Source organism: Hylobates moloch, unplaced genomic scaffold, assembly GCF_009828535.3.
Source record: "Hylobates moloch isolate HMO894 unplaced genomic scaffold, HMol_V3 SCAFFOLD_4, whole genome shotgun sequence".
Classification (NCBI taxonomy): domain Eukaryota; kingdom Metazoa; phylum Chordata; class Mammalia; order Primates; family Hylobatidae; genus Hylobates; species Hylobates moloch.
Genome location: NW_026652279.1, coordinates 138065022 through 138137110, shown reverse-complemented (window position 1 = coordinate 138137110; position 72089 = coordinate 138065022). Strand labels below are relative to the sequence as shown.

Here is a 72089-nt window from a genome sequence, read left to right as displayed (position 1 = left end):
TGCATGACTCACCTGGAGATCTTGTTACAATGCAGATTCTGATTCGGCTTCTAGGCAACAGGTGGGGTGTTGCAAACAGACCACCCTTTGAGGCCTTCAGACTTTGAAAATTACAGTAGAGGTTTTGCCTGTTTCTGGACCTTTTCAGGGCAGAAATCAGTTTTAGATTGGTAACGCTCCCTTTTCAAATAAAAGATTTAAAATTAGACTTTTATTTGATTTGTGATCAATAAAACTATAAATCAATCTTTTATGGAAATAAATAAATTGAAATAAAAGATTGATTTACTAGGCTGGGCATGGTGGCTCACACCTGTAACCCAGCAATTTGGGAGGCCGAGGTGGGCAGATCACTTGAGGTCAGGAGTTTGAGATCAGCCTGGCCAACATGGCGTAACCCCATCTCTACTAAAAATACAAACAATTACCTGGGTGTGGTGGCATGTGCCTGTAATCCCAGCTACTCAGGAGGCTGAGGCAGGAGAATTGCTTGAACCCGGGAGGCAGAGGTTGCAATGAGACAAGATTGCACAACTGCACTCCAGCCTGGGCGACAGATTGAGACTGCCTCAAAAAAAAAAAAAAAAAAAAAAAAAAAAAAAAAGATTTATTTACTTAAATAAAAGATTCATTTATGAGTACAATTTTCTCAGATATTTTTCTCTGACTTCTTTTTAATTCCCTTCATAAGGAATAGTATGTCCTATGTTTATATTTTTCAAACTAAACGAAGTTAGTTTTATTGTCAGATTACATCAGTTCATTCACAATGTTTCTAAAGCTTTTGGAGACACTTTGGAGATGTCCCACAGTGAGAATTGGGAATCATTGTGTTGGATCAGGAGTGTGTGTTTCTTGTTGCTATCTATACATCTACCAAATAGGTTGCTTACTGCTATTTTACATATATAGTGTTCCGGACATTTATTGCTTACATTTCATGGCTTAATCAATAATTTATTATCTTTCTTGGTTCTGTGGGTTGAGTAACATAGAGGTCAAAGGAGAGCTTCCTCTTTGCCCTCTGAAGATTCTCAGAAAAATCAGCCCACATAAGGCAGATTAATTGGAGAAAAGGCATACAAATTTAATTAAGGTGTACACCAGGCGAATCACAGAGTGATTACCCATCCCCTAAGGGGGTTCAAAAGCTTATACATCATCCTGGCAAAACAGGTTATAGGAAGGGGTGGAAGAATTCCACTGAGGGGATTTCTAGGGACAATGAATGAATGGATCAGGGAACAGAGATTAACTTGCACGTTATCTTGTGAAAGAGTCTGATCAGGTATGGTGACATTCTTGGACTTAGAGAGAGGGGGAGGAAACCTTTTGGTGGGTCTGGATCTTAGGCAGAAAAAAGAGCCCCAGTACTAGCTGGGGTAGCTGGGCTTTGCTTGGGATGTCTAATAATGTTGCATTGAGGTAGAGGCTGGGGCTGCAGCTATCTAAAGGCTTGGCTTGGCTGGATGTCCACGACGGTGTCTTCACTCTCATGTCTGGTGCCTGGGCTAGGATGGCTGAAGAGCTGAAGGCTGGCCATGCAGCCACGTGACCATTCCCTGTGGCAATCCTGGGCTTCTGCATAACTTGTAGGCCTCAGGGTGGTTAGGCTTTTTCCATGCAAATTTGGCATTCCCCAGAACAAGGATTCTAAGTGTGAAAAGATGAACTTAGACACTTTCAAATTTTAACCAGTTTATTTGAATAGACAGCTCATGAATTGGGCAGCTCTAGATGTTCTTGGAAGCAAGGCAAAGAAAAGAAAAACCCCACAAAAAACCATTTGAGTGGTTAAAGTGAAAAGTCACTAGTTCGAGGTTCATTGGCAATTTCTGATGGGTAAAGTCTCTAGTTAGAGGTTGGTTGGTGGTTTCTGATTGGTTAAGCTTAAGTGTTGTTTTCCTGGGATGACCGTGACCGTTCACTCTGAGTTGGGTTTCAGGTTGCTTTTGTAGGAACCCAAAGTGCTGAGCCCTCTCAACCTAATGTCCTCCCAATTAAGAATTTTAAGCACAAGAGACTTGGGCTTTCCTCTTACAATCTAGCCAAGAAGTCTCTCTGCATCACTTCTGCAGCTTTCAATGAATCAAAAGTGAGATTCGATTCAAGGAGAGGGGACCCCAAAAGGGCATCAATACCAGGAGGCATGGATATTGGATAACTGTCTTTGGAGACATGCTACACATTATGAATAAAATGTAAGTTTAAATCTATCTACAAATCCCCAAAGAGAGAAAGGGCGAGGGAGATTCATTTTATTTGAGTTGTGGGTGTTTTGAGAATTCACTCGTTTCTTCCACTGCTAATACGGTTATCCCGAGAGACGTTTGTAAAGGTTATTGCTCCTGAAGTCTGGTGCTAATATTAGTGTTTTCACATCTAAGGCAGTATTACTAGCAAATTAATGTCAAAATTACTGCTACTTAAAAAATCTTTTATTTTAGCACATAAGGATAGGTTTTTGTTTTTAAAATGTATGGAGTTATCTCAAAAGCTTTTTGAAAGATATAGTTCTACTTTGTACCAAACTTGAAATATTTAGCAAAAATTAGCATCATGATAGGTGTCCCAGCTTGCATCTTCAGAATTTCATACTGTTGATGCAAAATGGTTATTTACTATTATTAGGTTAATATAAGCCCTTTGTGTCTATTGAGTCCACTTGCTATAAGGCTACATTGAAGCTATGTAATGTCTTTAATGATTTGAGTGTGTTTCGGAATTTGTCATCAATTTTTTACAAAAAGATCTCCGAGGTATCTTGACGATTATAGGTTGTGATACTGAGACAGAGTCTTTTTTTTTTTTTTTTTTTTGAGACAGACTCTTGCTGTGTCACCCAGGCTGGAGTGCAGTGGTGCAATCTCGGCTCACTGCAACCTCTGCCTCCTGGTTTCAAGCAATTCTCCTGCCTCAGCCTCCCGAGTAGGGCGCACGCCACCACACCCAGCTAATTTTTGTATTTTTAGTAGAGACAGGGTTTCACCGTATTGGCCAGGCTGGTCTCGAACTTCTGTCCTGGTGATCTGCCCACCTCGGCCTCCCAAAGTGCTGGGATTACAGGCATGAGCTACCACGCCCAGCCGCGGTACTGAGTTTTTAAAAAAAGTTAATGCAAAAGAAAAAAACAAAGTTAATGAATTAATTCAAAGTCACTATCAACTCTAGAAGACATTAAAGAAATACTGTTTTTATATCCTAACCATGTGTGTTATGTGTTGCTCGTCTATACCCTCATTCTTTGCCCAAGATTTGTTCATCCATTCTTCTTGTCAGCTGCCTTAAATAATCCTGGGTCGTCGTCTTTGCTGGTGGCTTTGGAGTAGCTCAGAGCTGCCCTGGATGGGAAAGACTGCTATGTCGGCAGTTCTGTGAAGGACACTTCAAGCCTTCCCCTGTGGGAGGAAGCCCATCACTACTGCCGCTGCATTTCCCCTGGGTTGGCAGCCGAAACCTTCCTGCTGGTGAAGTCACAGCAGGTCAGGATAATAATGTGGACAGAGGGAAAGAAAAGGATAGAAAGCTGCCTGCTGACGAAGCAGGTCCTACAGCGCTTTCCTATTTTCCTTCCTGCAGATGAATATAGACATGACCACTTTTGTAATAGCTTGACAAATTATCTTTTTTTTTTGAAACAGAGTCTTGCTCTGTCACCTAGGCTGGCAGTGCAGTGCACTGCAGTGGCGTGATCGTGACTCACTGCAACCTCGACCTCCTGGGATCAAGCAACTCCCCCACCTTGGCCTCTCGAGTAGCTAGGACCACAGGTGTGCACCACCACACCTGGCTAATTTTGTATTTTTTGTAGAAATGGGGTTTTGCCATGTTGCCCAGGCTGGTCTTGAACTCCTGGGCTCAAGTGATCCCCCAGCCTCGGCCTCCCAGGGTGCTAGACAAATTATCATTCATTATGGGGCTGCGGCATTTGGTGATTGGCATTCGAGTGGAGGTGGAGGTGATAAGGGGTTGTGGTTTAAGGTGATAAGACTAGATGGCTTGAATCATATGGAAGATATATTCTTTCAAACTATTAATACATTGGCTTACTCTGAAAGAAAAAAAATTCAATGTAGCAATTCTGTTATCATATCATTCAGCTTAAGAATCAAGTGGCACTTGCTTTAATTATTTCCTATTGATCCTAGTACATTTGACCCTTCATTTATCTTACTAACTGGGTATTTAAGTGAAGCCTCATGTTGGGACAGATTTCTTATGTGCATAATATCTGTGAACTTTTTTTCTGAACTTTGCAGTGTTTGAGAGGCCAGTGTGAGCCAGTAATTTTAACCTTTTTCACAGTCATTCCGCCAGGTGCCTAAGGAACATTTTTTTCCCCACTCAGTTATAACTTCTCTTCACGATATGTTTTCTGGTGATGACAGAGCCACTGCTGTACAGGGCCCTAGCTGTAAACATGGATGTGAGTAAATCCTATGGGGATGTTACCGACAAAATGGCACTGACGTGTGCATTCATGGCATGGCCCTTCTGCATGGTTTTTTGTTAGGCATAGAGTTTCACTATGTTGCCCAGGCTGGAGTACAGTGGCTATTCACTCATGTGATCATTGTGCACTACAGTCTTGAACTTTTGGGCTTAAGCCAGCCTCCTGCCTCAGCCTCACGAATAGCTGGGACTATAGCCACACACCACTGCACCTGGCTCTTTGCATGATATTTCTGATGAAATAGTAAAAATGGTAGGACATGTTTTACAGCAGGCTTGAGATATAGTGCTTGACCTATAATCTTTAGAAGAAATTGTTCAGGAAAAAATAGTTTAGCTCCTACCAGATGAATTACATACTCTTTCACTTGATGGTAGGTACTTTAATTGTGATCTTGACTCACAGCTAAGTAACAATTATACCGACATACATGGTTTCTTAAAAAGTCCTTTTTTTATTTTTTAGAGTCAGAAGCAACACTATCATGCCATGCTTCTGAAAGATGGGCATTGGGCTGTTTGAAAGTTTTTATTGAACCTCCAGGTTGGCTCCTTCATAGGTGCTAGCTGTAACTGGGGTTGGTTGGCTTGTTTGTAATAACCACACAAAAAGGATAACTTTTTAAGTGAGATGGTAATATCTGAATGTTAAATTCTGCATTTACAACTGTGCTGGAAGACTAAACTAATTTTAGTTATTTCTTGGAAGGTGTTTATTTTGTTCTTTTTATTTTTTATTTTTTTGAGATGGAGTTTCACTCTTGTTGCCCAGGCTGGAGTGCAATGGTGTGATCTCAGCTCACCACAACCTCCACCTCCCGGTTTCAAGTGATTCTCCTGCCTCAGTCTCCCGAGTAGCTGGGATTATGGGCATGCACCACCAAGCCCAGCTAATTTTGTATTTTTAGTAGAGGCAGGGTTTCTCCATGTTGGTCAGGCTGGTCTCAAACTCCCGACCTCAGGTGAGCCACCCGCCTCTGCCTCCCAAAGTGCTGGGATTACAGGTGTGAGCCACCGTGCCTGGCCTATTCTGTTCTTTATGATTCCAATAAAACTATGACCCCCCCCCACCTCCTTTTTTTGAGACAGGGTCTTGCTGTGTTGCCCAGGCTGGAGTGCAGTGGTGAGATCTCAGCTCACTGCAACCTCTGCCTCCCAGTCTCTAATGATCCTCCCACCTCAGCCTCCCAAGTAAGCTGGGGTTACAGGTGCACACCACCATGCTTGGCTAATTTTTTACTTTCGTGTAGAAACAGCTTCTCCCTATATTGCCTAAGCTGTTTTTGAACACCTGGGCTCAAGCAGTCCTCCTGCCACGGCCTTCCAAAATGCTGGGATTACAGGCATGAGCCATCATTCCCAGCTGAGCCATGAAACTTTAAAAAAGCTACCATGTATCATAAATTCTTTTGATGTGCCATACAGCTGCAAACTACTGGGCACTCAGGGTTTAAGCAAGAGCCTGAGTAGTTGCCTATGACATACTCACCTGCTTTGAATGTCTTGAATTATTACTTTCTGTGAACTATTACGGTGCTATTTTTTTTTTATGGCCAGAGAACAGAGGATGAGTAATTTTACTAATGAATAATTTTTTTAAATAAGCGAAGTATTGCAGGTAGCTCTTGTGTTGGAAGAAGAGATTGCACACACATGTACATACTTGCACAACTCTGCTGGAATGAAAAGCAGCACATTTTGTCATGACTTTGCCCCTTTGCCCCCTACCTTGATTCCCTATAGCTTTGCTCTGTGCAGGGAAGTCTTGCTAGAATCAACAAGGAAGCTACCTTTGTACGGTACCACTGGTCTTTTGCAGTCATAGGTTATATCATGGCCCAGAAAGAACTGGAAGCTTTTAATTCCATTAAAGGAAGGCTCACATTCTTTGGACTCTTCTGGCCCCTGAACCTAATTCAGCATTAGAAGCTTACATTCCTACCAGGGGAGGAACAAAGCAAGCAGAGGCTGCCCAGAACAGGCACAGAGCACTTTCCTCATCTTATTTAATTATCTTGCTTATTGTCTCTCTACCCATAATAGATCGTAAGCTCATGAGAACAGGAGGTTTTGCCTATTTTCTTCATTGCTCTATTACCTGCACTAAGAATATCCCCTGGCAGATAGTAAGCCCTCAATACACATGCGTTAAATTGAATGAAAGCTCACTATTTACCCAGTATCCCCCAAAGAGTTTCCTTTACACAAGCTATCACAGTACTTACGGTGGTCCCTGGGGCCTGTCACACGGGAGTTATGTGACTGTGATGTTTTTTAGATAAAACCTTCCAAGTGAAGTTGTTATAAAATATAATTTATAAACATTCCTTTAAAACTCACATGTTCTCATTATAAGCAGCTGGCTTAAAATAATCACAGATCTTCATTAGAGAAATGCAAATCAAAACCACAATGAGATACCATCTCACACCAGTCAGAATGGCTGTTACTAAAAAGTCAATAAATAACAGATGCCAGCGAGGTTGTGGAGAAAAAGGAACGCTTATACACTGTTGCTGTGAATTAGTTCAAGCATTGTGGAAGACAGTGTGGCGATTCCTGAAAGACCTAAAGACAGAAATACCATTTGACTCAGCAATCTCATTACTGGGTATATACCCAAAGGAATATAAATCATTCTATTATAAAGACATATGCACATATATGTTCATTGCAATACTACTCACAGTGCAAAGACATGGAATCAACCTAAATACCCATCAATGATAGACTAGATAAAGAAAATGTGGTACATATACAGTATGGAATACTGTGCAGCCATAAAAAGAATGAGAGCTCTTTCGCCTGCTGCCATGTAAAACATCCCTTTGGTCTTCATCTTCTGCCATGATTGTGAGGCCTCCCCAGCCATGTGAAACCATGCAACAGAGATCGCAGGCTCCTAACGAAAACCATAACAGTGTGTGAATCCTGCGCCACCAGCTGAGGTGTCCAGGTTCTGTTATCAGAACTGACTAGGAGGCTGGCATGACCCATGGAGAGCAAGGAAGAGTAGTGTGGTGCGGTGGCCCACCTGAGAGCCACATGGGTCAGGGGAGCCCCTACACCCCAGCCAAGGGAGGTGATGAGTGAGCGTGCTACCTAGCCTGGGAAATCGTGCTTTTTCCATGGAACTGTGCAACCCACGGATCGGAAGATCCCACTCGTGAGCCCACTCCACTGGGACCTAGGGTCTCAGCCACGGAGCCATGGAGATTCTCAACAGCCACTCGGCTAGAATCTGCTTGAGCCTGCCAAGTTCCCAGCTGAGGAGTGGCAAGCACCACAGCTGTGGCTGCCTGCTGTCTAAGCCATTTGAGCTCCTTGGGAGAGGGGCAGCAGCCAACACTGGGACTGCTAGCTGCCTAACACACTAAGCTCCCAGGGTGGGGGAAGGGTGGCAGCCATCACTATAGCTCCAGGCCACGCTTTTCTCCTGGCTGAAGCCAGGGAGGCTGGACGGGTTGGTCCCAAGAGGTATTCCCCACAGCCCAATATACTGGCTGTGGCAGATTGCAGCCATAGTGCCTCTTCAGGCCTGACCCTGACCCATCCCTCCTCACTGGGTGGGGCCTCCCTGCAGGAACTCCAACAACTCCAGCCAGGGGCTCAGGGACTGAACCCTGATCTCCCTGGGTCTGAGCCCCTAGGGGAAGGGGTGGCCATAGTCTACACGGACTAGCTGACTTAGTCTTTCCTCCTGCTAGTTCTGAGGAATCCAGACAGCCCAGACGAGTGCATTTCCCCCCAGCGAAGCCCACCCCCTCCACCAAGGGACAGTCAAAGTGCTATATTAAACGGGTCCTGCTCTCTGTGCCACCCAACTGGGTGAGACCTGAGACCCTCCAACAGAGGTTGCCAGATACCCTATACAAGAGCATTCCTACTGGCATCAGGTCAGTGCTCTTTGAGGTTAGAGATCCCAGAGGAAGGAGCAGGCACCCATGTTTGCTGTTCTCCAGCCTCCTCGAGTGACATCTTCAGGAGTGGGAGTGAACTAGATGAATAGGGCCTGAAGTGAACCCCCAGCAAACTGCAGCAGCCCTACAGAAGAGGGACCTGACCATTGAAAGAAAAACAAACAGAAAGCAATAACAACAGCATGAACAAAAAAGTCTCCACAAGAACCTCATTCAAGGGTCAGCAGCCGCAAAGATTGAAACTCATGAAGATGAGAAAGAATCAACAAAAAAACACTGAAAACCTGAAAGGTCAGAATGCCTCTTCTCCTCCAAATGATCGCAACACCTCTCCAGCAGGGGCACAGAACTGAACAGAGGATGAGATGGATGAAGTGACAGAAGTAGGCTTCAGAAGATGGGTAATAAATTCTGCTGAGCTAAAGGGGCACGTTCTAACCCAACGCAAAGAAGCTGAGAACCTTGATAAAAGGTTACAGGAGCTGTTAACTAGAATAATCAGTTTAGAGAGGAACATAAATGACCTGATGGAGCTGAAAAACACAGCATGAGAACTTTGTAACACATACACAGGTATCAATAGCTGAATTGACCAAGCAGAAGAAAGGATATCAGAGTTGGAAGACCATCTTGCTGAAATAAGGCACACAGACAAGATTAGAGAAAAAAGAATGAAAAGGAACAAACAAAACCTCCGAGAACTATGGGACTATGTAAAAAGACTGAACCTATGATTGATTGGAGTACCCGAAGGAGATGGGGAGAATGGAACCAACTTGGAAAACACACTTCAGGATATTAACCAGCAGAACTTCCCCAACCTAGCAAGACAGGCCAACATGCAAATTCAGGAAATACAGAAAACACCACTAAGATACTCCACGAGTGGATCAACCCGAAGACGTATAATCATCAGATTCTCCAAGGTCAAAATGAAGGAAAAAATGTTAAGGGCAGCCAGAGAGAAAGGACAGGTCACCTACCAAGGGAAGCCCATCAGACCAACAGCGGATCTCTGTGCAGAAATCCCACAGTTTTAAGCCTACTGGGGATATCAGCTTTAGTTAATACTGTGATAAAACACACAGCTTACAGGGCTCAAGTGCAACAGAGCAGTGGCAATGCCTAATGTGGAGGTGAAGTCCAACTTTTATATAACATTTTCCTACCCTACAAAGCTGCACAAACAGGAAAGGAAGGGGTTTCAGGTTTAAAAGCCACGCAGAAAAGAAATAACATAGCAGACCTGAGGCTGCTGCTTTAGGAAACACTTGCTTACCAGGCTGGCCCTTGGCTGGTGTCTAGGAACATAGCACTTTAACCCACTCTCTAGATGATAAGAATGATTCATTGTATCTAGACTGTGCAAGCAACTTGGTTTATGCTGAATACCTGCTTTTCTTCTTTGGAATTCTGATTATTTCTAGGCAGAGGGTGCCTACATAACCAACCACATAAAATCTTTGAATGCTGAGTCTCTTTCTAGGGCAGAAACATTGCACACACATTACTGAATTTTTCACTGCTGACAAAAGGAGCCTGCTTCATGAGTCTCCTCAGGGGAGGGAGAGAGCATTAAAAGCCTGTGCTTGGATTTTTCCAGACTCTGCCTGTGTCTTTTTCTGTTGCTCATCTTGTCATGTATCCTTGCACTGTAGTAGACCGTAGCCATGGGGCTACTAAATGCTGGGTCCTTCCCATGAATCACCAAATGTGTGCATGGCCTCAGGCATCCCTGAAACATATGCAATAGCCAGCACTAGGGCTCTTTAAAGATGGCAAAAATGTTTCTGGTGACTGAGGCAGTTTGACTTGGGGCCATGGATGTGCGCTAAGGATGCAGAAGTGCAGGGAGGGAGCTGAAATGGAAACTTTCTCTGTGAGCCTGAAGCCTTTGTCCCAGGCTCAGGGTGGGTTTCTCCCTGGTGGTCTGGCCTGATCCATGTGGAGGGCTAATTTGCTCGTACCTAAGGCCTATAACGATAAAAATGGACTGAGCAGCATCTTTGGTTGTTCTCCCTAAGGGAATGAGAGGGAAAATGCAAGCATTTGCCACAATTCCTAGACTTCAGATCAATTCCTAGACTTTAAATCAAAATTCTAGCCCCATCTCAGGCTTTCTCAGGGCAGGGCAGCTCAGAAACAGTACTTGTTCTCCAGCCTCGTGGAAGGAAGAGACAAGAGGGCTCAGATCTAACTCCAGCATTCCAATGCAAGGTCTACACTCGCCCTTTGTAAGTTGAAGACCAGCCCGGGAAATACAGTGAGGCCCTGTTTCTGCAAAAAATAAATTTAAAAAATTGGCTGGGCATGATGGTGCATACCTGTAGTCCCAGTTACTCAGGAGGCTGAGGTGGGAGGATTGTTTGAGCCTAGGAAGCTGAGGCTGTAGTGAGCCATGATCGTGCCACTGCACTCTAGCCTGGGCAACAGGGCAAAACCCTGTCTGGAAAAAAAAAAAAAAAAAAAAAAGAAGCCGGGCACGGTGGCTCACGCTTGTAATCCCAGCACTTTGGGAGGCCAAGGTGGGTGGATTACCTGAGGTCAGGAGTTCGAGACCAGCCTGGCCAACATGGACATTTGGGTTGGTTCCAACTCCTTGCTATCGTCTCTACTAAAAAAATACAAAAAATTAGCCAGGCATGGTGGCGCATGCCTGTAATCACAGCTACTCGGGAGGCTGAGGCAGGAGAATCACTTGAACCCAGGAGGCGGACGTTGCAGTGAGATGAGATTGTGCCTTTGCACTCCAGCCTGGGTGACAGAGCGAGACTCCAGCTCAAAAAAAAGAAAAGAAAAGAAAAGAAAAAAAGAAAGAAATCATCACCCAGAAAGGAATGTGGAGAGTGGATCTCTCTCCCCTCTCTTCCTCGCTCTGTCTCTCCCATTCGTATGTGTGGCCTGCCAGTGAAGAGGAGCCTTCAGCTCTCTCTATACGCCAACATTTCCCCGATATATTCTCCTGCCTTCAGTTTACTCAGTGGGCATATGACCAACATCAAGGTCACCCTGAGTACTCTTGTCCCCCTCAGGAGAGAGTGGCTTCCCCAACCCCTGCTGGTGGTCTGAGGCATCTGTCAGGGCTTATCTGAGGATATTATTAATAGTCCTTAGATGTTGCCCCTAGAAACGTCTGCAATGCATCAAGAAAGTACAACAATTAAATTTACCTCCGGGCTACAATAAAAGACATCCCTTTTACCTTTTCTTTGATCAGCTGTGTTCAGACGAATTCATCAGGGATTTGTGACGTGTCCTGTGGAACAGCATAATCCAAGTAATAATAGAGAGCCAGCGATTCTACATGTACGTTCAAAGTACTGCTTCAGTTACATCTTACCAATTCTGATTTGTAGTATTTTTATCGTTGGTTAGTCCTAAATATTTTATAATTTTCATTATTTATTTTGTGATGCAAAATATAAAATAAAAAAAATTTGTGTGTCTTCATTTACAAATACTTCCAGCTTTTCTTTTTTATTTTTTAGATTACATTTTATTTTATTTTTTTAAAGACAGGGTCTTACTTTGTTGCCCAGGATGGAGTGCAATGGTGCCATCGTATCTCATTGTAGCTGCAGTCTCCTGGGCTCAAGTGTTCCTCCTGCCTCAGCCTCCTGAGTAGCCAGGACTGCACGAACATGCGTGCCACTGTGGCTGGCAGCTTTTCTAATTACCTTGTTTAAAATATTGATCTTCAACTTAATTGCATTGTGATTAGAGAAAATAACTGTATGATCTAGTACTTTGAAAAGTTGTTGAGACTTGCATTATGGCTCAGTATTAGTCCACTTTTGTAAATGTTCTATGAGATTTCTAAAAGATTGTGAAATCTCTAGTTATTGGGTACAGAATTCCTATTGTATAAATACGTTGATTTTATTTAAATATTATGTAGTCCATTTATTTTTGGTTTCCTTGAATATCAGTTAATAGAGAAATGTTAAAAATCTCTCAGTATGGTGGTAGATGGATTTATTTCTTCTTGCAGTTCAATATGATTTAGGTGCATGTAGGGTTAGGATTATTTCAGTTAGCTGGTGATTTGAATTTTTTATCGTTACATAATGACACTATTTATAGTAATGCTTGGTCCAATACTAACGTTTATTTGTCCAGTTGTCTTTTGTTAATATTCCATCCATATTTCCCCCATCTTTTTACCATCAACCTTTCTGTGTTTTTTATTTGTCTTGTATAAAGTATATAATTGCATTTTAGAAAGTCTTCTGATGACATCCAAAGCCAGAGTGATAAATTTTTTAAAAATAATGAAAAGACAAGCCAGAGTGGGAGAAAATTTTTACAAAACATGTATCTGATAAAGGATTTATACCCAGAATATATAAAGAGCTCTTATATATTCCAGGTATACGTCCATACCATAAGAAGACAACACAATAAAAAGAACTGAAAAAATGGAGGAGAATGAGTCATTAGGGAAATGCAAATTAAAACCACAATGAAATAACATTACACACTCACTAGAATGGCTGAAATAAAAATGACTGACAATTCTAAGGTTTGGTAAGTATGAGGAGAAACCGGAACCCTCATATATTGCTGGAGAAAATGTAACATGATAAAGCTACTTTGGAAAATCGTTTTTTGTAAAGTTAAAAATATATTTACCCAGTGACCCAGAATCACTCCTAGAAACATATGTTCACACAAAGACCTGTATGTAAATGCTCATAGAAACACTATTCGTAATAGCCCAAACTGGAGGCAACCCAACTGTCTATTAATTAGTGAATGGGTAAACAAACACTGGCATATCCCTACAATGGAATGCTGTCTAGCAATGAAAAGCAACAAAAGTGCTGACACATATGTGGAAGAATCTCAAAACCATTATGCCAGTGAAAGAAGGCAAACACATATGACTGCTTATTATATTATTTGATTTGTATGAAATGTCTAGAAACAACAGAATAATAGAGATACATCACTGGTTACTATGGGCTGGAGGTGGGAATGGGGATTGATCCCAGATAATATGAGAACATTTCTTGGAGTAATGGAAGTATTCCAAAACTGAATTGTGGTGATGCATGCACAACTCTATAAATTTACTAAAACTTACTGAACTGTACGCTTAAAATGGATGAATTAATATGTAAATTAAACATCAATAACGTTGTTAAACATTTAAAAAATATGTTCAGGAAATCTTGGTCTTTTTAAACTGGAACATTTAGTCCATTTACTCTTTTTGTAATTATAGATATATTTGAATTTTTCCTACCATTTTATATTGTGCTTTTTATATGTCCTTTTTTATATTTCTTTCCCCCTCATTTTTTGCCTTCCTTTGGATTTTTTTTTTGAGGGTCTTGCTCTGTTGCCCACGCTGGAGTACAGTAGCATGACCATGGCTCACTGTAGCCTATGCCTCTGGGGCTCAAGCAATCCTCCAACTTCAACCTCCTGAGTAGCAGAGACTACAAGTGTGTGTCACCATGTTCGGCTAATTTTTTGATTTTTTTGTAGAGATGAAGTATCACTATGTTGTCCAGGCTTTCTCATCAAACTCCTGGGCTCAAGCAGTACTCCTGCCTTGGCCTCCCAGAGTGTTGAGATTACAGGCATGAACCACCATGCCTGGCCAGATTATATTTTTCTAATTCAATGTTTCTCCTTCTATTAACCTGGAAGTGGTACATTCTACTGCTGTTCTCGAATGGTTATCCTAGAAATTTCAGTGGGCATATAATATGGTTTGGCTGTGTTCCCCACCCACATCTCATCTTGAACTGTAGTTCCCATAATCTCTATGTGTTGTGGGAGGGACCTTGTGGGAAATAATTGAATTATGATGCAATTTACTTTCATGCTGCTGTTCTTATGATAGTGAGTGTGTTCTCCTGAGATCTGCTGATTTTATAAGGGGCTTTTCTCCCTTCTGCTTGGTTTTTCTCCTTCCTGCTATCATGTGAAGAAGGACATGTTTGCTTCCCCTTCCGCCATGATTGTAAGTTTCTTGAGACCTCCCCAGTCAAGCAGAACTGTGAGTCAGTTAAACCCCTTTCCTTTATAAATTACCCAGTCTCGGGCAGTTCTTTATAGCAGTGTGAGAATGGACTAATACAGTAAATTGGTACTAGGAGTGGGGTACTGCTATAAAGATACCCCAACATGTGGAAGCGACTTTGGAACTGGGTAACAGGCAGAGGTTGGAAAAGTCTGAAGGGCTCAGAAGACAGAAAGATATGGGAAAGCTTGGAACTTCCCAGAGACATGTTGAATGGCTTTGACCAAAATGCTGATAGTGATATGGACAATGGAATCCAGGTCTCAGATGGAGATGAGGAACTTGTTGGGAACTAGAATAAAGGTGATAAAGGTGACTCTTGCTACGTTTTAGCAAAGGGACTGGTGGCATTTTGCCCCTGCCATAGAGATCTGTGGAACTTTGAACTTGAGATAAGATTTAGGGTATCTGGTGGAAGAAATTTCTAAGCAGCAAAGCTTCAAGTGGTGACTTAGGTGCTGTTAAAAGCATCCTATTTTGTATATTCACAAAGATATGGTTTGGAATTGAAACTTATGTTTAAAAGAGAAGCAGAGCATAAAAGTTCAGAAAATTTGCATCTTGATGATGTGATGGGAGAGGAAAAACCCATTTTCTGAGGAGAAATTCAAGCCAGCAGTAGAAATTCACATAAGTAACAAGGAGCCAAAGGTTGATCACCAAGACAATGGGGAAAATGTCTGCAGGACATGTGAGAACTCTTCACAGCAGCCCCTCCCAACACAGGCCCAGAGGCCTAGGAGAGAAAAATAGTTTCATGGGCTGGGCCCAGGGTCTTGCTGCTTTCTGCAGTGTCAGGACTTACTTGGTTCCCTGCATCCCAGATGAGGCTAAAATGGGCCAAGGTACAGCTCACGCCATGGCTTCAAGGGGTGTAAGCCCCAAGTCTTGGCAGCTTCCATGTGGTTTTGAGCCTGTGGGTGCACAGAAGTCAAGAATTGAGGTTTGAGAACCTCCTTCTAGATTTCAGAGGATGTATGGAAATGCCTGGATGTCCAGGCAGAAGTTTGCTGCAGGGGTGGAGCCCTCATGTAGAACCTCTGCTTGGGCAGTGCAGAAGGGAAATGTGGGATTGCAGCCCCCACAGAAAGTCCCCACTGGGGCACTGCCTAGTGGAGCTGTGAGAAGAGGGCCACCGTCCTCCAGACCCCAGAATGGTAGATCCACCGATGGCTTGCAATGTGTGCCTGGAAAAGCTGTGGACACTCAATGCCAGCCTGTGAAGGAAGCTGGGAGGAGGGGGCTGTACCCTGAAAAACCACAGGGACAGAGCTTCCCAAGGCTGTGGGAGTCCCACCTCTTGTATCAGAATGACCTGGATGTGAGACATGGAGTCAAAGGATATCATTTTGGAGCATTAAGATTTGACTGCCCCACTGGGTTTTGGATTTGCATGGGAGCTGTAGCCCCTTTGTTTTGGCCAATTTCTCCCATTTGGAATGGATGTATTTACCCAATGCTTTTACCCCCATTGTATCTAGGAAGTAACTAACTTGCTTTTGATTTTACAGGTCCATAGGCAGAAGGGACTTGCCTTGTCTCAGATGAGACTTTGGAGTTGGACTTTTGCCTTGATGCTGGAATGAGTTAAGACTTTCAGGGACTGTAGGGAAGGCATGATTGTGCTTTGAAATGTGAGGACATGATATTTTGGGGGCCAGAGGCAGAATGATATGGTTTGACTGTGTCCCCACCCAAATGTCATCTTGAATTATAGTTTTCATAATCCCCATGTGTTGTGGGAGGGACCTGGTGGGAGGTAATTGAACCATGGTGCCAGTTACATTCATGCTGCTATTCTTATGATAGTAAGTTCTCCTGAAATCTGATGGTTTCTAAGGAGCTTTCCCGCCTTCTGCTCAGCACTTCTCCTTCCTGCCATCATGTGAAGAAGGACGAGTTTGCTTCTCCTTCTGGCATGATTCTAAGTTTCTTGAGGCCTCCTCTGTCATGTGGAACTGTGAGTCAATTAAACCTCTTTCCTTTATAAATTACCCAGTCTTGGGCAGTTCATTATAGCAGCATGAGAATGGACTAATACAGCATACTTATTAATCAACATCTAGAGTTAATAGGTTGCCCTTTTATTGAACAATACCAGGGATTTGTAACACATTAACTATGATTGTTAGTGTTGCATTTTTAACCCCCCCATGACACTTCTATTATTTTAATACAGTTTAGTATTTATATAATTACTCAGGTATTTACTTCTCTTTTTTCCTTTTCATTCTTTATTGCAACTCTGATTCAAATATTTTTATACTGAAAGGTGATATATTGTAGTGCTTAAGACCATGGGTTCTAGAGCCAAAATGTGATTTTTCCAGACTGCTTTTTACTTCTGCTTGACAAATAGGGAAACTGAGGCAGAGGGCTAATGGTAACATGCTCAAGGGTACATCTAGTAAATGGCAGAGGCAGGATTTAAACCCACCCATTCGCCAGTAGCACCCCTTGCACTGTGGAGGGCTTGGTAATAAGCCATGGTCTAGGAGATCTGTTGGTGACATAACACACCAGAGCCCTCTCCACTGACAGAAAATATACATGCAGGTTCACATCCCTCTAAAACCTTGGGGCTCATGAAGTCCACACATAATTCCTATGAAGAGATTAATTTTATAAGTAAATCACAGGTGAGTTGAATTTCACCCTTGTGAATGCTTACAAACTCATTTTTGTGTGTGTGTTTCATCTTGATTTAGGTAATTGGAACTGTCCTGCAAAATTTACAGGAGAAGGCTCCTTCTAGATATAGGTAGTTCTGTTTCTGGACTCTCTCCATCTTGGTTCATCTTTCCTGGGAAAGCCAAGCAGCAGACCCTTGCTTTACAAACCAAATCATTGAATCTCCCCAAATGCAAAGTCATTTAGATGTTGGTAAGCCTCAGGAGAGATTTGTGATAGAATTATTACATGCTGGAGAGTTTGAAGCTACCTCTGGTGGACAGGGTCCTTTGAGAAGTGTAGTTAACACAGAACAGTCTTCTAGGTCTTCTAGATTTTCGACTATCTTTATAAGGCTTTCCACTGTGTCACAAGACAGCATCTTGGAGGCATTGGCTCTAAACTTTTCCTCTAGGTCCTCCTGGCTCAGTGGTTTTCTCCAGTGCCCATAGAAGGTATCAGAGCGATCTGTGAAGGTGGCTCCATCCTTGAGGGTGACACTTATTTCACAGTACAGTGTGTTGAAGCTTGGCAAGTTGTCCGGAGGGTACTCCAGCTCCACCTTACTGAGCAGCTCTCTCACCTGTGGCCTGTTGATCTGGCATTCATGGAATGAGGGGACAGTGATGCCACCATCAAGCAGCATTGCACAGGCCACGTACTGGAATGAATGACGGGCTTCATGCTCCGATTCTGGAAAGGGCCTGTTTACATACTGGACATTTGGTATCCTGAGCACAATTCTCTTAATGTAGTCAATTGAAAGCAGGGCTTTCTCTGCTACAAGGTGCTTTCTCACAGATGCAGCTGCGCCTGCCACCCAGTGGGTAGATAAATGTGCAGGAAAACACTTAAAGGCCACGTCCTGCTGGTCCAGCAGCCAACTGTAGGAATCTAGGTTTGGAAGGACTTTTGGGGAATAGTTGGCATAAAAGGCCCCAAATCCTGCCTCCAAGTCCAAGACCTGCTTGTTTCCTTGGAGACCCAGCATTGCCAGAAATGCAGCTTCTATCCCATGCTTGGCAGCATTGCCAATGTGGAGGGGCTTGGTCTGGGTGGCAGCATTGGCCATGGGTGCCCCAGCATGGGAAACAGCAATGGCCAGAGCTTCTTGGCACTTTGTTGAGCTAAGTCCTAAAAACTTGGATGCAGCAGCAGCACTACCCAACGTTCCTACCACGGAAGGGGGATGGAATCTGAAAAGCAAAGAACCAGAGTTGGAGATGTACAAACTGTAACCACCAGGAGGCAGGATAGCGTAGTCATCAAGAACATTGATAATGGAGTCACACTGTCTGGGTTCAGATCTCAGCTCCATTACTTTATTAGCTATGTGATCTGGGGAAAATTATTCAACTTCTCTGTAGATTTTTGCTTACACAAAATGGTGATAGGCCAGGTGTGATGGCTCATGCCTGTAATCCCAGGACTTTGGGAGGCCAAGGTGGGAGGCTCATCTGAGGTCAGGAGTTTGAGACTAGGTTGGCCAACATGGCAAAACACTGACTCTACTAAAAATACAAAAATTTGCCGGACGTGGTGGTGGGTGCCTGCAGTCCCAGCTACTTGGGAGACTGAGGCAGGAGAATCACTTGAACCTGGGAGGCAGAGGCTGCAGTGAGCTGAGATCATGCTGCTGCACTCCAGCCTGGGTGACAGACTGAGACTGTCTCAAAAAATAAAAAAATAAAAAAAAAAAAATAAGGCTGGGCACGATGGCTCACGCCTGTAATCCCAGCACTTTGGGAGGCCGAGGCAGGCAGATCACGAGGTCAAGAGCTCGAGACCATCCTGGCCAACATGATGAAACCCCATCTCTACTAAAAATACAAAAATTAGCTGGGGGTGGTGGTGCATGCCTGTCGTCCCAGATACTTGGGAGGCTGAGGCAGGAGAATCACTTGAACCTGGGAGGTGGAGGTTGCAGTAAGCCAAGATTGCACCGCTGCACTCCAGCCTGGCAACAGAGTGAGACTCCATCTCAAAAAATAAAATAAAATAAAATGGTGATAATAGTAACGTCTACCTCTTAGAGTTTTAGGAGCTTTGAATAAATTAACATGTTTACAATAGTGCGTAGCACATAGTGAGTTCTTTGTAAATGGTACCATTACAATTACTGCCAGAAAGGCAACAGCTATTGATTGCTGAAATCTCACCTAAGTCACTGTGAGAATTGTGGGCCTTGAAGAAACTGTGAAACTTCACTACCTAGTATTTCAATTTACTTCTCTCCTGGCAGGCTGGAGCAAGTGGCAACATAAATCTGAGACTGAGCCACATGATGTGGCTGACATTTGACCGTTTTTTATCTGCAGGATGAACAATCAGAGTAAGGATATTCTGAGTGTCCTCATTAGTCTGAGGGACACTAGCTAGTCTCAGAATAGATTCTGCTTTGAGGATGAAATAAGGAATACTCAGTACACCCATGAATGCCAGAATGACATGAATCACCTTGCGACGAGAGGCCCAATTTATCTCATGGTCCAGGTTGCGCTCTCGAAGTCACTTCTTTAAATGTGGATAGAGGGTTTCGTATGTGACTGCTGTATTGACTTATCTGCCTGCACTAATGTTAACATCTTCTGCTGAGCCGGCCTCTAAGTCAGAAAGCTCTACGGAGATAATGATTGATAGATGAAGGAGATGTGACTACCTTTTGATGGGGCAAATTCTCTCCATACCTCTTAGGTATGTCATTGGCCTCCTTGGCGAAATGTAGTAGTCGGCCTTGCACTTCAATACCAACATTGAAAGCCAGCAGCAGGTCAAGGCCAGAAAATTTTGGGCTCCTTGGCAGGGCTTCTGCTAAAGCTGTGAGGACAGGAAGGACAGCCCCAGAAGGGTGGGTGGCAGGGTGCCACGTGTCATCAAAATCCATGGAGTGAATCTATATAAGCAGACACAAGCAGCAACAAAGAGCCTTAAATTTTCCCTTAATGCAATGGCTTTTGGACCACTAAGGACTTAGTGTAGTAATAACCTTGTTTTATGTGAGATTCTTTTGATCTGATTCTCAGAAAATCTGAGAACTGTCTGTGATTTTTTTCTTTCTTTCTTTTTTTTTTTTTTTTTTTTTGAGACGGAGTCTTGCTCTGTCACCTAGGCTAGAGTGCAGTGGCATGATCTTGGCTCACTGCAACCTCCGCCTCCTGGGTTCAAGCAATTCTTCTGCCTCAGTCTCTGGAGCAGCTGGGATAACAGGTGCCCACCACCGCGCCTGGCTAATTTTTGTATTTTTAGTAGAGACGGAGTTTCACCATGTTGGCCAGGGTGGTCTGGAACTCCTGACCTCATTATCCACCCGCCTCAGCCTCCCAAAGTGCTAGGATTACAGGCGTGAGCCACCGCACCCGGCCTGGCTGTGATTATTAATCACATGGCCGGGCATTGGGAAATGCTGTTCCTCTGCCAGAGGAAGGGAGTACCTTGGAGAGCAGCTTGTGAGCCCCAAGGAGCTTGGGTCTTGCCCTGGTGGCCTGAGCTCCCTCTGCCATGGCCCCTGGAAAGATCTATATTCCCCTTTAAAAACAAAGCTGCAGAATCAGGTGGCTGGCAATTCCTTCCTCCTCCACCTTTTAAATAAGTTGTACTGCAAGTTTAATATTTATTCCATATGAGGCTGTATGTTTTTGTACCTTTTTATTATGAACTAATTTCAAACTTTTAAAGAAGTTGTAAGAATAGCACAAGAACTCTCAAATCCAGATTAACTTTTCAGCTATATATTTAAAAAATCATTATTTTCTGCTTTAAGATTTTATTCCTCTTTCTCCTAGCCATTTTCTTTTTCTTTATATTAAAACAGTAATAACCAGAAGTTCATTTAAAAATAGATTTTTATATCTATTTGCTGTCACTGGTGCATTTCCCACTGCTTTCAGGACATTACTTTGGAATGCACCATTGGCTTTAACTTTCAATCTCCTGAGCTATTGTCCCCATAAATCATAAAAATATCTCAAAAATCTCAACATGTCTGTTTCCAAGTTACATCTTGTAGAATACTTCCCCTGACACACAGAAAAAGCATAAAAATCATCTGTCAGATGAGAAGTACAGATTTTTGGTTCAGAAAATACAGACACTATATAGCCATTGTTCCTTTCTCAATAACTATCTGTTGAATGGATGAATGAGTGAATGAATAAAGAGCACGTTACTGGAGAGAAACTGGCCCTACAACAGGAAAAACAGAAGACATTGGGGCTGGATATGGGTTTTATATTTTTTTGCTGTTTATATTCAAGGTTTTGAATTGGGATACCTTAGGGTATTTTTATCTAAATCCTTCCATTTTCTTTCCTCTACTACACAATCTGTTTGAAAAGCATCAATTTACTGTAAAAACATAAAAACTGAATTACTACATAGGAGAGAGGGTAAGCCACTTTAGCTCTCTGAATTTCAGTTCTTTCATCTGTAAAATATACAATTTGGGCAATTTCTGAGATATTTCCTGACTCTAAAATTATTATGATTATCTAATAGTTGAAAAGATGTGAAAACCTCCTTACGGCCACACCGTTCACAAAAGCAGCATATGTTGGTGGGAGCCTGATGTCTGGCCGACCCCAAACAGTGCTGGATATGTTGGAACTGTAGATCTGGAACAAAAGCAAATCAACCAGTGATAGTGTGAATACAGTATACCAAGTCACTATTTCAAGAGTTATTCTTCACCTTTGGAGGCGTTATTGATAGTTCTTACTTGAACCTTTGCCACAGATAGAAGCCCTAGTCACTGAATTCCTCTCATCCTTGTAGAATACACAACTCTCCCCTATGAAAAGGGGAGGAGATGTCGTTGCTTGATCCCAGATCATGATCCGGAAATGCTCCAGGGAAGCACATCTGAAGTTACTCTTATTTACTCCTTGGGGTAAATACCAGGGAAGATGGACTAACCGTCTATCTCAAATACACCCTAGGGAGAGCAGGAGCTCTCACGTACATCCCCACTCTCTGCTCAGAGTACTTGACCAGGCTTTTCTCCAGAGAATAATAATAATAAACTGTGAGATATTATTAGTGTATGGTTTTTTTTTTCTGTTTGTTTGTTTGTTTTTAAGACAAGGTCTTGCTCTGTTGCCTCGGCTGGAGTGCAGTGGCATGATCTTGACTTACTACAACCCCAACCTCTCAGGCTCAAGTGATCCTCCCATCTCTCAGCCTCCCGAGTAGCTGGGACTATAGGCATATGCTATCACACTTGGCTAATTTTTATGTTTTATGTTTTTGTTTTTGTAGAAATGGGGCTTTGCCATGTTGCCAAGGCTGGTCTCAAATTCCTAGGCTCAAGCCGTCTGCCCGCCTTGGCCTCTGGTAGTGCTGGGATTACAGATGTGAGCCATTGTGCCTCACTGTGTATGGTTTTAAGACAGTGACTTAGTAAAGAATATGGATGACTATTAAAACTCAGATAATAGAACATAGAAAATTATAAAAATGATATAGAACAGTGCTATGTACATCAAGTGCTGTCTATAAAACAAAGTATAGAGTGAATGTAACACATATGTATGCGGGGTTTTATCTCTAATGTAGACCTTGAGCTTCTTACCTCGCTATATTGGCTGGCTTTGTGAAACACTTCAGTAGTGGTTCCCAGGAACCCAGCACCCAGAGTGTCTAGAATCATCCTCTTGCTCCTCTGAATAACACGATCTGTCAGGTGTCCCACTTTCAAGCCATGGATTGTTGTGGCAAAGCTTTCTGTGATAGACTTTAAAGGGAAGAGTGTTAGGACAGGGCTACACCCCACTTTACTTACACAGTTCTGTTCTATAAGACACCTTGAGGCACTTTTGTGTAAAGAGTTTTGCTCCACTACAAGAAACCCAGTTGCTCAGATTTAGTTTAATTTCTAAAAAAAAAAAAGATGTGTACTAAGCACCTACTATGTGTGAGGCAGAGTAATGTGGGAGCACACAGCGGCCAGTTTATCTCCTCAGTCGAGTTGAGGGGCAGCATAGCAAGCATAGGACACAGCATTGCGTGATGGGTGGTGGTGGAGGGAAGCACAGAGAGTTGTGGGAGGAGGACGCAAGGGACACCTCGTCTGTGTAATAGAGATTTCTGCGGGTGCAGTGCACAGCTGCTATTACGAGATACCTGCCAGGCCCTGTGCTGAATGTCTCAAATATATTACCCTTTTAATACCCACAAGTCTCTAGGTAGTTATTTTTGCAGGTGAGGAGACTGAGACCTAGAGAACTGAAGTTACTAATTTTCACAGCTTTTAAATGGTGGAGTCTGAACATAAACCCCTATAGGTGTAACTCCACGATCAGTGCATCTAGCTATCAAGTCCCAAATGGTTGGACGAACATGTACCTCAGAACCGCCTGGGGTTCTTGCTGAAAAGGAACATTTCTGGTCCCCACTCTAGACCACCAAAATTAGACTCTCCTCAGAAATGGAACCTCTGGAAGCAGAGCGCAGGATTCTGTTTTCATTAGGATCTCTAGGAGGCTCTCAAGTGCTCTGGTGCTCTTACGTCCAATATGGCAGCTACTCTCCAATGTGGCAGCTACTCTCCAATGTGGCTACTGTGCACTTGAAATGCAGCAAATTGAGATGTGTCATAAGAGTAAAATTAAGACTGAATTTTGAAGGCTTAGTAGGAAAAAAAGGATATAAAGCATCTCAATAATTTAAAAATATTGATTGCATGCTGAATCAATATTCAATTCATTGACCAGGCGCGGTGGCTCATGCCTGTAATCCCAGCACTTTGGGAGACCGAGGCGGATGGATCACTTGAGGTCAGCAGTTCAAGAACAGCCTGGCCAAGGTGGCAAAACCCCATCTCTACTAAAAATACAAAAATTAGCTGGGTGTGGTGGTGGGGACCTGTAATCCCAGCTACTCAGGAAGCTGAGGTGGGAGAATTGCTTGAACCCGGGAGGCGGAGGTTGCGGTGAGCTGAGATCATGCCACTGCACTCCGGCCTGGGCAACAGAGTGAGACTCCTCTCATCTTAATAAAAAAATATTCAATATATTGATATCAACATAATAATATATGGGATATGGTGTAAATGAAACACATTATTAATTGATCAATTTCTTCTAAACATTTTCTAAAATTTAAAATACTAGAAAATTTTAAATTACATATGTGACTTGAGAACCACTGCCTGCTCTTCCCTATTGGTGGAGACATTGATACTTGATCTGGTTATGAAAACTTAAGAGTAGTCATCAGATAATAGTGAAGGGTGATGAGAATGGAGAGTAAAGGTAGAAGTGGAAGCAAGGGCCAAGGCTGGGAGGTGTAAGAGAGTGGAGGGAGTTTGGCTCCCTTCAGCTGCAGAGTTGCATGCAGGAGACAGAGGTGAGAGGGAGAATGGATTTGCAGCTTATGACTGAATGATGAACATTATGTTACTCTAAAGACTGTGATGTCAATGGGGAGCCAAAGTGCTGTCTTAAGAAAAGTAGAGTTATGGTCAGAACTAATGTTTTGGAAAGATTCCTGTAGGCAATTGTGTAGAGAATGGATTGGAGAGGGGTAGACGGGGCAGTGAAAAGACTGCTGCAGTAGCCCTGGTTCTGGATGGGGAAGTGGCAGTGCCACTGGCCAAGAGAGAGAACACAGGAAGAGGAGCAGCCTTCCAAGCAATGATGATGGGCTCAGTGTGAACTTGTTGAATATGAAGTGTCTGTGTTCATCCCACTGGAGAAGCTCATTCTGCTTCTACCCATAAGCTAGATAAGAAAAACATGTAAGATTACTTGAATTTCATAAGCAGTGGAGTACTCTGCAATTCCTTTAAAATTCAAATTCTTCAATACATAGACAGTTATTTTGTTTTCTACACATTTTCACAAGAGAGCACCTATTATGTAGAGTTAAAAACATCTACTCTTAAGTCAGGTTTCGCTATCTGCTCACCACCTAGTGAATGTTGGATTGCTTCCCTTTCTTGCTCTGGTTGCTACATCATTGCGCAACTTAATTTGTCTCTCTCAACATCAGATACTTCATTTATAAATCTTAGCTGTAGGGTGAGGGGCTATTGGATTAGGGGATCTGGGGTATCTGGGGTTCTCTGATACTGAGCTCGGTGCCAGGACAGAGCTACAGAGATGGAACCCATGCCTAGCTGAACGTCCTTCAACGTGGCCACTGACTAGTCCCATTTACAGAGTCTCAAGTCAGATTTATCAAGTCAAGGAACACTTGCCATTATCAAAAGGATGGGCTACTTTTTATTTCTCTGAGAGCTTTGATAGAAAGGTGGAGGGGTGTATGGGGTGGGAAAAAGCAGGAGAGAAGATGGCTGGGAGAGAGAAATGATGCTGGCACAAAGGTTTCAGATTAGGGTGGAAGAATAATAATGTTGATTTTCATGCTGCTAGAAATTTGAGTTAAAATATTTTTAGGGGCAGAAGGAGAGAGGAAGAAAGAGTTTAAACAAGTCAATCCTAAGCCAAAAGAACAAAGCTGGAGGCATCACGCTACCTGACTTCAAACTATACTACAAGGCTACAGTAACCAAAACAGCATGGTATTGGTACCACAACAGAGACATAGATCAATGGAACAGAACAGAGCCCTCAGAAATAATGCTGCATATCTACAACTATCTGATCTTTGACAAACCTGACAAAAACAAGCAATGGGGAAAGGATTCCCTATTTAATAAATGGTGCTGGGAAAACTGGCTAGTCATATGTAGAAAGCTGAAACTGGATCCCTTCCTTACACCTTATACAAAAATTAATTCAAGATGGATTAAAGACTTACATGTTAGACCTAAAACCATAAAAACCCTAGAAGAAAGCCTAGGCAATACCATTCAGGACATAGGCGTGGGCAAGGACTTCATGTCTAAAACACCAAAAGCAATGGCAACAAAAGCCAAAATTGACAAATGGGATCTAATTAAACTAAAGAGCTTCTGCACAGCAAAAGAAACTACCATCAGAGTGAACAGGCAACCTACAGAATGGGAGAAAATTTTTGCAACCTACTCATCTGACAAAGGGCTAATATCCAGAATCTACAATGAACTTAAACAAATTTACAAGAAAAAAACAAACAACCCCATCAAAAAGTGGGCAAAGGACATGAACAGACACTTCTCAAAAGAAGACATTTATGCAGCCAAAAAACACATGAAAAAATGCTCATCACCACTGGCCATCAGAGAAATGCAAATCAAAACCACAGTGAGATATCATCTCACACCAGTTAGAATGGCCATCATTAAAAAGTCAGGAAACAACAGGTGCTGGAGAGGATGTGGAGAAATAGGAACACTTTTACACTGTTGGTGGGACTGTAAACTAGTTCAACCATTGTGGAAGTCAGTGTGGCGATTCCTCAGGGATCTAGAACTAGAAATACCATTTGACCCAGCCATCCCATTACTGGGTATATACCCAAAGGGTTATAAATCATGCTGCTATAAAGACACATGCACACGTATGTTTGTTGCGGCACTATTCACAATAGCAAAGACTTGGAACCAACCCAAATGCCCAACAACGATAGACTGGATTAAGAAAATGTGGCACATAGACACCATGGAATACTATGCAGCCATAAAATATGATGAGTTCATGTCCTTTGTAGGGACATGGATGAAACTTGGAAACATCATTCTCAGTAAACTATCGCAAGGACAAAAAACCAAACACTGCATGTTCTCACTCATAGGTGGGAATTGAACAATGAGAACTCATGGACACAGGAAGGGGAACATCACACTCCAGGGACTGTTGTGGGGTGGAGGGAGGGACAGCATTAGGAGATATACCTAATGCTAAATGACGAGTTAATGGGTGCAGCAAACCAACACGGCACATGGATACATATGTAACAAACCTGCACATTGTGCACATGTACCCTAAAACCTAAAGAAGAAGAATAATAATAAAGAGTTTCAAATATTGATTGGATCCCTGACTCAAAGCACAACTACCTCTTTTAAACCTCTCTTCTCACTCCCACGAATCCCACAGTTGGGGGCATGTAGTGATTGATCATTCATCTCTTCAGGGCTAGATCTGACCCAGCGGTGTCTTATGGAGGAATGTGAGACTGGGGAGCAGGTGGGGGAGGTGGGGTGGTGACATGGAGCCCTGGAGGTAATTGCACCATCCATCCATATGAGACTGTGCTGCTGGTGATACAGGAAGGTGGAGCCCCGGAATCCCCTGGAAGTCCTGAACAGCACCCTGTGTGCCAAAGAACACATGGCTGTCCCTGGCCCCTGAAGGAACGAAACGTGAGGGAAATAAACACACAGCTGCTCAGCTGTCTGTGGGCCTGGCATTCATCTATTTCTAAAATATCTTTCTGATCTGCTTGACCTTCTCATGGCATTTGCATCTTTTTAGTTAAATACAGTGATTATTAATATATAAGTTAAGGCATAACATAAAGCCATTGAACAAATCAATTTCACAAGTCCTTTTTTTTTTTTTTTTTAAGAGGGAGTCTCGCTCTGTCACCCAGGCTGGAGTACAGTGACACGATCTCGGCTCACTGCAAGCTCCACCTCCCGGGTTCACGCCATTCTCCTGCTTCAGCCTCCCGAGTAGCTGGGACTACAGGCACCTGCCACCACGCCCGGCTAATTTTTTGTATTTTTAGTACAGACCGGGTTTTACCGAGTTAGTGAGCATGGTCTCAATTCCCTGACCTCGTGATCCATCCGCCTCGGCCTCCCAAAGTGCTGGGATTACAGGACTGAGCCACCGCGCCCGGCGCACAAGTTCTTTCTATGAGTCCAGCACTGTTCTAAGCTCTCAAGAATGCCAAGTCAATACTGGGTGGTTCCTGCCTCAAAAGGCTTATCTTCTACAGAAGGTGGTAACAGTAAATAGATTAACAGAAACGCAATCTGGCAGTGTCATAATGGACACATAAAACTAGGGGGTTAAAATTCAATGAACTTGTCATGATTCATCCCCTTCCTAACTTTGTACAATAGAATCATGTATCTCATTTGAAAAACAGTAATGAAAGCCACTATGCAGTTAATTAGGTAGCCCACATGTTATAAGAAAAGTTAAAGCAGAAGCAGGTAGTTCTTAAAAGGAGAGGGCAACTGAAGAAATTGAGGAAGGAAGAAGTCCGCTAGAAAAGCAATTTAAGTAAGTCACATAAAATGCCACAATACCTTGAGCATCATTTTGTTGTAAAGAGGAGGTTCAGTTCAGGAGGAGTGAACCAGAGGAGTAATTTGTTTGCTGGATGTCTGACTGCCTTTATACCCTTCGCTCCTCTCAAACCCGTTTCCTTTCATTTTGTTCTAACCCTAGAATTTCTGTCATTTCAACACCTCCTGACTAGACTCACTTTAACTTCCTCTTTAAGGAATTGTTTAACTCTTCCGTGGATGAAGAATTCAATGAGGCTAGGATGTACAGTAAGCGTGATCTTATGATTCCTCACAGGCATCAGAAAAAGTAAATTTATAGTGCCTTTTGTGCCTACATAGATTATGTCAATACCAGAAGAATATTCACACTCTTTTAACTAGGTATTCTACTTCTCAAAATTTATCCTAAGGAAGTAAGCATGGATGTATGGAAAATGTTAGGGAAAAAACTCCACCTGCACACAAACAAAATTTATACCCTTGCTTATAAGATCAAAAATTGGAAACATGGCTGGGTGCATTGGCTCACACCTATAATCCTAGCGCTTTGGGAGGCCAAGGTGGGAGGATTACTTGAGGCCAGGAGTTTGAGACCGGCCTGGGCAACAAAAAAAGACCGTGCCTCTACAAAAAATAAAAAATAAAAAAATAGCCAGGTGTGGTGGCGTGTGCCTGCAGTCATAAATACTTGGGAGGCTGAGGCAGGGGGATCACTTGAGCCCAGGAGATTGAGGCTGCAATGAGCTATGATCACATGACTGCACTCCAGCTCGGGTGACAGAGCATGACCCTGTCTCAAAAAAAAAAAAAAAAAAAAAGAAAACAATCAAATGCCCTCAAATTGGTTAGGTAAAATGTGGCATGTGCAATATTTAATGTATGTGCCCATTTTCCCCTTCCACCTCACCCTGTTGATCACTGTTGTCTAGGGACAAATGTGCCATCCAGAAGTTTCTGGCAACTTGAGATTAAGAACCTGGAAGGGCATTGGTGGTTAATGAACTTTTCCCCAGCTTGTACCCTTGCTCATTCCTGAACTGCTCTTTCCATATTTGCACATCTCTGATTCTTGGTCTTTTGCCTGGCTTCTGGAATATAGTGCCTTCCTCTCTGCCATCCTGCTATTGCTGGAGTCTGCTTCAACACAGCTTGTCCAGGCCTCTTTGCCTATAATCAATCACTATGATATGGCTTGCCTGGAATTAACTCTGCTCCTCTGGGCAATTACCACTTCCCCTGGATTGCCTAGTCCTGGCCAATTGGTTTGCACTTACAGTGGGTACCAAAAACAAGTGATTTCAAATCTGAACCTGTTGTTCTAGATATGGTGGCAGAATTTGTCTTTGGAGAAGACTGCATTTAAATTGTGGAGGAAATCTCCATGAGCCTTGAGGTTCCATTTCAATCCTATTAGGGAAGAGTTTGGGACAAAGGAGTTAAAATGCTCTGTGTGAAAATGCAAAAGCCCATCTTTCTTGTGGGTGGGAGGAATTCCCTCTTATCCTGGGGTGGGTCAGCCTTTTTGTTTTATTCAGGTCTTCAACTGATTAAATGAAGCCCATTCACATTAGGGAGGAAAATCTGTTTTACTCAATCTATTGATTTAAATGTTAGACTCATCCAAAACATTCTCACAGAAACACCCAGAGTAATGTTGGACCAGCTATCTGGGCACCATGTGCCCCAGTTAAGTTGACATAACCATCACACATAGCAATAGATAGTTAATAAAGCTCCTAGCTGATAATATGACTTATAAGGGCCTTTATAAAACTGTAGCTATCTCTTCATGCTCATATCAAGCTTAGCTTCTTCCACCCACCACCCATTATGGGGCCATGATTTTTATCGTCTAAGGGACCTTTGTAGCAATGATTCCCTCTTACTTCCTATATCTTCTCTCCCTACCCTTCTACCTTTTTCTTCCCCTTCACTCTACAACTTCCCTTTCCTTATCGTTCATCTAAGCTAGTGGTCTTAACTGGGGATGAGTTTGTTCCCAGAGGACATTGGGCAATGTCTGGAGATATTTTGGTTGTCGCCAAATTGGGTAGAGTCCAGGTATGTTGCTAAACATTCTACAATGTACAGTACAACCCCAACAACAAAAGAATTACCAGGCCCAAAATGTTAATAGCACCAAAGTTGAGAAAACCCTGTCTGAAGTTTTACACACTTTTTACTTTAGGAAGTTACATCTAGGGCTGGGCTCGTGCTTGTAGTCCCAGCACTTTGGGAGGCTAAGGCAGGAGAATCACATGAGCCCAGGAGTTTGAGACCAGCCTGGGCAGCATAATAGACTCCATTGTGGCAGGCCAGGTCTCACTAACCTAGGCCTCCATAACAACAGTTTCAGCACTGACTGAGTAGTTAGGTTAAATGTTAAAAGCTGATAGAGTCAGTGCCCTCATACAAAGGCTAGAATGCAACAAAAGCCCACCAAGAGTTTTGCCTAGGCCTTTCCCAGATCTTAAAGCATGACAAAATAACGAAGGAATTCTTAACAGGACCCATTTAGGATTAAACAAGTTTTATTGTGGGTCTGAAGGAACTCCCCAGACCTCCACAAACAAGCTTTATTGGGGACTATAGGAAGTCTCCAGACCTCCATGATCTTGTCTTCATCAGACAAAATATGGGTAATCACTCCAGCACCTGAATGCATTTAGATTAAGTAAATTTACTGAGGCTCCAGAGGAAGGTCTTCAGGACTCAGATCTTAGTCATAGATTAGAAGAAGTTAATCATGTATGTCTTTAGATGAATGCACACTTACACACAGACATATCACTTAGAAGGTATATAAGCTCTGGGAAACTTTGTAATTTTGAGTTGGTCTGGTGATAATTTCCAGGCCTTCTGCCCGTAACTGGTTGCAGAAATAAAAACCTCTCTTCTTTCCCAGTTCATCTGCATCTCATTATTGCACCATGAGAATAAGCAGCCCAACCCTTGGTTTGGTCCAGGAACACTGTCTGTACAAGAAAAGAAAAAGAACTACATCGAAGAGCCCACCACAGCATCCTAAGTTTAGGTTATGTGCCCTACCTATATGTTCCCATGGGATGTAAGAGTCCCTTCTTTGTACCCTTTGTAAGATAGGAACATTCTTTTTAGGCAGGGAACTGATCTACCCTGTTGATCACAATATCCCAGGGTCTCACACAGGACTCCACACATAGGTGGTGCTCAGTAAATGTTGAATGAATTAATGCAAACCTGATGCTTTCAATTAGTCAGTCTTATTAACTCATGCTCTCATCCCCAACAGAAATGTGTCAGGAGAATCTATATTTTATTTTTTTTGAGACGAAGTCTTGCTCTGTCGCCCAGGCAGGAGTGGAGTGGCATGATGTCAGCTCACTGCAACCTCTGCCTCCCAGTTCAAGCAATTCTTGTGCCCCAGCCTCCTGAGTAGCTGGGATTACAGGAACCCACCACCACACCTGGCTAATTTTTATATTTTTAGTAGAGATGGGGTTTTGCCATGTTGGCCAAGCTGGTTTCGAACTCCTGACCTTAGGTGATCTGCCCACCTCGGCCTCCCAAAGTGCTGGGATTACAGGTGTGAACCACCACACTGAGCCGAGAATCTATTTTTTAATGGCTGTGGCTTTTATCCTGTTCTGGAGTGCTGGTCTGCCAGCAAATAGAATACAATGAATAGATCTTTCTCTTCATCCTGATAACAGCAGCTCCCCTATAAGGGATGCTTGTGGGAGAATGTGAACTGTCAGAGTAAACTGGAAATATTTGAAACAACAAATCAGGAATGTGAGAATAGAGACTATTTTTAAAAAAGAAAAGCCATTAAATCTGTTTAATTTTGTCCAAAATAGCTGATTACAGTCTTTGAATTTCAGGTTCCTTTTTTCTGACTTGCCCTTCTTTGCCACTATTGGGCAACATCGGATGAGTCAATCTCTGGATTGTTATGATTAAGTTTCATCTGATTGTAAGCCAATGTTTTAGGAGAAGATACAGCGGTAGCAATCAGGGTTCATTTCCCGGATTAATTTTTTGTTAATTCATTTGGGTCATTGAAACATACTTACCATGAGAATGGTTTTATAAAAGATGAAACTTGGGGCAAATTGTGTTTAATTTCTTTAAAATAACAACAGCAACACTTATCAACAATTACCAAAATTGTTTCCACCTTAGGCCATTATCTATCTGCCATTGTTCTGGTTCCATTTTTCCCAGCCCTTAGGACAGCATCACATTTTTCTTTACTTTTCTTTCTTTCTTTCTTTTTCTTTCTTTTTTTTTTTTTTTTTTGAGTCAGAGTTTCGCTCTTGTTGCCCAGGCTGGAGTACAATGGCACGATCTTGGCTCACTGTAACCTCCACCCTCCTGGGTTCAAGTGATTCTCCTGCCTCAGCCTCTGGAGTAGCTGGGAATACAGGCCCGCGCCACCACGCCTGGCTAATTTTTGTATTTTTAGTAGAGACAGGGTTTCACCATGTTGGCCAGGCTGGTCGACAGCATCACATTTTAACAAGGAAGGTATAAAATATTAAACTATATTTAAAAACAAATATTTAGGAGAATGCCTCACAGAGTCAATGTTTATTTTGTATGTATATGTACATCGTGCCTTTGTTTCCTTTATTAATCTTTGTATGGAATTTTTTAAGCGTACAGGAAGGGATTAAGTTGCAGGGACCATAAAGTGAGGAATCAGTACTATTGAATGGATGTGTGGCTGTAAAAGCATTGCTTAAATATGACTGTCTCAACATATTTTATTGTGAAGAAACCTCTCCATTTGTGAAAGCTCAGCATGGTTATAATGCATTCTCCAAATCATTCTACCTTGAAGAAAAGTATTGTTTGTAGCTTTCTCATAAGCATCAAATAGACTGTTAGTGTTTCTTAGTTAACTAGCAAACGTTGAGTGATTATCCACGGGCTCTATTGCCCTGTACCAAATGTCTGCTAAAAACAGAGTAAAATGGATTGATGCCTTATTTGAATAAGTCCAGCAGACTTTAAAAAATATTCCATGCAGAAATTGTTTATGCACATTTAGCAGACAGAATAGAATCGAGGTAGTTTGTGCTCTTTTAAACTTAAATACAGAATTATCCCAGACTTCAAAAGCAATATAGTTAAATATCTCAACAGTAGAAATCTAGTTACATTCTTTTGATATTCCCATTTCAAACCAGAGACTCTATTGGAATATCAAGTCTTTTTTTTTCATCTCAGAGCAATTTTCTGCAATTTTCTGGATTCCATGTCTTCTTTATTTCTCTTTCTGAATATAGATTATTATGACTCTGCATTTTTTCTCCATGTCTCCACTTGAGTTTTATGATCTCCATAGTTTTGCATAGAATTTCCATTCAGTGTTCTGGTAGAATTGTATGACTTGGTCTTCTAATCACTAATTTGTTCTTCAGTTGTGCCCATTTGGCTTTTCAGCTCCTAATATATTTCTTATTTTGGCAACCATGTTTTTTTTTTATACTAACTCTTGTTCTCTGGTGAACATTTTACATAGCAATATTTTCTTATGATATGTCATAATGGTTTGTGATCGTAATGTCTCAAAAGGGAGTCACTCATGTCAAGCCACATTAAGCCCACAGTGAAGCTGCACCCGCCTCAATGCGATAAACATATCTGTAATGGACAGAGGTAATAGCACCTGTTGTCACCAGGTACCACCCAAGACCTGTACTGAACCCAGTAGAAAGTGAAACGTGGCTGAGGATTGTAAAAGCAGCAAAGACCAGGCCTTCTCAGAGATGCCTTTGGAGACTCTGCCCGGGGTAAGTCTGAGGCCTTCTTCTGTCTTGGTGGATGTCAGCATAGAGAAGCAGTGACCCTACCAAGGACTCAGGACCCACTTGACTGGTGTGTTAACCATTGGTCACCAGCACTGTTGCTGCAGTTTGTTACCTGCCTCTGATTACTCCCTGTGCGTTGATATTAATTGCGTGGTTGGTGGTGTGTGAAGGCCTCTGCACAAACAGTGAATTTGAACACATGTAATTGGCTATTGAGACATTGTGAAAGCGGAAGCTTCTGTTGGAGTTAGTGCCCGTAAGTGTGAACTTAATTAACATATCCATTGGCATGGCCAGTAATGTCTTGTTTTATGAATCTTGTAACTTCTCAGTGTCTTTGAGAAAATTACTTCAAATATTAAATACAAGTTTTCTTCTGGGACCTTTTACAAGGCTTCTTCATCTTGGCACCTCTCTTTCATGCTGTTGGTCTTACTCATGTCAAGTGATTCTGTGTTGTTCTTTCATATATTGACAAATAACAGATTAAGTCAGATTGTAGTGTTGGGACATGACCCTCAACTGCAGGATTTCTCTGACTGCTGTCGACATGCCTCTGTGCCCTCAATTCCCCAAGCTAAAATGACCACCCCTAGGCTTGGAGATCATGGGGTTTGCTAGTCATTTCTTAAGGAAGCTCTTAAACTCAGCTAAAGTGAGAGGCACTGATCAGGGTGCCAAAAGAGCAAGGCTAACTGTTCAGCCATGCTTTCATATTACAGTGTTAACATTTAAAAAATCTGCAGGTCACAGATCTACAGAGAGAGCTTCAGGTTTATTCACTATTATCTCAATTAATTAATTAATTAATTTATTTTTGAGACAGAGTCTTGTTTCATCTCCCAGGCTGGAGTGCAGTGGCACAGTCATAGCTCGCTGTAAATCCAAACTCCTGGGCTCAAGTGATCCTACCACCTCAGCCTCCCAAGTAGCTGGGATTATAGGTGTGAGCCTCTCACCCCGCCTCTGTCGTCTCATTTTGGATTACACCAAACGTTAGAATGTTCAGTGTCTGCTGTGGGTCCAATCGGCTGTGTCAGGGCTGCTGGAGTCTTGTGGGACTTCCATGGTCACTTCGTCTTCAGAGGGGACAGTGGCATGCCACGCATTATTGGGCTTGGCTCCTCAGGTATGATGATATTCCCTTAAGAATTGTCATCATCTGCTTTTCATTTTTTTTTTTTTTTTTTTTTTAAAGACAGAGTTTCCCTCTGTTGCCAGGCCTGGAGTGCAATGGTGCGATCTCGGATCACTGCAACCTCTGCCTCCTGGGTTCAAGCGATTCTCCTGCCTCAGCCTCCATAGTAGCTGGGACTACAGGCATGTGCCACCACTCCCAGCTAATTTCTTTTGTACGTTAGTAGAGACAGGGTTTCACCGTGTTGCCCAGGCTGGTCTCGAGCTCCTGAGCTCGGCCTCCCAAAGTTCTAGAATTACAGGCATGAGCCACTGTGCCCGGCCTGCTTTTCATATTTTTCATGTGGCTTTGACTGTCCCATTTAGTAAATCATAGATCATTAAGCAAGATATTTTGTTGTTCTCTTGGTGATTTTATCCCCTTCTCCATTTGTATTTTTATGGTTGTTGGGGCTCAGAAAACAATACCTCCAAATGAAAGCCTCAGAAGCAGCCTCAGAAGCAAAGTCTGTCTCCAACCTTCTGCCCCCCTGTCTCTCGCCCCTCATTCTCCCTAAGGCAAAGCATAGAAATTAGAATCTCTTTTCCCTAAAGCCAGCCATAGAGCCTAAAAATATTCCTCTAACCTTCCCGCACATTTCTGTGTAACAACTGGCCATAAAGAAATTAAGACTCTCATTTCAGGCTGGGCGCAGTGGCTCATGCCTGTAATCTCAGCACTTTGGGAGGCCAAGGCAGGCAGATTGCTTGAGCGCAGGAGTTCAAGACCAGCCTGGGCAACATCGTGAAATCCCATCTCTACAAAAAATACAAAAGTTAATTGGGTGGTGACACACACCTGTAGTCCTAGCTACTTGGGATGCTGAGGTGGAAGAATTGCTTGAGCCAGGGAGGCAGAGGTTGCAGTGAGCTGAGATCGTGCCACTGCACTCCAGCCTGGGTGACAGAGTGAGACCCTGTCTCAGAAAAAAGGCTTTCATTCAGAGTGGTTCTACCCAAGAGAAAGGAGTGCTGCACAGAGAAGCCAAGAAGAATCTGGGCATGCAGGCCTTGCTGGGTTTCCCCCACTCAGTCTATCCCCATTAGCTCATACTCTTTTTGTCCAATCCCCTCACTAAATGGTTGTCCCCATGTCATAGAACCTAAGCATAAAAATGAACAGTTTCCCCTGTATTTTTAGGCCTCCATCCTGAAGGCTTCCATGTCACATAAACCTATGATCAAGTATACTTGTTATACTTTTCTCTTGTTAATTTCTCATTTGTTATAGGTGTATTAGCTACAACCTTTATGATGGGAAAGAGGGATCATCTGGGTGATAAATGAGAATTCTAAAAATTGCTTTGTGAAATTAGAGGAGAGGGCGTAAGGAAGGGAGAGAGAGAAGGGGCAGGAGAGAGAGAGAATCACAAAGAGCCATCATCTGATTGCTGAGGCTGGACTCCACAGAAACATTACCCATGGGCTTATCTTGGCGAGTGACCACATATTCACAGGACTAGTTATCAGCTTTGCAGGGATTTATTCAATCCCAAAGTTGACTAGAATCTTGGGGACTGACTCTAGTAACCCAAGTCACATGAGAATGAAGAATCAATCAGAATTCCAATTTATTAATTTACATTGATCAGAATTTTATCATTTCTAATATCTACAGGAGTCTGTTCTTGAGGCCCTTCTCTGTATCAAGGTGCCTGGGAAGGCAAGTTAACAATACTCACTTGGTTAGTAGGGAAAGAATGAGTGCTGAGGGCTCCCTCACACAGACCACTGAGAAGCCATGATATTGTCTGTCTCCCTGGTGCCCAAAACATATGAGTCCACAAGATTCTCTGCTATGTGTACTTTTCCAAATTCTTATTTTGCTCCTCATAAATTATCTTTATTTTGCTAACCTTTTAGCCTTTGTGAAAACATGGCATGAACTTACAGCACAATGCAATCAGACATTCCTGGATTTTAAATTTATACCCCAACACATCACCCTTGTTTTGTGATTGGGTAAGTGAGATCTGTACCCTCCAAGTGAATTACACAAAACAACACAGTCTCTGAATATTACAGGGATGACAGCTAATACAAAAAGCTCACTATCATCATGTTTCAATAAGAAAAATTCTTGTCAGTTGAAATATTTGTCATGACTCTGAAGTATGCAAATTAGCTATGCATTTCAACATCTTAATACTTCCTCCAAATTTTAGGAAAAGAGTTAGAATTAATGTAGCCTCTTGTGACGTTTCGAAGGCTTGGTATTTTCCGTATGACTACTTGGGTTCTGCCTTCCAGAATTCCTACTTCGTGTTGCTCCCTTCCTCCTTCCCTTCTTTTTTACCCCTTGGTATTCACAAAGAACATTTTTCCCCGCCCTCACTGTTTAACATTATTAATAAAATCTAGTTTGCAAAGATTTTCAAACTTTCTGACTATGGCTTTATGTTTTGAACTAGCATTACCTTTTCCCCCACAAACTAAAAAAAAAAAAAAAAAAAACCCATCTTGCTCTTAGATGTGTGAAAATGGGAAAAGGAATGGTAGAAATCAACAGAAAATCTTTTATACGTGAGAAACACTGTGCTAAGGACTGTGGATGTGGAAGAATAAGATGGTAGGGAAATACAATTAAAAACAAAATCTCCTCCCAGCCCAGAAATCCTCTCTATTGAGAAAGCAGAGAAAGAAAACACATTTATTATTGAATAAGCATTAAACTAGAATGTAATGCACATCACAGGCAATCCTCTAAGAGATGGCAAAGACAGAATTCTCATCCTTTTATATAACTAACCAGATACAATCCAATACATGCATGTTGTCAAGATAAACAATAACTAGTTCTCAAGAAGACGTGACAGCACCATTTGTTGCACAGCTCGTTCTAACTTTACTTGATAATTAGGGTGACCATCTGTATTAGCTAATTTTCTAGAAGAAAAACAAATTTCATATCATGTTGACAGGATTGCTATAAAGAAAGTAGTTTTTCAACGTGGAGGCGCCCATCAAAGTTAGGCATTCCCGTGTTGTGTGTGAGGTGGCCCTCAGCATCCATTCTTCCCTTAACTAACCGAGTCAACATTGATAACTTGCCTTCCCAGGCACCTTGATACAGAGAACGGCCTAATAGCAGACTCCTTATAGACACTAGAAATGATAAAATTCTCATCAATATAAATCAATAAATTGGAATTCTGCTTGACTCTTCATTCTCATATAACTTGAGTTAGTGAGAGTCAGTCCCCAAGATCCTAGTCAACTTTGGGTGCACTGATTGACTCAAGCCCTGCAAAGCTGATAACTAGTCCTGTGACAATATGAGCCCATGGTTAATGTTACATCTCATTTTCCTCTGTATCTATAGTATCTATTATCTACCACATTCTGGGTGCTTAATGAATAAATATGGATCCTGGGTGCATATGGTAGTTCCAAGTCCTCATCCCATTCTGGTCTTTAAACAGTTGAGAAGTAATATTTCAGTCTTGAGAGTGACATTCTGCCTGCATGCCCTAAATTGGACAACAGGGACTTCCCTGAAGGGTTTAGAATTGCCCTGTCTCCATAGACTTCTGGAATTTTAGGGACCAGTTTCAGCTCAGACACTCACCTTAGGATAGGATGAAACCTGGGGGTGGGACCAGTTGCTATCAGGGAGTAATGAGGGGGAGTTTAGAGAGGCCAGGTGGCCTTCCTGGGAAAATGCCTTCATGTGGTCAACTGCATGTCCATGGCTGGATCCAGCTTTGGTACTGAGGATTTAGAGGCAATCTGCCACCGGTGAAATGACAGTCTCACTAACAAACTTGTGAGAGTCTGACGCATAGATCAGAATGCCAACGTATCATTTTAGTTCCTTTATATTACAAGGCTAATTTATTTCATTATCTGGGGTCCTTCCCTACAGCAACATGGCTGGGAAGCCAGATGAGTCATGGAATGTTGCTTGCCAAATGTGGAACTGGAAGGAAGCAGTGGGAGGGTATATTAGTCATGGTTCTCCAGAGAAATAGAACTAATAGGATATATGTAAATATATAAGAGATTTATTATGGGGATTGGCTCACATGATTATGGAGGCCAAGAAGTCCCACAATCTGCCATATGTAAGCTGGAGAACCAAAAGGTGGTGTAATTCAGTCCAAGTCAGAAGGCCTGAAAAGCAGAAGCTCCAACATCCTAGGGCAGGAGAAGATGCAAATGCCAACTCAAGAAGGAAGAGAGCAAATTTGCTCTTCCTTTGACATTTTGTTCTATTTGGGCCCTCAATGGCTTGGATGATGCCCTCCCACCTTGGTGAGGGTGGATCTTCTTTGCTCAGTCTACTGATTCAAATGCTAATCTCTTCTAGAAACGCCCCCACAAACACACTCAGAAATAATGTTTTACCAGCTATCTGAGCATCCCTTAGCTCAGTCAAGTTGATACATAAAATTAACCATCACAGGATTGGAGAGACATTTACCAAGGCCTTGGGAAAGCCAGTTGGAAGTCCCTGTCCCAATATAGCACATACGTCTCTGTTGGTATTTGCCAGATACAAATTCTCCCCAGTTTATGCTAGTTAGCTTCTGTTCCTTCTTTTTCTTTGTTCCCCTTTTAAAATTCCATACTAATCATTTACCTGTTGTTGCAACACTCAGACATGTGACAGCACATAGTGGTTAGGCCATCTTTTCAGTATAGTTCTTGCAAGAGATTAAACTTGAGTTCTTGTAACTGGTAAGATGGCAGCTCAACAGTTATGGCACATCTTCAGACATAGTGGCACATGGTGTCTCCTTGAGGCCATACCAATTCTTGGAAGTCTCTTGTTTCATCTAATACGTGGTATGGGTCATTTGTGTACACAACTCAGTCATTGTCATGGATTTGGCTAGCTTAATCTGTATTTCTCAGTTCTGAGGTGGCTTATGTTGCTTCAATGTGCCAATAACAAGGATTAGGCCCAGTAGTATATGGAGTTGATCATGTCTTAAAGTATCAAAACCTTGGGGTAAATAATTAGTAAAAAGTTGAAGTACAAATAGGAAATCATCTGAGGAATGAGATGATTAAAAAAACAAGTCCAAAAGCAAGAAGTCTCAAGTCTTCTGCCACCATCCATGAAACTGCGGTAGGCTTACCCATTAGCTTGCATGTGGGGCAATATCTCAGACCATTCTCAGTTCTTGACAAAGCATCCTGAAGAAGGAAAACATGCTTCTGAATTGCACAAAGGCACCCTATGTACTAGCAACAGCTTGGAAGGAACTAAGTCTAGACCATAAATATGAAGAATAAAGAACCTGGGCCGGGCACAGTGGCTCATGCCTGTAATCCCAGCACTCTAGGAGGCCAAGGTGGGAAGATCACTTGAGGTTAGGAGCTCTAGACCAGCCTGGGCAACATGGTAAAACCCTGTCTCCACCAAAAAAATAAAATACATTAGCCAGGTTTGGTGGTACACACCTGTAATCCCAGCTACTTGGGAGGCTGAGACAGGAGAATCACTTGAACCCAAGAGGCGGAGGTTGTAGTGAGCTGAGATCGTGCTACTGCACTCCAGCCTGGGCAATAGAGTAGGACTCCATTTCAAAAAAAAAAAAAAAAAAAAAGAACGTGGAGATGATGAATAAGCAGGGACTGTGTTTTCCTATCCTTGAGTTTCTCATTTACCTGCATTTGGGCCCATCACAACTTCCAGGATCAATGCTGACAAACTTAAAAGATGCAAGACACTCAACCCTGGACACTAATAAACTCACTTTCAGGAGATTTTGGAACTCTGATGCCTAGGTAGTGCCTCAGACCAATGAAACAGACTCTCTGGGGGTAGAAGCCAGGTATCGGTATTTTAAAAAGCTCCCCAGGTGATTCCATTTGCAGCTAAGGTGAGAGCCAGTGGTGTGACCTTAAGTTCTGAGAGTTACTGATGATGGCACATCCTTGTGGGTGGCCAGCACACACACATCTCCTAATGTGTACCCCAGAGATTTAAGGTGTGTTCCTTTTTTCTGATATGTACCTGACTTTGGGCAGAGTCCTGCCCTTTCCCTAGTTCGATGCTACTCTTGCTTGGTCTTTCTCTAGGACCCATAGATCTCTTCAGATGGCTCCTCTTATCTGCTTGCATTTCTGACTTTTGTCGAATCTCTCACAAATTGTGTTAAACTTCATTGGTTTATTGGTTAATTTGTTCAGTTAATTCTCTCAAGACCCTAAGCACTGAAAGAAATATGGAACCCTTATTTTCTTTCCCCCCATTTGTAATAAAAGTTAATATTTATTAAGCACTTACTATATAGAAGGCGTTATTCTAAGAACTTTGGAAATCTGATGTAATACTCAATTCTAACAAAAAATCCATTATCCTCATTTTACAGATGATAAAACTGAGGTGATGCAAGATGAGTAAATTCCAAAGTTATCTAGCTGTTACATGGTAGAGCCGGGACTCAGAGACAGGCAGCCTGGCTGTAGAGATTACACCGAGTCACACTAACCAGTAACATTAATATGAAGAACCTGAATACTGTGATTTTCAACATGATGTCTATTTTCATGCTTTCTTGAAAAATGTTATATTCTTCACAATTTTTTTTCTCACTATTTTAGTGTCCCTGTTCAGTGGGTACCTTAAGCACATGCCTATCTCTGTGTTGGGCAATCCAGCACTGCTCTACTAACCCCTGTCAGACTTCCCTCCTGCTGACTGCTGGTTTCAATGACATCCCTATGCTCAGATGTAGGGAATGCTCCTGCCTGATGAAATTTCAGTCAGAGCTGGTGGCAGGGTCTGCTTTTCCAGGGCCCACTCACCAGTGTGGGCAGATTTGTTAAGTGCTCCTTTCCTGCAGTTAACTTAGCCATGGCCAGACTGTCCTGGATGTCTCAGACCCAAGACAGCCTTGATTTCTGTCTTAATAGAAAACAATAAAATCGGTCCATGGTGGCAGGAAATTTACTTTAGAGCAGGGTGTTAATTGTTCAGAGCAGTGGTTCTCAAACGTTTTGTGCATCAGAATCCTCGAGCTATCTAGTGCAAACACAGATTACTGGGCCTTAACCCAAAGTTTCTCATTCAGAATGTCAGGGATGTGCCTGAGAATTTGCATTTTTCGATAAGTTCCCAGGTGATGCCTGTGCTGCTGGTCCCAAGACGACACTCTGAGAACCATCGCTTTAGATCTGTGCTGCTGAAATGTGGTCCAGACCAGCAGTGTCGGCATCACCTGGGAACTTGCTAGAAATGCAGATGTTGGGCCACAGCCCCAATCAGCCCCTACAGAACCAGAATCCATGTTTAACAAGTTTCTCAAATGTAATTTATTTGCACATTCAAATTTGAGAAGCACAGGTTTAGATCACCTGTCTTGATCCCATTCAGGACTTTCAATGTCAAACAAAGGAAAACCTTATTTGACAGTAATATCTGAAATAGTCATAGCATTAAACTATATTCTGGCCACAAAAAAGATGTAAGAAGATGATATGGGTGATTTGGGGCAAATCTGTCAGAACTCACTCCAAATGGGTCAGCGTTACGTCCTTCTGACAGAGGAAGGGTAATGTCTTCATATTAATAACAATTTAAAAGACTGTTAATACGCACATGCTCAATGCAGCTAATTCCGGAGGAAAAAAAGAACTTTAAAAAATAGTTTTAGCTCCTTTTTTATCAGTAAAACTATAGATTGGCATAAAACATATACACAATTCCTTTAAAAATTAATTTGAAAATCAGTTACTTTGAAAATCAGAAATTAATTACTTTGAAAATCAGAAATGAAAGCTGTTTGTTCTGGGTCACTGATGGTAAAAAGTGGGAGAAAGGGAAGCATATATATTTTTTTCTTTTGAGACAGAATCTCACTCTGTAGCCCAGTCTGGAGTGTAGTGGTGCGATCTCGCCTCACTGCAACCTCTGCCTCCCAGGTCCTGGTTCGAGCAATTCTCTAGCCTCAGCCTCCCGAGTAGCTGGGATTACAGGCACATACCACCATACCCAGCTAATTTTTGTATTTTTAGTACAGACAGGGTTTCACCGTGATGGCCAGGCTGGTCTTGAACTCCTGATCTTATGATCTGCCCACCTTGGCCTCCCAAAGTGTTGGGATTAAAGGCATGAGCCACTGCGCCCGGCGTGGGAAGGCTATTTTCACTATTACTTTTACATTTTGGAAAAAGAATAAGCAGACAAGATAAAATGTATCAAGCTTGTTTTTAAAAAAGTTTTAAAAAATTTGTGAAGAATATAACATTTTTCAAGAAAGCATTGTCACTTTTCCTGAATCTTGATAAGAATGTTTGGATTTTGAAAGTCAAAGATGAATGATCAATGTCCACATATAGTGAGAGAAAATAAGTTGCATCCGTCAACAGTTTCTGAGATACTGTCTGTGAGAATCTTCAAGCAATATCAAAAAAGCTGCTACTTCAAACCAAAAATGTGAAAATGGCAGCATTTAATATTACCGAAATATAAAATCTAAGTGCTACAAAAGTATGAAACTTAATAAGAAATAACAATTTTGAGTGCTTACTATGTGTCTGAAACTAAGCTAAGTGCTTTATTTACATTGTGCACAATCTCATTGAATCTTTACTGAAACCTTTTGGTTCTATGGTTGGTTGTATTTTACAGATAAGGAAACTGAAGCTCAAGGAAGCTTCTGAGTGAGTGTATATCCATATGTACATATTTATTCATGTATATTTCAGTTATAGACATTCTGCCCAACCTATCTCTTAAAGAAATAATTATTGGCTTATTTTTCCCAAATGTTGCTTGTAGGAGGATAAAGAGAAAAACCTTCAAAGATTTACAGTTGACCTTTGAACAATATGAGTTTGAACTGAGCAAGGCCACTTATATGTGGGTTTTTTTCAATAAATATATTGGATTTTTTTTGAGGTTTTATGACAACTTGAAAAGACTCACAAACCATGTAGACTAGAAATATTGAAACAAATGAAGGAAAAGCTAGGCATGTCATGCACGCATAAAATGTATGTTGATACTAGTCTATCATTTACTGCAACAAAATATACATAAATCTATTAAAGTTAAAATTTATCAAAACTTACGCACACACGCAGACTGCACATTATGCCATTTGAAGTTGAAAGATACGTAGACATAAAGAATGAGTATTAAATCATAATTATAACTGCATAAAATCATCTCCACATGAGCAATTCATCTCTCCAGTAAATTGGGTGTTACAGTAAAAAGTGATTTCTCACAGTTCTTATGTATTTCTTGTCGTGTTTAGTGCAATACCATAAACCTTGGGTAACATCATGAGACCCATTCAAAATGCCATTAGTGATGCTGGAAATGCTCCCAAGAAGCAGAGAAAAGTCATGACATTACAAGAAAAAGTTGGATTGTTTGATAATATGTACTGTAGATCATGATCTGCAGCTGTGGTTGCCCTCCATTTCAAGATAAATGAATCCAGTGTAAGGACCACTGTAAAAAAAGAAAAGGAATGTTGTAAAGCCATTGCTGCAGCTATGCCAGTGGGTGAAGAAATCTTGCACTTTTGGTGAAATACCTTTTTTAAAACTATTTTTATTTTTTTAAATTTTACTTTAAGTTCTGGGTTACCTGTGCAGAATGTGCAGGTTTGTTACATAGGTATACATGTGCCATGGTGGTTTGCTGCACCTATCAACCCGTCTTCTAGGTTTTAAGCCCCACATGCATTAGGTATTTGCCTAATGGCTCTCCCCGCCCCTTGCCCCCAGCCCCTCAACAGGCCCTGGTGTGTGATGTTCCCCTCCCTGTATCCGTGTGTTCTCATTGTTCAACTCCCACTTGTGAGTGAGAACATGCAGTGTTTGGTTTTCTGTTCCTGTGTTGGTGAAATACCCTTTTATCTCACATTGAAAATGCATCTTTTTATGTGGATGCAGGATTGCTATAAAAAAGGCATACCTATATGCTAGTATCATTCAAAAAAAAAAGCAAAGTCATTATATAACAACTTAAAAACAGAAAGGTGAAGGGTCTAATGCTAGAGAATTTAGTGTCAGCAAAGGATGGTTTGATAATTTTAGAAACAGATTTGGCTTAAAAAATGTCAAGATAACAGGAGAAGCAGCTTCTGCCAATGAAGAGGCAGCAGATGAGTTTCCAGATGCCATTAAGAAAATCATTGAGGAGAATGGATATCTTCATGAACAGGTTTTTAAAATGCAGATCAAAGTGCTTTATTCTGGAAAAAAATGCCACAAAGGGCATTTATTAGTAAGAAAGACAAGCGAACAACAGGACTGAAGGCAGGAAGGGATAGGCTAACTCTACCATTTTATGCAAATGCAGTTAGGTTTATGATTAGGATTGCCTTTAATACTGTTAACCCTTGAGTCTTGAAGGGAGAAGCTAAACATCTGCTTCCAGTCTTTTGGTCGTATAGCAAGAAGGCCTGGACAACGAGAACCTTTTCTCTGGATTGGTCCCATTGATGCTTTGTCCCTGAAGTCAGGAAGCACCTTGCTAGTAAGTGACTGAACTTTAAAGTACTTTTGATATTGGACAATGTCCCTGGCCACTATAGAACCCCATGAGTTCAACATGGAAGGTGTCAAAGGGGTCTACTTGCTCCCAAACACAGTGCCTCTAATTCACCCTCTAGGTCAGGGGTCATAAAGACCTTTAAGGCTCATCACACACTGTACTCTATGGAAAGGATTGTCTCTATGGAAGAGAATCTGAGAGAGAGAATATTATGAAAGTCTGAAAGGCTTGCCTGTCATTAAAAATGCTATTATTGGGATAAAAACAATCATGGAAGTCATTAAGCCTGAAATAATAAATTCTTGTTTGAAAAAACTGTGCCCAGATGTTGCACATGACTTCATAGGATTTGTGACAGAGACAGACAAGGAAATAATAAAAGAGATTGTGGCTATGGCAAAAAAGATAGGAATAAAGAGTTTCAAGATATAGATCTTAGAGAACTCCAAGAGCTAGCAGACATCACATGAAAGGAATTAACAGGAGATGACTTGATGGAAATTAGTGCTTCTGAATTAGCACTAGGCAATAAAGAATAGAGGACAAAAGAAGCAGGGCCAGAAAACAAACTGACATTAGACAAACTGGCAGAAGCCTTCCAATTATTCAAGACTGCTTTTGACTTATTTTATGGCATGAACTCCTCTATAACATGAATATTGAAACTAAAGCAAACATTGGAAGTGTTGTAGAACCCCAAAATCAGGCTCGTGTGCCCAGTGTGTGGCTGGAGCCAAACAATGAGCCATCGGTGCTTGGAGATAGAGAAAGGTTTTTTCAATTTGGCTAAAGTGAGAAGCCAGGAGAACAAGCTCTCTCAAATCTATCTTAACAAAAAGACGAAGCAGGGAGTTTTTATGCAGCTGGAGAGTAAGGGAGGGGGAGTTTCCGGGAACCCAGGGGAAAAGTCTGTGTTTCTTCAGTCTCAGATAACACCTTGAGCAGCCAGACTTCTGGGTGTCAGCAGCTGGTTGAAACATTCCTAAAGGCATTCATTTCTTCTGCAAAATTTTTTTGTGACCCTGAAGTTATTTCCCTCTGCTTGACAAAGAAATAGTACATCAGCAGTTTATAATTATATTGTGGAGAAAAAGGGATATTGGGCAAAGAGGGAGTGGTTAACATGTGCAAGCAAGACAAGACAGGACCTGACCAGAATTTTCATTATTTCAGTCACCAAAAATACAGGGGTACTGAAATTTAAAGGGGCCTGGTTGTAGAAGGATTAGTACCATATAGAAACATTTAGAGAAATTAAGAAGCAAAACCAAAAAATAATCAGACAGAATTAACAATGTATTTCCATAAAGTTACATGGTGATATAGTGTGGCCATGTCACCATCCAAATCTCACCTTGAATTATAATAATCCCTATGTGTCATGGGAGGGACGCTGTGGGAGATAATTGAATCATGGGAGCAGTTTCCTCCATACTCATCTCGTGGTAGTGAATAAGTCTCAAGAGATCTGATGGTTTTATAAGTGGGAGTTCCCCTGCATAAGCTCTCTTGCCTATTGCCATGTAAGACACGCCCTTGCTCCTTCTTTGCCCTCCACCATAATTGTGAGGCCTCCCCAGCCATGTGGAACTGTGAGTCAGTTAAACCTCTTTTTCTTTATAGATTACCCAGTCTTGGTTATGTCTTTATTAGCAGCATGAGAATGGACTAATACACATGTAATGTCCCTGCCTCTCCTGGCTCCCCTTCTACCTCCTCCACCCCTTCTGCCTCTGCCACCCCTGACACAGCAAGACCAACCCTCCTTTTCCTCCTGCTTTTCAGCCTACTCAATGTGAAGATGACAAGGATGAAGACCTTTGTGATGATCCACTTCTACTTAATGAATACTATATGTATGTATGTGTGTGTGTATGTATATATGTGTGTATGTATATATGTGTGTGTATGTGTATATGTGCATGTATTTATATATGTGTGTGAATATATGCACATATGTGTATGCATGTATATGTGTGTGTACACACCACACACACACACACACACACACACACACACCCACATATTTTACTAGGCAAAGAGCTTTATTAACCTTTGTTTCAAACTTTATTCCCAGGCTTCTTCAGCTTAATTAGCTGCAAAGAGTGAATTGCATATAAGCAAAAACTGAAAAGAGCTGCAGTGTCCAAGGGGCTTGGGCTTAAAAACAAGATCTAGATTTTGTTAGATCTGTAAACAAAACATTTTTAAAAAGCAGTCATAATATAAAACAGCAGCTCTCAGTAACTTCTTCAAGTTTTATCTTCTTCAGAAGTTGACTCAATTCAGTTTGCCTCATTGTTGGAAGCCTCATCAAAATTCTCCACAAGATCTAGAACTTCATCATCATCATCCTCTCCAGTAGCAAGTGGTGTTTTTCCACCCATAGATAGTTTGGGCAGAGTGTTAGCCAGTCTCTTTGGACTAGTGTCTCTTTGAACTAGTCAGCATCTGCAGCACTGGTTTATGATAGATGCTGAGTAGCATTTCTGTCAGCTGCTTTGTCTCAGCATGGCCTGTCATGGTGAAAGTGTTTGCTGCCAGCGATGCCTGAACCTTAGGGTTGTTAAAGTGAATCACTGTTCCTTGGTGTGTAAACATATTCACCTCTTCAATACCAGAGATATTGTTTACCCCTAATTTCTTTAAGGAGAACTGAAATTTTTTATCCTCTGCTATCCCTAGGTTTATGATCAGGACTACCCTTATGTATAAAACCGTTAACCTCTGAGCCTTGAAGGGACAAGATAAATACCAGCTGCCAGTCTTTTGGTTGTACCAGAAGGCCGGGACAATGAGAACCCTTTTTCTGGATTGGTTCCATTGCTGTTTTCTCCCTGAAGTCAAGAAGCACCTTACCAAACTGACTTTTAAAGTTCTTTTGATATTGGCCAGTGTCCCTGGACATTCAAAACCTCATGAGTTCAACACCAAACGTGTCAAAGGGGCCTACTCACCCTCAAACACAGTGTGTCAGATGCTGTGAACCACCTTTTTTTCTGTGAGCAGTTCCTTTCCGACCAGTGTGCACTTCTGCTTGCCGTTTGGTGGGTTTTTGGTTCATGATTGTTTCTTTCATCTTATCTGAGTGGAAAAGGGGCTGGGTGGGGGACTAGGGTTGGCACTCGGGGAGTCCTGGGTAAGACCAGCTGAGATTAGACGCACACAAGGAGGCAGGATGGCAGCTAAAGGAATACATTTTCTTTTCTCTAGCTTAATTTATTGTAATATAATACACACAATATATGTGTTAATCAACCGTATGTGTTATTGGTAAGGCTTCCAGTTAACAGTTAAGGCTATTAGCAAAGTTTTTGTGGAGTCGAAAGTTATACCCAGATTTTTTACTCCATGGGAAGTCAGCACCCATAACCCCCATGTTGTTCAAGGGTCAACTGTACTTAATTTGCCTTTTATTAGGATGAAGAACGTTTCCTGAGACCCACTGTCTTGGTTTGGCCAGGACTGAGGTGTTTCATTGCTAAATCCTAGCGGGTTTCAGGACAGTTGGCCACTCTACTGGGATTTCAGGGAAGGGACACATTGAGACTAAGCCTTTAAACAGATAGCTTGAGCTATCTCTAGTTTTAGTTATTAAGTGGCTTTTATGATTAAAGGGAACTAAAAGCTTCAAAGTGCCTTAAGGTCTATTCTTTTTTTTTCTTCTAGGTTATAAGGACCTATTTATTTATTTTATTTTACTTTAAGTTCCAGGATACATGTTGAGAATGTGCAGGTTTGTTACATAGGTATACGTGTGACATGGTGGTTTGCTGCACCTGTCAACCTGTCACCTAGGTTTTAAGCCCTGCGTGCATTAGCTATTTGTCATGATGCTCTCCCTCCCATCGCGCCCCCTCCCCCACCCCGGCGACGACAGGTCCCTGTGTGTGTTATTCCCCTCTCTGTGTGCATGTGTTCTCTTTGTTCAACTCCCACTTATGAGTGAGAACATGCAGTGTTTGGTTTTCTGTTCCTGTGTTAGTTTGCCGAGGATGATGGCTTCCAGCTTCATCCATGTCCCTGCAAAGGGCATGATCTCATTCCTTTTTATTCTTAATGGATTAATGAATGCTACATTTCCAATACTAGAACTGGCTTGTTTTTTCCTTTTCTTTTTTTTTTTTTTCTCAGCTGTGTTTTTGGCCAAATGAGAATCACAGCGTGAAGCCACAGGATCAAACCTTTTGATTTGCCCTACCTACGGGAATACAGAGAAGGAATCAGCTTGTCTGATTCTGTAGACATGTCTCAAAGCCTTTATGCACTTTGAATTTTTAAACTGACAAGTGAAGGAGCCTACTTTGCTTGTAGTACATAAGCGACCCAACTGTAATTTTGAGTTGTGAGCTTATCTTTGGAATGCTGAGGTATCATGGTCTGGTGGGCCTTTCTTAGGCTAATTTCTATCCTGGTAGATGAGGCTCATGCAATATGAAGTTGAACCATAAATCTGTGTAAGAGCAGACCCATGATTATTCACTTTTAAGGGGGGATATTTTTCCCTCCCACCTGTCCCCCACTACTGAGAGTCCACATGGAGATAGGCAAGCATTCCTGTTGACTCCTTATGCTGGCTGCTGGGTAATTTTTCTAGTGTCCCTAGGAGAGCCAGATAAAAATACAGGGTGTCCAGTTAAATTTAAATTTCAGATAAACAACAACAAAAATTTCTAGGATAAGTATGTTCCAGATACTGCATTGGACACACTGATATTAAAAGTTTATTTGTAATTCCAATTTAACTGGCTAGCCTATATTTTTATTTGCTAAATCTGGAAAGTCTGAGTATACCTTTTACTTAGGCTGAGGTCCTTTGTGGATTATAGCTTTGTTTGGGGCCTCAGTGTAACTCCCCAAGTTAAGTGGGGTCTTCTGCTTTTATGAAGCCATTAAAACCTCAGCCTCAGGTTTGTAATGTCAGCATCAAACCGGAAAGCCTTTCACCAGCATGACTGTTGCACTTTTGGTTCTCTAGCTGCCTGCTATAGTTTCCATTTCATTGTCTTTGGCCCCTGCAGTTCTCTTATTTTCTTCCAAGCTCAGGCATGCATTCAAAAGAGCATTTTATTTTGTTTAGGGTTTTCAGGTGTTTCAAAGTGTGAAAACTTCAAACTTCAAATCAGGCTCTTGAACATATTGCCAATTCTGCATTCTTCTGGAAGAATTAGATGGATGGATTCTTCTGCAGTGAAACAGCATAGAACATAGATATTAAGATCCAGGTTGAAAAAAATCCAACGACAGATTATCAGTTGATCTGCTCTTCTCTATAGTAGGAGATGGAAACCCAGACATGGGCTCTGTAATGGTTCACTGAGGCCTCTGTGACTGTACTGGAGTGGGAAAAGTTAATACCCTGCTCTCTAGACTTCCTAAGCTGTACAGGGGGAAGGGGAGAGATATTATGCATGATCATGTGTATTTGACCTAGGTATAACGAAGTTGATAGTACAACAGGATACTTTGAAATGAACTTTTATTCTAAAACAAGTTTCAAAGACCAAAGGTGAAATATATATATGGGAAGAAACAAAGAGCACCATATTAATTTAGGAAAATGTAATTTGTAAGTCCAAGTGACTTAATTGCTCAGGTTATGTTATACGTTATAGATGCATTATTGTCTCCAAATACTCCAAACCCTCCCTGCAGTACCTGTCCCTGGGAGGGCTACCCATTCCCTTCCTGGCCATGTGACTGGGGTTTGGCCAATACAGTGCTAATAGATGATTTGTGGTTTGTCATTATCTGTTTTCTCTTTGCCAGGACAACATTCCAGTGGTTATGAGAGGTAGAGTCACAGCCGACCTCTGTAGTGGATATGTAGAGTGAGCAAGAAAAAAAGAAGCCTTTGTTCTTTTAGCCATGGGGAAGTTTTCAGGTTGTTCGATACTGTAGCCCCCTAACCCTCAAGCATGGTGCTAGGCACTGAAGGTAGAACAGCGAGCAAATTTGATGTACTCTTGTCCCTCACAGAACTTACATTCTAATAGAGGTGACAGAAATTAGTCAAATAGATGAATTCGTGTAACCATAAAACTGAGGTAGATATTTTGAAGAAAACCAATTCTTGGGGAAGTTAAAATGCATTTCTTTAAATGATATTCCACTTATTTTCAGAAAAGCCTGAGGCTGTTTACAAAATCAAACACAATGCACAATTTAAACCGGAGACATATTAATATAGCAGAGAAATCAATGTCACAATGTCCTTGAGATAAATCAATTACTGCAAGAGAGCACAATAATTATTTCTGAGTTTCTTAAAGGTAAGGCAAACAAGGAAATCTTTGGGTTATGTAATTTTTATTGTTTGACAGTAGGACAGAGACAAACACTTTCAGGAACTAAACCTTTACTTGCTCTGAATCAAGAAGTAATTTATCAACTAACTGTTTATGTAAGGGACAATTTAACAGGCAATAACTAACTCAGGTCTTGCAAAAGTCACAGGAACATTGTTTAAAGGGATATTTTTTGTATAAACCATGTATAAAAGTTAAAGAGAATAAAAATCCTGATTAAGGGAAATCATTTCTGCTGGGAGCTTAGATGATATAAGTCAGATTCTTGCTTTCTGCTCTGTAACCCATGGCTGGGGGCAATACCTGAAAGAGGGGCAATGGATACTCTAGTATGATGACCCTGAGGACTCTCTTAAATATTGGAAGTCTCACAGGAACCTTTGGCAAAGGCTGGAATTAAACCGATTTGTCATTGGATTTTTTTCCAACTTGGATCTTAATATCTATGTTCTATGCTGTTTCACTGCAGAAGAATCCATCCACCCAATTCTTCCAGAATAATGCATAATTGTCAAAATGTTCAAGAGCCTGATGTCTATCTTTTGTCATACATCAGTTGAATAGGATATACCCATATCCTGTGGGTAGGATCAATATTTGCCTCAAAAAAAAGCATTGAATTTCCTCAAGTACTTCAAAAGACTAGCTAAGACAGCAGACTTTAGCACCATAAAACATGGAAGGGATAAGATGGGTCTGAAAATTTTAAGGGCTTTTGTTGACAACGGACTGCTTCAGTAAAACAAGAACCTGGCAGGCCATACCTGGCTCATCGAGTGGAGGGAGAGTGAACACTTGGTCTAAATCAGCACTGGTTAGCAAGAGAAAAGGGTCACCACCGTCAGAGTCGTCACACTTCCTTCTTGAAAAGCTGCTTTGACTGTATGGACCTGGGTAATGCCATAGACATGAGCACAGTGCTATGTGATTTTAGTAGAACGTTTGTCATCGTTTGTCATGATTTCTGTTGCAGATATACGTGTCTACCCATAAACTTGAGTATTTAAGAAGTGTATCTTTTGTAGAATTTCTGTAACTGAACACATTTTCTCACTGAATCTCCATTCTGCTGAATGGCAAATGCTAAATCTCAGTTGGTCCCAGGATCTCCCCGTCCTTCACCTTCCTGTACATTGTGGGGAGGGGGAGGACACTTATGTCATCTCAAGGCATTGGGTAGGGGACATCAGGTGTCAGGCCTTAGATTGGCATCATCTATCTAAGCTGGCTTTGATAGACACACCTTTGCTGCTTCTGGCCCCTGGTCTCTGGTGTTTGTGCTGTGTCAGCCTCATACCAGTTCAGAGGCCTCATGGGTTTTCCTCTTTTTCTGTTATTTACCCATCCCTCCTGGGCTCATGGGGAACACCATGAACTCTTCCTTTGCCTTACTGGATTTTGGAGGTCCTGATGATGTGTTAGGCTTGTCTGCCCAGGTGCCCACACGTTGATGATTTTTCTACTGTTTCCACTCTGGATGTGGGATATCTCTGTGGATCTTTCTGGAATGTTTTCAGTGTTAACAGATGTCCCCAGACCCATTTGGAGTTTCTGTTATTCACCCTCTCCCACCAGTGATGGGGACAGGAGTGGGACTCCGTTTCAGAGATACCTTAATATCTCAGCTCTTCTGTTCCTCTGACTCCCTCTTACTGGCAGAATCCTTGTCTATTTTTAGGATGGAACTGGACTTGTCTTTGATTTGGTAGACATCTATATCCAGTGGTTAAGGCATATACTTTAGGCCTTGAATCCTGCAGGCTACATTTTCAAAGGCTTTAATACTAAAATTCTGGGATCTTGAGTCTTTAGTTGTTTTCTATTCTGCTATAGCAACCCTTCTGAAGGGCAGCATACATAGAAAACCATAGCTGCTTCCTGAGTTGGGAGGAAGCTCATGGGTTATAGGAAGTTTGAAGAGAATTCACAGTTACTTTATGAAAATAGTAGACTGCTTCAATATTTTCATTTTCATGATAGAGGTAGAGGAATGTGTTAAAATAGTGCAGTGAGATGGGCAGCCAGCTACTTGAACAACCATCTTCATGGAATAGTGGTCCCTTGGACCCTTTTAAAAATCTCAAGGAAACTATAGATCTTTTCTTTAGAAAATGCCCATTCAGACAAAATTGGGCATATAATTTCATGTCAGTGAATTTCAGTAAAAATCCTGGTGATAGAATATTGTGTACTTCATAGGGAGGCTTCTTAAAAGTTTTACGCAAACCGCTGTTTTGTGCTTAGCTTTAAAGACTGCCTAACCAAATTTTATAGGGAAATACATGGAGGATCATAGAGGTGAGGTGATTTTTCCTGGGCTAGATAGCCAGTGATGCTGCTGTCTTCTTCCAGAGCTTTGGATGAAGCTGTAGGAGACATTTCATTCAGATTTATAGATGATACTAAGCTAAAACAGATAGCTGAGATGGTCAATCTCAGATCAAATTATACTATCTTAGGTGGTCTTGACAGGCTGAAGAGCTACACTAAAACCAAGACGTATATTTGAAAAATTTAACAACTTGCTTTCAGAGATGTCCTATAAGGCATAAGTGTGCAAACACTCTTGAATGCTGGTTGTTCACAAACCAGAAGTGTGACAGGGCTTCTTAACTTGTTGCTGCAACTTTCTTTACATGAATGCCACACTTTTCCAAACCTCCAACAGTCCTGATTATCTATTTCTGGGCAAGCTAGTCTGTCAATGTCCCCACCTAGTGCAGACCCTGATCAGTCAGCAGCCATCGACATTGTGGCAAGCATGTGATGCTGTTAGACAGCATTTTACTCATGGTAGAACGTCTTTCAAAATTGGAGTTAATCCTCTCAAAGCCTACCATTGCTTTATCAACTAAATTTATGGAATATTCTAAATCCCTAAATCCCTTGTTGTCATTTCAACAATGCTCATGGCATCTTCACCAGGAGTAGGTTCTATCTTAAGAAACTACTTTCATTACTCATCTCTAAGAAGCAACTCCTTATCTGCTAAAGTTTTATCATGGGACTGCAGCAATTCAGTCACATCTTCAGGCTCTACTTATAATTCTAATTCTCTGGCTATTTCTTTTTTTAAAAAAAATTTTTCCATAAGTAATTGGGGTACAGGTGGTATTTAGTTACATGAGTAATTTCTTTAGTAGTGATTTGTGAGAATTTGATGCACCCATCACCCAAGCAATATACACTGCACCATATTTGTAGTCTTCTAGCCCTCACCCTCCTCCCACTCTTTCCCCCAAGTCCCCAAAGTCCATTGCGTCATTCTTATGCCTTTGCGTCCCCATATCTTAGCTCCCACATATCAGTGAGAACATATGATGTGTAGTTTGCTATTCCTGAGTTACTTCACTTAGAATAATACTCTCCAATCTCATCCAGGTCACTGCAAATGCTATTAATTCATTCATTTTCACGGCTGCATAGTATTCCACCATATATGTATATACCACAGTTTCTTTATCCACTTGATTGATGGGCATTTGGGTTCGTTCCAGAATTTTGCAATTGTGAATTACGCTGTTGTAAACATGCGTTTACAAGTATCTTTTTGAGTAATGACTTCCTTTCCTCTGGGTAGATAGCCAATAGTGGGATTGCGGTATCAAATGGTATTTCTACTTTTAGTTCTTTAAGGAATCTCCACACTGTTTTCCATAATGGCTGTACTAGTTTACATTCCCACCAGCAGTGCAGAACTGTTCCCTGTTTACCACATCCATGCCAGCATCTACTGTTTTTTGATTTTTTGATTATGGCCATTCTTGCAGGAGTGAGGTAGTACCTCATTGTGGTTTTGACTTGCATTTCCCTGATCATTAGTGATGTTGAACATTTTTTCATGTGTCTTGGCCATTTGTGTATCTTCTTTTCTTGTCCTTAGCCTACTTTTTGATGGGATTGTTTGTTTTTTATCTTACTGATTTGTTTGAGTTTATTGTAGATTCTGGATATTAGTCCTTTGTCAGATGTATGGATTGTGAAGATTTTCTCCCACTCTGTGGGTTGTCTGTTTACTCTGCTGACTATTCCTTTTGCTGTGCTGAGTTCTTATCCATTTTGCAGTTCTGCATCTTTTAAGTGGAGCATTTAGGCCATTTACATTCAATGTTGGTACTGAAATGTGAGGTACTGTTGCATTCATCATGCTCTTTGTTGCCTGTGTACTTTGGTTTTTTTTATTTTTTGTTTTTGCTTTTTAACTTACATTTTTATTTTATAGGTCCTGTCTGATTTATGCTTTAATGAGGTTCTGCTCTGATGTGTTTTCAGGATTTGTTTCAAGATTTAGAGCTCCTTTTAGCAGTTCTTATAGAGGTGGCTTGCTAATGGTGAATTCTCTCAGCATTTGTTTGTCTGAAAGACTGTCTCTTTCCTTCATGTATGATACTTAGTTTTGCTGGATTTACAAAATTCTTGGCTGATAATTGTTTTGTTTGAGGAGGCTGAAGATAGGGGCCCAAATCCCTTCTAGCTTGTAGGGTTTCTGCTGAGAAATCTGCTGTTAATCTGATAGGTTTTCCTTTATAGGTTACCTGGTGCTTCTGTCTCATAGCTCTTAAGATTCTTTCTTTTGTCTTAACTTTGGATAACCTGATGACAATGTGCCTAGGGGAAGATCTTTTTGCAATGAATTTCCTTGGTGTTCTTTGTGCTTCATGTATTTGGATGTCTAGGCCTCTAGCAAGGCTGGGGAGGTTTTCCTTGATTATTCCCCCAAATATGTTTTCCAAGCTTTTAGGATTCTCTTCTTCCCCAGATACACCAATTTATTCTTAGGTTTGGTCGTTTAACATAATCCCAGACTTCTTGGAGGCCTTGTTCATATTATTCTTTTTATTTTGTCTTCGTTGGAATGGGTTAATTTGAAGACCTTGTCTTCAAGCTCTGAATTTCTTTCTTTTACTTGTTCAATTCTATTACTGAGACTTTCCAGAGCGTTTTGCATTTCTAAATGGGTGTCCAAACTTTCCTGAATTTTTTACTGTGTTTTCTTTAAGCAGTCTATTTCCTTGAACATTTCTCCCTTCAATTCTGGTACCATATTTTGTATTGTCTTGCATTGGGCTTCACCTTTCTCTGGTGCCTCCCTGATTAGCTTAATAACTATCCTCCTGAATTCTTTTTCAGGTAAATCAGGAATTTTTTTCCTGGTTTGGATCCATTGCTGGTGAACTAGTGTGATTTTTGGGTGGATGTTGAAGATGTGATTTTTGGGGGGAAGTTGTGAAAATCCTTGTTTTGTCATATTACCAGGGTTTGTTTTCTGGTTCCTTCTCATTTGGGTAGGCTCTGTCAGAAGGAAGGTCTAGCACTGAAGGCTGTTGTTCATATTCTTTTGTCCCATAGGATGTTCCCTTGATGTAGTACTCTCCGCCTTTTCCTGTGGATGTGGTTTCCAGTGAGCCAAACTGCAGTAATTGTTGTCTCTCTTCTGGGTCTAGCCACCCAGCAAGTCTACCTGGCTCTGGGCTGGTATTGGGGGTTGTCTGCACAGACTCCCATGATGTAAACTGTCTATGGATCTGTCAGCCATGGATACCAACACCTGTTCCTGTGGAGGTGGTAGGGAATGCAATGGACTCCGTGAATGTTCTTAGCTTTGGTGGTTTATTGCTCTATTTTTGTGCTGGTTGGCCTCCTGCTAGGAGGTGGCGCTTTCCAGAGAGCATCAGCTGTGGTATTATGGGGAGGAACCAGCAGTGGACGGGGCCCTAGAACTTCCAAGATTATATGCCCTTTGTCTTCGGCTACCAGGGTGGGTAGGGAAGGACCATCAGGTGGGGGCAGGGCTAGGCATGTCTGAGCTCAGACTCTCCTTGGGTGGGTCTTGCTGTGGCTGCTGTGGGGGATGGGAGTGAGATTCCCAGGTCACTGGAGTTGTGTATGTGGGAGGATTATGGCTGCCTCCGCTGAGCCATGCAGGTTGTCAGGGAAGTGGGGGGAAGCTGGCAGTCACAGGCCTCACCCAGCTCCCATGCAAACCAAAGGGCTGGTCTCACTCCCACCTTGTCCCTTATCAGCCCCCAGACTGTTTCCAGGCAGAGAGCAATATTGGCTTGAAAACCTGCCCCAGGCTACTTGCCTCCTAGTTGTGAAAGACAAGGGCTGGGTTTTTCCCCTGCCTGTGGAGTCTGCATACTGGATTGGCACCCTCCCCAGAAAGTTCTGGCCAGGAGGCTTCTCACCCTGTTCAAATTGTTACTAAGTTCAGCTAGAGATTTGCTTCTTCCTGTGTAGTTTTACCCCCTGCTCCTTCCCGTAGGATCCCCTGTGGTGCCAGGCAGGAATGGCCTGCTAGGGGACCCAGCAAGCTCCCAGGGCCTTTCTGCTGCTTCGCCTACCCCTGTATTTCACTTGGCTCTCCACATTGACTCAACTCCAGATAAAGTCAGAAACTTCTCCCACAAACAGACCTTCAGCTTTTCCAGTGGGGGTGTGTGTTCAGGAGAGGAGGGTCTCCCTTTCCCACTTTCATAGTTGGGGCACTCACAGTTTCGGGGGTTCACCTGGGTCCTACAGGAGCAGTCTCCTTTCTTCAGAGGGTCTGTGGGTTCTCTCAGGATTGCTGTCTCTTGCTATTTCTGTCACATCTGCAGTTACTTCTTACACTGAAGTCTGGAACCTCTCCAAGTCATCCATGAGCATTGGAATCAACTTCTTCCAAACTCCTGTTCATGTTGATATTTTGATCTCCTCTCGTGAGTCATGAATGTTCTTAATGGCATCTAGAATAGTGAATCCTTTCCAGAAGGGTTTCAATTTACTTTGCCCAGATCCATCAGAGAAATCAATATCTATGGCAGCAATAAACATATGAAATGTATTACTTAAATAATAAGACTTGAAAGTCAAAATTTGTCCTTGATCCATGGACTACAGAACAGATGTTATATTAATAGGCATGAAAAGAACATTGATCTCCTTGTATGTCTCCATCAGGGCTCTTAAGTGATCAGGTGCATTGTCAATGAGCAGTAATATTTTGAAAGGAATCTTTTTCTGAACACTGGGTCTCAACAGTGGTCTTAAAACATTCAGTAAACCATGCTGTACACAGGTGCTGTCATCCAGGCTCTGTTTTTCCATTTATAGAGCACAGGTAGAGTAGATTTACCATCATTCTTAAAGGCTCTAGATTTTCAGAATGGTCAATGTGCATTGACTTCAACTTCAAGTCAAGCTGCATTAGCCCCTAACAAGAGGCTTTGCCTGTTCTTTGAAACTTTGGAAAAGCTGTTGACTTCTCTTCTCTAGCTGTGAAAGTCCTAGGTGGTATCTTCTTCCAATAAAATAAAGGATGCCTGTAGTTGTCTTCAATTTCTTGAAGGATTGTTATCTTCTCAGGGGTATAGAAGTAGGTTGGCTAGCTTTATAAGATCGAATTAGGACCAGCTGGTAAAAATCGCAGGGAGGCCGCCTTGTGTTCAAGATCTAAGAATAAAATAAAACCTTCTAACAGAGAAATGGGCTGGGAGTGGGTTGTCTGTCACTGGAAGTTGAGTTTTATGGATGTCATATAAAGTTTCTTGCATTAATAAGGAAATTGGACTGGATGACTTTCAAAGTCTCTTCAACTCTAGGATTTTTTAAGTACATTAAATGTTTTTGGAAACAACCAAAATAGACTTTTCTGACTTTGGAGAAAAACAGACTATTTTCTCAGAACTTTGACTCTGTGGGTCAAATCTCTGACTATTATGATAAAAGATGCTCTGGCCACATAGAGGGTCCTAGTAGAGTGATTTTATTCAACAACCATTTCTTTTGTGCCTATTATGTGTTATATGCTGTGGTAGGTAAAGGAGATACAAAGAAGATTTTTAAAAAGTGGTCTCTGTGGCTGGGCATGGTGGCTCATGCCTATAGTCCGAACAGTTTAGGATGCCGAGGTGGGAAAATTGCTTGAGCCCTAGTTTGAGACCAGCCTGGGCAACATAGTGAGACCTTGTCTTTATAAAAAATAATTTAAAAAATTTAGTTGGGCATGGTGGTATACACTTGTAGTCCCAGCTACTAGAAAGGCCAAGGTGGGAAGATCACTTGAGCCCAGAAGGTTGAGGCTGCAGTAAGCCATAATCGCACCACTGCATTCCACCCTGGGTGACAGAGTGAGAACTTGTCTCAAAAAAAGTATTCTCTGCCCTTGGGGAAGTTGACAAAAATGGAAGAGAGAAATCTATATTAATAAAAAATGATATTTCTTAAGAACATAATACATGGTAGGTGCTAGTCTAAATGTTTTTAATATTAACAATAATCCTATGAGATATCCATTTACAGATGAGAAAACTGAGGTATAAAGAGTAAAAAAATACTTTGCTCTATTTCACCCAATTATTAAGCACTGGACCAGAATGGAGGTGGTCTGACTTCAGAAGCTATGCCCTTAATCTTAGCACTATCCTTCCTCTTTCCTGTAATATCTTTGCTTTGTACCGAATCACACTGTGTCCTCCTGGTTCTCCTTCATCCTCTCTAACTGTGCTTCTCAGTGTCTTCCATGACTCCTTTTCCTCTGCCAGGCCATTTTACCTGGTGTTCTCCAGAGCTCTGCCTAGGCTTTCTTCCCATGTTGAGCCCTCTCCAGGGGTTCTCTGTAGGTCTCATGGTCCCTGATTACCAGTTAGGGGCAGAAGACTTGCAGATCTGTCTCTTTAGCTCATTCTGCATCCCCAACCTTCAGGCTCAGAAGTTCAGTTGCCTCTTAGATATCTTTACCCGAATGTCCACAGGCACCCAATGCTCTGTGTGAAGTATACTGAATGCATCAACTTTCTTCCTAAATTCACTTCTCCTATGTAGTCCATATCTTAAATGGGACCCCATCCATGCTGAAAAACTAGGAGCCATATTTGACTTTTCTCTTATCCTGCACAGTCAATCTACATGGGACCCCATCCATACTGGAAAACTAGGAGACATATTCTTTGAATTTTTGAAGATAGGGCCCAAATCCCTTCTAGCTTATAGAGGTTCTGCTGAGAAATCTGCTGTTTATCTGATAGGTTTTCCTTTATAGGCTACCTGGTGCTTCTGTCTCACAGCTTTTAAGATTCTTTGTTTTGTCCTAACTTTGGATAACCTGATGACAATGTGCCTAGGGGAAGATCTTTTTACGATAAATTTCCTGGGTGTTCTTTGTGCTTCTCGTATTTGGATGTCTAGGTCTCTAGCAGGCCCCATGCACCATTCATTTTTCTGTTTCTAGGGTTGGGCACCATGTCTGATCCATGGCAGATGCTCAATAAATAAGCTTTTGAAATAAACTTATTTATTGAAATAGCTAAATGAATAGAAAGGGTTAGTGTGGCATGACACGGGGAATTCATTAAGTACCAAGGAGCCAGTGAACCAGGGATTACAGATTCTGCTTGGGAGACCCAAGTAGGCTTCACAGGAGAGATGACATTTCATTAAGACCTTCAGAGAAAAGGATGAATAGACATGGGCTAGGTACGGCACAGGGGAAAAGGACTTTGTTGGCAGAGGGAATTTTCAGGGTGAGGTGGGCGGTTTGGCAGGGCTGGACACAGGGGACCTGAGGGGGGTGGCAGCCGGCAGGTGGGCTGAGAGGCAGCGTACAGCAGGACTGGGGAGGCTGCCTCACCTCTGTTGTACCCAGATGGACCCTGGCTGAGAACCCAGGGAAAGCAATGCCACCTACTATGCCAAAATTGGTTTTCCAGCCCCTTGCGTGGGAAGAAGTCAGTAGATCACTTATTAACTTGTTAACACACTGGAATCTTTAAGTGAAAAACCTCTCATAGATTAGAAAATCCATATGTGTGACATATGGAAAACATTCAACAAATACAGTGAACATTTTTCTAACTTGTGACACGTGTTTGCCATCAAGCATTTAAAAAGAGGTCCTGTCCTTTATTATTTTATAAAACGTGTCTCGCTTGATTGCATGATTTTTCCATTTCTTCTTCCTGACATTTTCATTCTAAAGTTATATAGTCATATGGGGCTTAATTGCTGCTGCTACTTTTAGCAGCCTTCACTCACTGTTGAGATTTTTATTTCCATATAACAATGATGTACCTAGAATTACACCATAATAATTATTGGTGAAGTTAATTGCAATCCAGCTCTTTCACTCTTTCATGTTTTATTGGTAATTCTCACAGTTTAAAGGGTTATAATCTGTATAGCACCTGACACAGTTCTGAGCACTTAGTGTGTGCTCAATAAACTGTAATGAGTAAAAAGAAAGTATTGCTTTCAACTGATTTGATCTTGTGATTTATAAGCATTTGAAAGGTGCTATTTTATTTTATTTATTTATTTTTTTCAGACAGAATCTTGCTGTGTCACCCAGGCTACAGTGCAGTGTTGCAATCTTGGTTCACTGCAACCTCCACCTCCCGGGTTCAAGTGATTCTCCTGCCTCAGCCTCCCGAGTAGCTGGGATTACAGGGGCCTGCCACCATGCCTGGCTAGTTTTTGTATTTTTCTTTTTTTAGTAGAGATGGGGTTTCACCATGTTGGCCAGGCTGGTCTCAAACTCCTGATCTCAAGTGATCCTCACACCTTGGCCTCCCAAAGTGCTCGGATTACAGGTGTGAGCAACCACACCTGGCCTGAAAGGTGCTATTTTAATTTAAGGCTACTTTGTCTTCCAAAATTTCAGAGTTAAGTCCTTAAGACTTTTCTTCAGTGAAGAACAGGCAATTGCTGCAGCCCAATTTACCGTCCAAGCCTTTTTGCAGAATCAAAAGTTCCTGAGGGAATGACTGTTGCACTTCTGTCATTTGTTGTCAGGGTTGTCTTAACGACGAGAAACACAGGAATCAAGCAGACCTGGTTTCAGCCCTAAAAACCTTGCAATTTAGTACAGCTAGCCATACAAAGACCCAAGTCTTCTAGAAGTCTACCAAGGCCATGGTAGAGCCACAGAGAAGAGAGTAACCAGCTCTTCACAGAGGTTTAGGAATGACTTCACACAGGAGGTTATGAGCTTGAACCAAGCTGTAAGTGACCAAAATATGTTCCTGCATTACAAGTAGAGGATAGTGGTGGAAGGATGTGCAGTGAAATTGGTTAAGTCAGGTTCTTGGAGAACTCTGTATGGCTTCATAAGCAGTTTGCACTTTATCCTATAAGCAAAGGGGGCTTTCAATGGGAGAGTGAAATGGTCAGATTAACCACAAAGATCATTCAGGTAGCAGTGCAGACAATGCGTTCAGGGAGTGGAGTGGGAGGTGAGTGAGTGGGCTGTGCAATATTGGCAGGGATGCCAATTATAATACAACCCAATGGGCCGGGCGCAGTGGCTCATGCCTGTAATCCTAGCACTTTGGGAGGCCGGGGTGGGCAGATCACTTGAGGTCAGCAATTGGAGATCAGCCTGGCCGATATGGTAAAATGCCATCTCTACTAAAAATCCAAAAATTAGCTGGACATGGTGGCATGTGCCTGTAATCTCAGCTACTCGGGAGGCTGAGGCAGGAGAATCACTTGAACCTGGGAAGCAGAGGTTGCAGTGAGCCAAGATCGTGCCACTGCGCTCTAGCCTGGGTGACAGAGCAAGACTCCATCTAAAAAAAAAAAAAAAAAAAATACGACCCAACAACTATTAAAACAATCCAGGCCTGAAACAACAAGAAAGGAAAATTAAACAGTAACAGATCAGTAATTTTTTAATTGGAGGCCTGTGGCTTTGTCTCCCAGGGGACATTTGACAATGTTGGAAAACTTTTTGTTTGTCATAACTCACGAGGGCAACCTTAACATCTACTAGGTCAGTAATGCTGCTAAACAGCCTATGATGCAGACGGCATCACTCACAGCAAAGAGTTATCTGGCCTGGAATGTCAACAGTGCCAAGACTGAGAAGCCCCAAAGCAGATGGAAAGGAGAAACAGGTATAAGGGCATTTAGGAAGCAGAATCTACTAAACTTGGTGACCGATAGAATGTAAAAGGGTAGAGGAGAGCGTAGTCCAGGGTGACTCCAGGTTTCTGTTGTGGGTGTCTAGAGATAAGAAATGTAAGAGGAGGAACAGTGTTGGGGGAAGAGGATGGGTTTATCTTTAGACATATTAAACTGCCTGGATGATGGGATCAATTGTACCCCAAACTTCAGCATCATGCAATATACCTATGTAACAAATCTGTACGTGTACCTCCAAATCTAAAATAAAAGTTGACATTTTAAAAAATAAAGTTTAAATATCTATAGGATGTGAAAGTGAAGATATCCTGGAGGCAGGTGGGTATATGGATCAGGAGTCCAGATTGGGGGTGGAGATAGAGATTTGGGAACTATCAGCATAGAGACCACCTTGAATCTGAATGTGCGATGAAAATAAGTTTAATTGATTTCCTTTATGGCAGAGATAGTCAATATTTGCCAAATATTAGGGAATGAATGTGTGTGTCCCTTTAAAATTTATGTGTTGAAACTGTAAACCCCAATGTGATGGTATTTGGAGGTAGAGCCTTTGGGAGGTAATAAGTTTCTGCTGTTTGATCCACCCAGTTTATGCTATTTTGTTACAGCAGCCAAAGCTGACTAAGACACCAAATATCCAAGTGTTGTTCTATATCTCCTGCCTTCTTTCTAGTGAGATTGGGGCCATGTGACTAGGTCTGGCTGATGGCCTAGGAGCAGAAGCGTCCCCTCCAGGTTAACAGGGTGAAGAATGGGTGTGCAGCCTCCTTCCCTTTCTTCCCCTGCCTCTGTGCCTGAGGAGGCCACGTGTTCCAGAGGCAAAGGAGGAGGGTGGCTGATTCTTGACTGAACTTTGTGTGAGTGAGAAATTAACCTGGTTTCAGCCACTAAGATTTCAGGGTTTGTTGCAGCTGCTGACTTTGTTTACCCTCAAGGATACATCCTGTAACTGACTGAACCTCTCATTCTGCCTCATGGGCAGGAAGCTTAATCTAATCCCTTCCAAGTCAGCTGAATCATGTTAATCATTTGTCATATAAATTTACTTTCAGTTCTGAATCTCCTGAGAGTCGCAACATGGTGGGAATGGGCTCTTGTCTGAGGGCATCTTGTGCTGCCATTGGCTGATGTGTAGACTTGTCTGATCTTGGGTACCACCTGCCCTTCAGACTGGCTCCCATGGAGGTGTCTATCATCCACCTGGCCTCTGTTGCACAGGCCACACTGTGGCTGCCTCCCTCGTCATGACTGTGGGACCCTTTTGAGCCTGCCAGTTCTCTAAGTCCTATCTGTGGGCTGATGAGAACTCTCTGTGAAGCTGCCCAATTCCATCTGCTTTTGCTTCCCACCATTCCATCTCTACTCTCCTAATGGCTCAAGGGAACTCCAGATAGATTGAGGGGCACTGGTTCCTCTACTGTAAGACCCTCAGAATTATATGGAGCACCTCTATCATCTTCTCTTAGAGAGATTGAGGGGATGGGAATGGGTGCAGGAAGCCTACTTCCAGTGACTAATTATTTTTTCCCTAATTCTCTGATAGGTTAGAAGCTTTACACAAGTGGGTAGGGAGGTGCAGAAAAATGGATTCTCCATCATTGAATCTTTTTCTAAATCTCTTACACAAAGACAGATAAACATTGTTCTAAAGCCCAGAACTTGATGACCTTGTTCTTGCATTCTTCCTGGTTTTCCGCATAAAAGTGGGACACATGTTTAAATAAAATTCAGGAGCACGCAAATCAGCAGTTCAGGAACATCCCCGCTTTGGTTAAGTGTTGTCATGGGAGCAGATGAAGGCAGTCAAGGGTGGGATGTAGAGCATCTCCTTGAACTTGAGAAATTAGAATCACCTGGAGGACTTATTACAACACAAATTATGGGCCAGATACCCAGAATTTTGACTCAGTACGTCTGGGAAAGGGACTAGTAATTTGTAGTTAGGGTTGCCAGCTTTAGCAAATAAAAATAAAAGATGCCCAATTATTTGAATTTCAGATTAATAACACTTTTTTTAAAAAAAAGAATAAGTATGTCCCAAATATTGCATGGGACATACTATTCATAATCTTTTTTTTTTTTTTTTTGAGACAGGGTCTCACTTTGTCACCCAGGCTGTAGGGCAGTGGCATGATCTTGGCTCGCTGCAACCTCTGTCTCCTGGGCTCAGGTGATCCTCCCACCTCAGCCTTTCAAGTAGCTGGGACCACAGGCATGTGCCACCATACCTAGCTAATTTTTGTAATTTTTTTTTTAAGTAGAGACAGGGTTTCGCCGTGTTGTCCAACTGGTCTCAAACTCCTGGGCTCAAGTGATCCACCCACCTTGTCCTCCTAAAGTGCTGGGATTACAGGCATGAATCACTGCACCTGGCCTAATTTTTAAAATTGTAAAATGTATCCACTGCTTTTCTGATATTCACATTTAACTGGCTGTTCTGTATTTCTTAAAATGCATTTCTAACAAGTTCCCTGGTAATGAGGATGTTGCTGGTTTGGAGACCACAATTTGAGCCCCAGGGATAGACTCACATGAATACAGAGCCCTGGGGAATACCAACATTTAACCAGCAGAAGAATTTGAGAAGGAACATAAGTGAGACAGCAAAGTTATGAGTGTTTTCTCAGAAGCCAAAGGAAGAAAAAGTTTCAAAAACACAGAATGATCACGAAGAGTTTGAGGGAAGCTGAGGACTAAAAAGAAGACATTAGATTTGTCAATGAGGAGGCCTTTGTCCAAGCATTTCAGCACAGTTAAGGGGGCAGGAGCTAGCCTGCAGTGATGAAGAGGGAGCAGAGTGACACGGTAGAGGGGACAGTTTGCATGTGATTATTCAGGGGGTTCATTGTGAAATGCAATAGAGGGAGATGTGGAGGCACTGGAAGGTATTTCTTCATCTCTCTCTCTCCTAAAAAAAAAAAAAAGGAAATAGAGACAGGGTCTTGCTATGTTGCCCAAGCTGGTCCTCAACTCTTGGCCTCAATGATTCTCCCACCTTGGCCTCCAAAGTGCTGAGATTATAGGTGTGAGCCTGCATCTGGCCGGAGGGTATTTTTAAATAAGGGAGACATTGAATACATTTATAGCCCCAGAAGAAGCCAGTAGAGAGGGAAAGTCTGCAGTCACAGAAGAAAGGGAATAGCAAATGGGACACAAAGAGGAGGGGTTACCAGCTGGGGAAGCAGAATAAAGATGGAACTAGGGAGAAAATCAGGGAGGTTCGTAGCTGGACTGAGTGCAGACTCAGCATCTTAGCCTGGGGCAGTCAGATGTCAATTTTACAATTTGTCCCCTAAAGGAGAAAGAACATCCACTTGGAGAACTCTCTGATGCCCTTGATGGTTACTGTTAATGTAGAAAAATGTGTGTGTGTGTGTGTGTGTGTGTGTGTAAGAGAGAGAGAGAGAGAGAGAAGGCGAGTTGAAGAGTAGATTAAAAAATTCTCTGTGCTTAAAAATTTGGGGCTATAATTTATTCTTTGAGCTCCTCTTTCATTTGGTTTCATGAAGCCATTGTCACAATTTTCCCAAACTGATTTTACTTCCTCAGGGTTTCTTGTTCTTGTTGAGTAAACCATTTTAACTTCCATGTTGCTGCTGCAGCCTCTGATTTTGTGTGTGCCTCTTGCATTTGCTTCTAGGGCTGCAATTCACTGGCTGTTTTATCTATGGATGTCCCCACCCCAGCTTCCCTGGATGGCCTCTGAAGCTTTCCTCCTTGCCTTTCCCACTTATTTCTGTTACATGTTTTAAAAATTGGCTTTATATATCAAATGACCTAAACCCATCATTAAAGCATGATTTTACTCTGTGGTATTACAACTTCCTCAGACTCAGGCTCTTTGAAAGGTCAGTTTCTGAAACTGTAGTCTCAGGAGCATCTCCGCCCCAGACTCGCTTACAGACTTAGTCTTTAGGGGCCTCTGGAAGGGTGAATCTGGCGAGCACCCCAGTGACATTTCTGAATGACACAGTGACCCACTGTGAGAGATTCTGGAAGGAACAGGGAGACCCTGAGGCAGAGCCACCAGGGTCTTTGTCCTCTACTTTCATATGGCTTAGCTGTTCTCTGTTGGGGTCAACCTGGACTGTATCTCCTGGCCCAGAGAACTTGGAGGTGGGTCAGCAACACAAAGAACCAGCACCCAGCAAACACGCAGAGGTGCAGGCTCCTCCTGCCAAGTCTGTAGAAAGGGCTGGTAAATGGCAGAAGTAGGCAAGCTATGGTGGATCATGGCACAGCGGTGGGAGGGAAGCCCATGAGACTTTGCAGGCAACTTGTCCGTCCGCTGTGGGGAAAGGCTGTGAGGTTTGGAGTTAATATCCATGTCGTATCCTCGCTATTTTAAATGTGAACTCCAGAATGTACTCTCCTCCTCCTTACCCTTTCTCTATTTGTATTTGACTTAATGATTTATATTTAACATATTGGAGGTTTGATGCTTAATTTTAAAATCAAATTAATGTATTATTAATAAATAATGTGTACTCAAGATATATTATTCATATATTTGGTAAGTGTTACTTAAGTGACTAATTGAATGCTACTTAGTAATAAGATTCATTAATATTATTAAGAAATAACATTTGTTAAAAAGTTATTTAATAACTGGCATTCCATTTCTATGAATATGGATTTAAAATATAGACACTATTTAATTGTGAAACACTATCCATGTTTTCTCACACAATACAATGATTAAGTATTGCATATAAGCATGTTCACATGTATTGATCCCATCCTTGTCACCGCCAGTGTCCCTGGATCTTTCTTTACTCTTCCTCTGCAGGGAAGAAGTGATGGGTGGGGGCCCAACAACAGTCCAGGGAGCACAGGTAGTTTCTGCTGCTGACTCCTTCCCAGTTGGGGAGGGGAGTTTGGGGAAAATAGAATTATGTAAAATTACACACAGATACTATGATATCCATCATTCTGGCCTCTTCTGGAAGTTTCTCGGTGGTGTTGACTTTGAAATGGGTGGACCTTAACATACTCAGAAGTAGAAGGGAGCCGCATAGTGCCCAGAGAAAAAGATCTGATGAAGATACGACACCTTTGTGGAATAGGGAGTGCTGATAATCCATTAAATGAACATTCCGTTATTGGATTTGGGAGAGAGTATGTGATCTGTTAAGAGGATCCAGAATGGAGTTCCAACTTGTGTAATTCTGAGAAAAGAATTTCTGGGATTTTTTTTTTTTTTTTTTTTTGGTGTATTTCACTCTTCTGTTTATTTGGAAGGAGGTGAGAACCTGCACATTTGAAAGAAGGTGAGGACGTATCCCTGTCATTAACTGACACATAACTGACTGTATTTTATGATTGAATTATTGAGAATTGCTGGCAGGTAGTGACAATGAAAAGCAGACTGACTTTTAGTTAGTTGTATTACTTCTTAATAACTTATCTACGGGTAATATGTCTCGTTATTGTCTGCACCTGAGGCTAAAGAGATTTAGTGAACATGTTGTGTGGGACTTCTGTGAAGTTTGCTTACAGGCAACTGACCCAGTTAGGAAGAATAATCCTTCTCACCCTATTTCTTTCCTCCTTTCTGCAGCATGTTAGGTGAATATGATGGTTAGGGCTTTAAAAGCCTTCCTGGACCATGAGGGGAACTTGAGGATAGAGGCTAGTGATAGAATAAAGCAGGAAAAGAGGACTCGGGTCTCTGATCATGTGGACGCATATGAAGGTGACCCCCTACTGAATCACAGTCTTGTATAATCCCCTTTCGTTGAGTTGGGATGAAAACTATGACTTGCTTCTAGTTGATAGAATATGGCAAAGGAGATGAGAAACCAGTCCCATGATTAGGTTACATTATTTGCAAAGGTGAAGGAATTTTGCAGCTGTAATTAAGGTTCCTAAGCAGTTGACTTTGAGTACCTCAAAAGAGAAATTATCCTGGGTAAGCCTGAGCTAATCAGGTGAGCCATTTAAAAGAGCACTGACACCTCTGAAATCAGAGGCTGTAAGCAGCAGAGACTCCTTTTCTGTCTTGCTACGTTTGAAGAAACAAGACCACACGAATTTTACAGCTGCAAGGAAATAAATTCTGCCAGCAACCTGAGAGATCCTGGAAGCAGATTCTTCCCTAGTTTCTAGATGAGAATGCAGTCCATTAAACACCTTGATTTTAGCCTTGTGAGACCACCTAACTAAGCCATAGGCAGAATCTTGACCTATGGAAACTGTGAGATAAAAAACTGTTTTTTAAGCTGTTAGGTTTGTGCTAAGTTGTTATGCAGCATAGAAAACTAATACATCTGTATCCATGTTGTTGCCATGGCAGTCCAGGAATGCCTGCCCCCAGGCTTCTTTTATATAAGCAAGAATTACATTTCTCACTTCTTTAAGCCATTGTGATTTTCAGTTTTCATTTATAGGCAGCTGAACCCAACCTTAACTGATTCATGGCATAATGAAGAAGGATTTATGGAAGATGAATCATTTGTAGTTGATCTTGAAAAGTAGCTATAGTTTCAGAAGGTAGAAACTGGCACGGCTGGAGGCAGAAAATAATTTTTATAGGGCAGAATGAATAAGGGAAAGTACTGGGTGTTTTGAAGAAATAAAGAATAATTCAGTTTCACTAGGCTGAGTGAAATTAGGCTAGAGAAGGAGTTTAGAGCCAAACAACACATCCAAAAAGAGTTTGGGGATTATTTTTTAAGCAATGGAGAGCAATGAGGATTTTCTGACCAGGATGATATTACAGCATGATCAGAGCTATGCCTTATTTTAAAAATGCAGTATGAGTCAGTCCTCTTTAGGCTGCAAAAACATATCTCAAAGTAGATTTTATCTTAAGGAGGCTTATGGGGAGAACACTGGGGAAGAGCAACAGGAAACAGAAGGTTAGGGACCATGTTATTACAAACTATTAAACAAAAGCAGAGAATGAGCATCACCCCTAACCGTCACCAACCAAAGGGGAAAAGAAGGGACATCCCTGCCAGTTCTGGTAAAAATAGCATTGCTGGAAGCCGCACTTTGATTGAGCAACCTTGGAATAATCCCAAGAGCTAAGGGGTGGGATACAGTGATTGGCCTGGGCCTGGCCTAGGTGTGTGTGCGTGTGGGACGTCTGCTGATAAAGGAGCATGGGAAATAAAAACAAAATGATTATTGGTGCAATTTGAATTTCACAACTCTGTCTTTTAACATCAAAGCCTCAAGGACAGACGATACACTCATTTACACCCCCACTAAGAGAATAACATTTTAGTTGAACTGACATTTAATTTAGGAGTTGAAATATACACTAAAGGTTATTCATAGTTTTTTAAAAATTTGTTTCTTCTTACCACTATCAACATCAACTAAACTATAAGCTATATAATTGAAACTAGTTTCCACTATAAAAGTTTTTAGTGCTTATTTATTTACTGCATGTCCAAATTTATAAAACACTGTGTTACACTTACGGCATCTCTCACTTGAAGAAAAGGGAATTTCAGAGTAGCTATTTACAGGTACTTACAAGTTTTTGAAATAATCTAAGTGAAATACTGACTTCTTATTTATGAAGCCAACACTCTTTTGCTCAAATGTATTGGTAGACTTAGATACATAATTGTTAAATAAAATCTCAGGCTATCTGAGAAACATACCGCTTTAACCCGTACATTTTACTAAGCATACTTCAAGTACTACCTGTGACATGTTTGAAAAGTTTAGGATCTTTTCACAAATTCCTGGATATATTGATCATGTATACATTTTTCTTTGGAAATATTCAAGCACATAAAGCTGATTCCAGATCTTTAATAGGCACACTAAAACACCTATCTAAGCATCAATTTAGTCTGCTGGCTGCTTTTGATTTTTAAATCAGTTTATTTAACTTTTAGTTGTTTCTTGTCTCATGTGTTTTATCCATTGGGAAAAGAAAAGTTAGTTAAAAGTCTCAATAATTTAGAATTGGTGCGTGAAAGTCAGATACCTTAGGAAAATGTATAAATCTCCTCTCCAAAGGGCCCAGTGGATGTACATATGAAAGTAGTTTGTCTCTTTATCTTCAAAAACTTTTTACTATGTGTTCACAAGCAGAGGATAGAGAAATCAAAGATGCAGCATTTAAAATGCCCAAAATGACGTTTCAACAAATGAGGATGAAGTACTTGGCGGACTTCCAGTCAGCTCCCTGGTGGGTGTAGCTGCTGCGTTTCACCACTAGGTGCTACTCTTCCTCCATCACATGTTGAATCTGTAGTCTCAAATGCAAAGTGGATGCAAAG

General features: G+C 41.7%; 1 protein-coding gene, 1 long non-coding RNA gene and 1 pseudogene across 2 annotated transcripts; 1 reads left to right on the top strand and 2 right to left on the bottom strand.

Annotated features, from left to right (window-relative positions):
* Nucleotides 1–16643: 16643 nt before the first annotated feature.
* Nucleotides 16644–28276, bottom strand: ACOD1 (aconitate decarboxylase 1). The gene is made up of 5 exons (XM_032149186.2): nt 28217–28276; nt 22643–22804; nt 21597–21686; nt 19764–19969; nt 16644–18272 (listed from the first exon to the last, which is right to left on the bottom strand). Exons 1-5 carry the CDS (start codon nt 28226–28228, stop codon nt 17297–17299), a joined length of 1446 nt encoding a protein of 481 aa, XP_032005077.1. The 5' UTR covers nt 28229–28276; the 3' UTR covers nt 16644–17296.
* A 17234-nt stretch (nt 28277–45510) lies between these two features.
* LOC131383406 (uncharacterized) lies at nt 45511–48377 on the top strand. The gene is made up of 3 exons (XR_009213406.1): nt 45511–45619; nt 47423–47493; nt 48323–48377. It is a non-coding gene; the product is annotated as an uncharacterized LOC131383406 (long non-coding RNA).
* Nucleotides 47923–48716, bottom strand: LOC116467358 (transcription factor BTF3-like; annotated as a pseudogene).
* Between the last annotated feature and the right edge of the window lie 23373 nt (nt 48717–72089).

Excerpts from the sequence above, each read along its gene's own strand:
- ACOD1 (XM_032149186.2), bottom strand. Across the intron at positions 21,687-22,642 it reads AAGCCAGCCAATATAGCGAG|ATCTACAGTTCCAACATATC; the intron begins GTAAGAAGCTCA and ends CTTTTGTTCCAG. Across the intron at positions 18,273-19,763 it reads GCCAATGACATACCTAAGAG|ATTCCATCCCCCTTCCGTGG; the intron begins GTATGGAGAGAA and ends TTTGCTTTTCAG.